The following is a 72,089-nucleotide window of genomic DNA, read 5'->3' as shown; positions in this document are numbered from 1 at the left end:
AGGTAAATTAAGTCTTTAAAACATTTAACAAAACAAATGAACAGACTTCTGAAACTCTATTGTATATCTATGAACCCTCTAACTGACAAAGATGAAAGTCGGGACAAGATCCACGACATCCTAACAACTGATATAACTGAAAGTACAAGTGGAACCCTCCGAAAGCAAGAAGACTCACCATAACTAACTCGAACTGCATGTGATATCAAGGAAGCACCTGTTGATGATCTTGAATACCTGTATCTGCATCATGAAACGATGGAGGCCAAATGGCTCAGTACATGAAATGTACGAGTATGTAAGGGGAATTCTAAAGCATAAACATAAGCTTGAACTTGATAAAAAGGAAACATACTTACCTCTTCTCAACTCACTTAACTAAACTCAATTCAAGAATAAGATACCCAGCTCAAAGATACTCAACTCAACTCAAAGGTACTCAACTCAAGATACTCAAGGATAAAACAACAATAAAAGATGAAATATATGAATTTTTTTTAAAATAGTAGATAATAAGTCATTTGTATCGAAGAATACAATAATAACTCAATTTGTATATAAAAATACAATATAACTATGTGGGCGATTCTCTAACCGACAACCATCACTATGAGCTATGTGATGATATAGTGTCCGCCCATGCTGCCAGAACTGTCTTATACTTTTCCAAGGTATAAAACCTCTCAACTAAGTGGATCCATTAGTCTATGCTAAAACACATTAAGGAATCATCTACAAAGTATGACTCTTTTTACCACGTTGGCTACATGATTTATGGAGACTTGGGTTATCTGAATTCATCCGCATATCGGTACTCAATACTACTCCAAAAAATATACTCATCTCATATGTTTAAAAATATAACTCTTTTTATGGTTTGAGATTATTATTCAAAATCTTTCACTAAAAAGAGATGTTACTCAAACTGCTCAAAACTCTTTTGGAAATTCAGTTTCCTTCTCTTTTAAATGTGAAAATATTTACTCTTTGGAATACTTAGTTCCCACATATCATTTTAACAAAAATCAAGGTTTAGAAAAATTTGTAAAAGACTTCTCAGATTAAAGTTCATGCCAAATTATGGACGTGAACGACTCAATTCAAGGTTTTCAATAAACCATACATAGAACTCAATACTCGAGACTCAACAACTTAGAACTCAAGAACTTCAATGGCAATACTTATTTCAAGAATGCTCGACTCACAATGTTCATGCAGAATTATGGGCATGAACAACTCAACTCATGGACTTCAGGTTACTACTCATCTCAAGAATGTTCAACTCATAGGGTTCATGCGGAATTATGGCCATAAACAATTCAACTTATGGAATCCATAGATAATATGTAATAGTCCCATGATTAGGAATAAAATCTCAAAAGAATTAGGAACTCAATGCTCAAAGACTTAGAACTCGAAGATGCTACTCCTCTCGAAGACACTCAATGAATGTAGTTCATGCGGAATTTATTAGCATGAACGACTCGACTCAAAGGTCTAAAGAAAATTATTGAACTCATACATATGAATCTTCTCATTCTCATACTTACTTCCTTAAAACTTAGTTCAAATCGATAATGGATCTCAAAGGATTCACTATTGAACTCAAAGACTTTCTTAAACTCTACTCTTTACTCTCTCTTGAATGTGGATTATGAATTCAAGAGTTATGGTTCATGATACGAAGGATCTCGTGATGATAAAGTAGACTCATGAATACATTCTCCTCATTTTCATACTCACTTGCTCGAGTCTTGAGACAACTTATTAGAAGTTGTAGAAGACTACTCAAAATGACTCAAAGGGACTTTCTCAAAATGTTCGAACGAACTCTCAAGACTTAACTCTTAGCTTTACCTTGAATTTGAATTATTAATTCAAGGTTATGATTTGTAATAGGAAAGATATCGTGATGATTGAAAGTGCTTTAGATAGTTTATCATGAGAAACGGTTATAAAAACACTGTCTGGGGAGAAAGTCCGCGACGCGGAGATGAATTATAATGTTTGGTCAAAATAATTTTTGAAACAGTAGGGTCCACATTCTCTCCGTGATGCAGAGAGAAAAATTTCACTTCTGAAGAACATGTCCGTGACGCAGACCTGATACCAATTTTCTGTTTGACTTTTTCTTCCTCGTTTTCTAATCTCAATTTACCTAAATTCGATTCTTTTTCTCAATTTCCCTTTAGATTCAGATACCCACTACATGTACACGAGAATCTAATCAAACACAACTCTAAAATCGACACGATTTACTCAAGAACTCATCAATCTCATCTAAACTCAAGAACGAAAGCCAATTTCAAGAACACAATTCAAGAACATCAAACCTTCAACTCTCTACAACAAATTTAATACTGAAATTAACATGAGTGGCGTGTGGGTGAACAAATCCAATACTATGGAAGCTTACATACCTCTTAGGGATTAAAACCTTGGCGAAATCCGAAATCAAATCCTCAAGAACTCTATGAAATCTAAGCCTTTTCTCCTCTTTTCTCTTCTTGAACTCTCAACTAAAACCCTAGGCGTATATTAGGATTATAAAACTGAACTCAATCAGATTAGACCCCTAAAACCTTATGAAAAATGAATTAAATCTGATTGGGTAAGGCAAAGACCAAAATACCCCTTACTATTTTCGGGTAACTTTCCTTATTTGGATAGCCCGACTTCAAATGGGCATATCTCCCTCATACGAGCTCAAAAATTAGCAAACTCGATGGAGTTGGAAAGATAATTCAAAGACTTTTCATTTGATATCTTATTTCCCATATAACTCATTATGTACTGAAGGTTATTGTCATTTGAAGTTGACCCAAAACTCAAAGGAACTTAGGAATGATTTGAATGAACTCTCTTTAGTTCTTCTTGGAACTCAAGGTGCTACATCTAGTTACCTTAACACTTAGGAAAGTTTTAATTTCCTTGGTGAAATCTCACTCACTACGAAGAACGGTTCGAGTCTTAGCTCAAATATTTTCTGGGGTGTTACAATATCTCCCCATTGGGATCATTTGTCCTCGAATGACGACTGGACTGGGTATGGAATGGGGTTACTCTTACTATGGTCTGAGTCTAATGGTATGCTCTTACTATATTCAAGCTTAACCCAAATCCTTAGGTTCATGTTCTATACCTCTCTATAGGGAATCTCATCCCAAAACTATTACTCTTTACCACCACATTGGGCTCATATCAAGAACCACCTAATGTTTAACAACACAACATTCAAGCTTAGTACTCTAACAACTCCATGGACTCCTACTAACCAACTCCTTAAGAAATTTTCAACACTTGACTTGATTTCTCATCTTATCATCTCCCTCTTAGGTCTAAAGCTAACACTTGAAAGCTATGGACCTATTAAACATTGACAACTCAATTATGTTATCTAGGCACACATGGAAAATTATTACTTAATTGCAACCTCATATGATAACATACTATCTCGGCACACCTCTTATTGCTCTTGTTACTCTTGTGACTTAACCACACTTTACTGCCCTTATCTAAATGTTAGGGTCTCTCACTTGAACCACTCATATTTATTGCAGATAATCACCTCAATTCCTCACCTACTCTATGTCAAGTCTTCTAGATAAAATCTTAAGACTAACAGCATCACCATTATGTTGCCATTCTTTTGATCAAGATAGTCATCTCAAATTCAAGCTTAATGTTTATTACTAAACCCGAATATCAATATGATTGCTTGCTTTCTATACTAACTTACAACTACTAGATACAAATTCAGTAACACTCATCCACTAGGACCTTATGAAAAGTAGTCAATCCTTACCTCTTAGTATTCATACTTACCATTTACTATCACATTTCCCTTCACAACTTGAGTACTATTCACTCATTCACTATACATCAATGCGTAGTTAGTTCTATAACACTTTGAATATTATGGGCTCTCCCTCAAAATAATAAGCCTAGCTTAGATCTATCACCTCATGTATACTCCTGCTCTTCTATTCAACACTTACACTTGGTCAGTACCTACGCAATGACACTTCATCACAAACTCCTTTCTAGCTACAACACACTCTACCTCCTATGATGGAATCTTCACAACTCATCACTTCTTAGTCTACCCATAAAGGAAAACTCCTCATTACTAACTTACTTGGTGCATGACTATAGTAACATAGCTTGTCAAAACACCATCTCCCTTAATTAAATTACTAAACCTCTATATACTTTCCTTAACTCTGGGCTATTTCACTACTACTACTCGTGATCTTGTAACTCATGCTACCTTTTCGGGCAAAAATACTGCCCAAACTCTAAACACACTTCCTCATAAGGATCTTAGCTAAAACAAGGCTTAGGGAAGAGAGTACAACTCACTTTTAGCTCAAACACACGATTCATATGAATATGAGTGCATTTCCTCGAACTCAATACTTAACTCACTTATGGGCTTCTCTCAGTCCCTTTTGGAGTCTCATGCCTTTCTCAAGATTTTTGCTAAGAACAACTCATCGACAAAGGACTAACTTTTTGTTCAACCACCTCTAGTATGAGGGGTAGTCAAATGAATCTGAGAAACGCACGAGTATGAATAAATCTCTATCACTTAGCTCTATGAATCTCTGTGCTCTAATACTAAGTTTGTCACGATCCAAGCCTACACCGTGGACGTGGCTGGCACTCGAGAACCATTGTTGGTCCCAAAGCGAACCCTCATCCTGACTGAATACAAACGGAAGACCAACTCAAGTATACAAAGCTTAAAAACTAAATAAAAATAATATAGTCAACTCGCCATAAAATAAGCCGCTTAAGTCTTTAAAACATTTAACAAAATAAATTAACAGACTTCTGAAACTCTGTTTTCTATCTATGAATCCTCTAACTTACAAAGATGAAAGTCGGGACAAGACCCACGACATCCTAACAATTGATATAACTGAAAGTACAAGTGGAACCCTCCAAAAGTAAGGAGGCTCACCATAGCTAACTCGAACTGCATGTGGTATCAACAAAGTGCCCGTTGATGATCCTGAGTACCTGTATCTACATCATGAAATGATGCAGGCCAAAGGGCTCAGTACATGGAATGTACGAGCATGCAAGGGGAATTCTAAAGCATAAACATTAGCTTGAGCTTGATAAAAAGGAAACATACTTACCTTTTCTCAACTCACTCAACTAAACTCAATTCAAGAATAAGATACTCAACTTAAAGGTACTCAACTCAAGATACTCAAGGATAAAACAACAATAAAAGATGCAATATATGGAAAACTTTTGAAAATAGTAGATAATAACTCAATCTTATTGAAGAATTCAATAATAACTCAATTTTTATATAAAAATACAATATAACTCTGTAGGAGATTCTCTAACCGACAACCATCACTATGAGCTATGTGATGATACAACGTCTCACCCACGCTGCCAAAACGGTCATATACTTTGCTAGGGTATAAGACCTCTCAACTAAGTCGATCCACTAGTCTATGCTAAAAAATATTAAGGAATCATCTAAAAAGTATGGCCCTTTCTACCCACGTTGGCTACATGGTTTTTGGAGACTTGGGTTATCTGAACTCGTCCCCATATCAGTGCTCAATACTACTCCCAAAAATATACTCAACTCATATGTTTAAAAATGTAACTCTTTCTGTGGTTTGATATTATTACTCAAAATCTTTCTCTAAAAAGAGATGTTACTCATACATCTCAAAACTCTTTTGAAAATCACAGTTTCCTTCTCTTTTAAATGTAAAAACATTTATTCTTGGGAATACTTAGTTCCCATTTATCATTTTAACGAAAACGAACTTAACTCTACTCTTTCTCAACTCAAGTACTCAAGTCATAAATCAAGTTTTAGAAAAAATTGTAAAAGACTTTTTAGTATAAAGTTCAGGCCGAATTATGGATGTGAATGACTCAATTCAAGGTTTTCAATAACCATACATTGAACTCAATACTCGAGATTCAACAACTCAGAACTCAATAACTTCAATGATAATACTCGTTTCAAGAATGCTTGACTTAGAGGGTTCATGTGGAATTATGGGCATGAACAACTCAACTCATGGACTTCAGGATACTACCCATCTCAAGAATGTTCAACTCATAGGGTTCATGCAGAATTATGGGCATGGACAATTCAACTCATGGACTCCATGGGTAATATGTATTGGTCCCATGATTATGAATAAAATCTCAAAAGAATTAGGAACTCAATGCTCAAAGACTTAGAACTCGGAGATGCTACTCCTCTCAAAGACACTCAATGTATGGAGTTCATGCGAAATTTATGAGCATGAACGACTCGACTCAAGGGTCTAAAGAACATTATGTAACCCATGCATACGACTCATCTCATTCTCATACTTACTTCCTCAAAACTTAGTTCAAATAGATAATGGATCTCAATGGATTCACAATTGAACTCAAAGACTTTCTTGAACTCTACTCTTTACTCTCTCTTGAATGTGGATTATGAATTCAAGAGTTATGGTTTATGATACGAAGGATCTCGTGATGAGAAAGTAGGCTTATGAATACATTCTCCTCATTCTCATACTCACTTGCTCAAGTTTTGAGACAAGTTATAAGAAATTGTAGAAGACTCCTTCAAAAGACTCAGAGGGACTTTCTCAAAATGTTCGAAAGAACTAACAAGACTTAACTCTTAGCTCTACCTTGAATTTGAATTATAAATTCAAAGTTATGATTTGTGATAGGAAAGATATTATGATGATTAAAAGTGTTTTAGATAGTTAATCATGAGAAATGGTTGAAAAACACTATCTGAGGAGCAAGTCCGTGACGTAGAGATGAATTATAATGTTTGGTCGAAATAATTTTTGAAATAGTGGGGTCCGCGTTCTTATGCGATGCGGAGAGAAAATTTTCACTTTTGAGGAACAGGTTCACGACACGGACCTGGTACCTATTTTCTGTCCGACTTTTTCTTCCCGTTTTGTAACTCCAATTCGCCTAAATTCGATTATTTTTCTCAATTTCTCTTGAGATTCAGATACCCACTACATGTACACAAAAATCTAATCAAACACAACTCCAAAATCGACATGATTTCCTCAAGAACTCATCAATCTCATCTAAACTCAAGAACGAAAGCAAATTTCAAGAACACAATTCAAGAACATCAAACCTTTAACTTTCTAGAACGAATTTAATGCTGAAATTAACATGATTGGCATATGGGTGAACAAACCCAACACTCTGGAAGCTTACATACCTCTTAGGAATTAAACCCTTGGCGAAATCTGAAATCAAATCCTCAAGAACTCGAATAGGCATATCTCCCTCATACGAGCTTGAAATTTAGCAAACTCGGTGGTGTTGGAAAGATTATTCAAAGACCTTTTATTTGATATCTTACAATCCACCTAACTCATCATGTACTGAAGGTTATAGTCGTTTGAAGTTGACCAAAAATTTAAGAGAACTTAGGAATGATTTGAATGAACTCTCTTTAGTTCTTTTTGGAACTCAAGGTGATACATCTAGTTACCTTAACACTTAGGAAAATTTTAACTTCGTTGGTGAAATCTCACTCACTACGAAGAACGGTTTGAGTCTTAGCTTAAAAAATTTCTAGGGTGTAACAAGAATCATAGGTACTCACCTCCATGACCAACATCATATGACACAGGTACTCACCTCCACATCATTTCATAAGGATCATGGGTACTCGCCTCCATGTCCATTCATCATAATAGGAATGTGGGGAATCACCTGTTGTTCAATACTAAGGAGTATGGGAAATCACCTCATATCCTTCTCATATGGAGTTCAAAGGTAGTTGCCTCTAGCCTCATCAATTATATAGTCTTTTAGTCTATATTCATTTTAGGTGAGAAACCCTTTCAACCTAGAATCATTTATGTGAGGAAGCCTTTCACATTCATACAATCCTTCTTAGCAATTAATTTTGGGAAGTATCTCTTCCACACTATAACATCAACAATCAACAATTCATAGTCTAGGCTTTACTCTCAAAGCACTACATGTCATGATCATCATCTATGCTTTACTCTTAAGTAATTAACATCATGTTCATCATATATTCTTCAATCTCAAGCAATTCTAACCATAAATCATTTATCCTATAAGGATATATCTAACCCATAAAGTTTCCCTTCATGGCATCCAACCCAATTATATCAATTCTACCCTAGAAACATAGAATAGGCATGGGTACATGTAATTCTATCAATTCAATCATAAACAACCATAATCCACTCAATTGGATCAGCATTCATCATAACCCACAACATTGGAAGAAACCCTAACTAGAATTAGGGAGTTCTAGAGGACTTCATGGGAGAAAGGATCCCATGGATGAAAAGTCAACATACCTTAGTCACAAAACCCACAAAAGCTTGAAGATTGGAGACTTGAACTTGACCTAGCTTCAATCTCTTCCTTCTTCTTCCACTTTCTAGAGAGAGAATATTTGAGAGAAGAGTTTTGGGATTTCTTTGGGGTTTTGAAATAATGACTTGAGTGGGAGAATTTGGGGGTTAAAATTTCTTATATAGGTGTACTGGGCTTAGGCAAAATCACACCACATTGATTTAACCAAAACTGGAAAAGACCCACATGCCCTTAAAAATAATAACCAGTCACGACCGACGAACCCCCAACTGTTGGACCGATGATCAACCTACGGTTCGTCCTGGTCGACTGTCGGTAAATTTAGAGATTTTCTTGCCAACCTACGGACCATTGAACCACGAAACGTGGACATGACGACGGATTGTCCTGCCCGGTCGTTGTTTGTTAGTCAGAGACTGGTTTCTGAGGGTTCGACCTACGCACCTTGGACCACGGACCGTGGTTTGACCGACAGTCCATTGGTCAGGCCGTGGTCCTGAGGTATGAGTCTAGTCTGAGGTGCCCAATCATGGACCTTTCTACAGTCCGTGGTCCTAACCACAGTCCATGGGTGGCCACCGTCGGTTGGCACCTGCTACTTTCTAAATCTACAAATTTTACCTCCTTTTGAATCCGGAGTGTTACATTATCTCCCCTTTGGGATCATTCGTCAATGAGATTCTAGGCACATTTTTTAACAAAAAGACTTAAGACTAGCAGCCCATTATGCATGCAACTCATCAAAATGCACACAACCAAGGAGGAAACATCAACTCCAAGCTAAACATACTCAGTACATCATATGGAAGTAGGCATTACGTCTAACAACCCAATATTCATGAAATTTTCAGAATTTTTACATTCAAGGAGGAACTACTACCTCCAAACTTAAAAGCATGTTCAACACAATCTCATGGAGCCTATGTGCAATTTATACACAAAGAACATATTTAAGGGGAAATCTCCACTCCAAGCTAAAGCATGTTCAACAATTCATCTCATTAAGTCCATAAGCAACTCATACTCAATTCACAACAACACGAGGAAAATAAATCATAAAAGCCATTTTCTTTCAAAACTTAAGCTTTTTCATGAACATGAAATTGAAGGAAACCATGGAAACACATAAAACACACATGACTTCAAACAAGAGCAAACCAAGAGGAACTCATTACCTCAAGCTAGAGTAGGAGGAAAAGGATGATATCGGCTTCGGCCTCCTAAGTAGCACCCTCAACAAGATGGTTTCTCCATAACACTTTCACGGAAGCAACCTCTTTGTTCCTCAATTTCTCAACTCGCCGATCTAAGATCTCTACTGGAACTTCTTTATAGGAAAGGTTCTCTTTCACTCCCAACCCTTCTAGGGGGGCTATGGATGTCGGATCTCTAACATATTTTTTCAACATAGAGACATGAAAAACCGAATGCACCGACGCCAACTCATTTGGCAAATCAAGCTCATATGCAACCTTACCAACACGCCTCACAATTTGATATGAGCCTACAAAATGGGGACTAAATTTCCCTTTCTTACCAAACCTCATTACACCCTTCAGGGGTGAGATTTTCAAGTAATCCCAATCAAGCACATCAAATTCAAGGTCTCTCTTTCTAACATCGGCATAAGACTTTTGTCGACTTTGGGCCGTTCTCAACCTCTCTCTAATGAGTTGAACCTTTTTAATAGTGTCACGCCCCGGGCCTATACCGTGGACGTGGCCGGCACTCGAGAAACATTGTTGGCTCTAAGCAAACCCTTGGCCTGGCTTAACTCTTAGATGAAGACTTACTCATAATAAAAGCACTTTAAAAGTAAACTGTAACTCAATGATAACTTAGAATGTTTTATAATTAAACATTCAACTAGCCAAATTGGCAACTCAAGTCTCAACATAACTGAATGAAAATGAAAAGACTCATGAACTAACAATATCTAACTATCTATGAAGCCTCTAGTAACTGAGATGAACGTCGGGACAAGATCCACCACATCCTAACAAAACTAGAATGATAAAGTAAAGCAAGGGGATCCGCTAAAGCTCAACTGGATAAACAAAGCGCTGGATGCTGATTCGAGTTACCTGCATCATAAAAGATGAAGGCTAATTGACATTGTTGACACCCAATTTTGGCTCTCCAAATTTAATAATAATAATAATAATAATAATAATAATAATAATATGTTATGAAATTTTTATAGGAATACCAAAAGATTTTTGATCTTTTATATTAACCTGATAAATTTATTTCATAAATGTTATTTCTTACAAAATTAAATATATTATATTACTACTTACCTTGTCATTTTTAAGTAAGTGGCGTTCTTAAAAATTAATCTATTTTCATTCAAATATAATTTCTATTGTCGCAATAGATATTTTTCGTACATTTTTAAAAATTAGAAAGCTTAATTAAATAATGAGTTACTAATTTATATTAATTTAATTTTAATATTGACTAATTTTATCAAATAAGCTAATCTTGAAAAATATTTATTTTTAATTTGATAAATTATGGCTATTTAATAAAGAAAGTAGTTATAATTTAAGTGAATTTAATTTGAGCAAATTTGACAATCCAAGTCTTCTTAAACCGGCCAATCTGTGTATGTCACGTAGGCAAGCACATGGATTGTGCTTCTTTATCTTAAGTCTTGACCCTACGATTAAATCTAACGGTCCTAGTTAATTAAGTTTTTACCATTATTTATATATATTTTTTTTATTTATTTATTTTTTTCTACCTTTTAATCCCCGATTTATCTTAACCGTCCGATCAAACGATCGGACGACCCAAATTAGATAAGACCTTTTCATCTTTTCCAAAATAGTACAACCTATCAGCCGCCTGCCATCTCGTTCCTTTCCCAGAAACCTTTCACGCTTTATCTCCCATCAAGCTTTCTCCTCATCTGCCAACGTTTCTACCTACGGACCACCGTAAAATGGCAATTTCTGGTGGTCTTCAACATATCTCCCTATCCTCCATCAATCATAGCTTCCCTCTTATTAACTTTACATCCCTTCCATCATCTTTTTTTGAACCGAAACAGACCTCAAAAGCCCCACCACCGCCGCTGCTACAACTGAAAATGTGGAGAACGTGAAGGACCATCAAATTTGGGATCATTATCCCCTTAATTCGATGGTTGTGAGATTGGAACCCTCAAGCCTCATTCTTTCAAATCAATCTAAAGAGGGTTTGATAATATTTTCTTCCCCTTCATCATTATTTTCTTCTAAGATTTGATCTTTCAAAGATTCAAATTCGAATCATTGAAGCCTCCCCCAACTATAAAGGGAGGAGTTTGGTTCTCATTCGAAGCCATCCAAGAACGACCGAACGACATCCGGAAATTAGCCAAGAACGATCTAAAAAACACTCAAAAATAACCCAAAAAGAATCCAACAATCATCTAGCAGCATAGAGAAAAACGATTGAAGAACTGCTAAAAGATAGAAAAATCGCAACAATTTAGAGCTTCTTTAAAGTTTGAAAATTATTTCTCTTCTCGTCTTTCTGTTTTCGATTTTTGAATTCGAGTTCGAGTAAGTTTGAAATTGGAATCTTGACGTCAAAGCTCTAGTTTGTTGCTCTACACAAGGTTAACAACTTTCTTCTCTCCTTATCCTTAAATTCAAAATTTGGTGATGAGCATAGGTGTTCCGTCCACCTTTTAATATAACAGGACCATTTTTGCCATATGAATAATATACCGTTGATATATTTTGACATCAACCTTGTCTTTTAAAATAAAAAAAATAGTGACCCTTTACCTTTTTGTTTGTTAAGGATCACTTTCTGGTGCATTTGCATTATTTGAAAGTCACGTGGATGTGTTCTTGGATTTTTGACTAGACTATTGTGTTGGTGACATTTTTCTGCTGATCTCTATTTTTGATTACTAGTTGTGCCCTTGCTAGACTGAACTTGCAAATGGCTAACTGTTTGGGATTTAAGAACTCACTTCTTCACATTAGAATTTTACAATGATGCTGGAATAAAGTCTTATTCAGTCCCTTTTTTTAGTTTTTTTTAATTGAATTCATAAACATTATATTTTGCTATGTAATATCGTTATTATTATAATTATAATTTCTGACCATGAAGAGTGTAGCTATCTACCCAACGTTAATATTTTAAGTAGTTTGTTTCCACACCTACGAACCTAGGATGATCAGGATATAACTATATATCTATAAAATATGTCAAAACTTCATTTAGCTTACTGGCCATGCTATATTGGTTATTGACATGAAATCTAATAATTTATCATAATATAGGAATAACAAATCTATCAATCTATGGTTTTGTAAGTGTGAATCATTTTTAAGAGTCTACCAAAGAGCTGGTTAACAAAGCAACAAAATTCTACGTTTTTTTTGTAAATTTTATTAATCTAATAAGAGCGCTCCAAACTCAGATTAATGCAAATCTGGAAGCAAAGTATGTCGAGTGTTTCCAAGGGATTTTAAATTGGAAGCTAAGGTTTGAAATGAACCATTATATGCTTAGTAATAACCCTGTAAAACACAACTATTCAACATGATTTGTTTAACTGATCTATAGAAAGTTTGAACCAGTTAGACATTTATAAGTGAATGAAAATATTCTATCCTTTGCATGTTTGGTAGTGAATTTGTTTAAATACTCATATTTCTAAGATGTCCTAAACATAATTCAAAATGACTTATTGTTTATCCGAAACGTGAATATTGGTATTGTTTATTTAGGAAAATATATTTTAAGATTTGTTTTAAGAGTCGCCACTTAATTTTTTAAGAAAAATCAAGAAAACTGTTGTTTTCAAAAGACTAAAACAGAAATCTAATGAAAACTTAAAAAAGAGGTTCGAGGTTCTTATTAACATTCTAGGAAGGTTTTAAAAGCACCTAGGATGTCCACTAATGTGGTTATCCGGCAATTAATTATTTGGCTAAAATAATTTAACTTAATTTAAATTGCAAAATTGAGTTGTTTTATAGTTAGAACTATTTTAAAAGGGAAAAGGGAAGTACTTAAATATTATCTGAGTGAGCTAATTTTGCAAAAAAAAGTTATTCTTTAAGTCTTGTTAAGTGATGACTGATTCAGTTAAATTGTTAAAACAAAATAAGCGTCTTTCAGGGATTTGAACTTTTCGACCCTAAGATTAACAACAAATATTAACAGGTAAGCAAACATAATTAAGATGAAGAGGGAAAGAGATTTGGGCCCAAATCTGGTTTTTTCTGTCCGTCTGGGCCAGTATTTGGGCCCATTTTTCATTTTGGGCCAAAGGCCCATTTGAGTGGCACCTGTCCTAAGAACTGACAAGAATAAGAATAACAATTAAATGGGCTTAGGCCCAATAAATAACAAAATACAATTTTGGAATTAAAAGTGGGCCTTTGGCCCAATCTTTCAATTCTCCAATCTGCTCCAATATTTTTTGACTCTGGGACCTGTACGTCGCTTTTAAATGGCCGGTAGACTTGAATAAAGGATTGGGCCTCCGTGGCCCAATGAGAAAATGCAAGGGTAGAGCCCATGATGACTCGGACAGATTTTACATGCAACGAGAAAATGAGAAAAAATAATAATAAAAATTTAGTATCCAATCATAATAAGATCTTTCAAACCTTAGCTCTAAACGATAACGTGATTCATCAATTATAAAATAGTAAATAGTAATGTATCCAAGGGCACATACTCAAGCATGTTTCAAGTACTAGACGATGGCAATTTATGCTAATAATATTTTCTTATATATATGATTGGAGTGTGTATATCACAATATAAAGGTAAGCAAGTTAATTATAAATTAATATGATTAAGTCCAATAGACTTTCTTATAAATTAATGTACATAGTTTTCGAAAAATAGTCACGTAGTTCAAATAAGGAGGTAATTCACTACTCTCTTCGCTTCAAATACTTGTCATAAATTTTTGGAATTAAATCAGATTAAAACAAATTAATATTTAAATTTAAAACAATAGATATTCAAAACATATATAAAAGATACTATTTAAACAAACAAAAGCTTTAAATGGTTAGTCAAAATGCGTTTTAAATACTTTAGAATGGTTTATTATTATGACTTGTAATATTTATTTATCTTTTGCGTGGTTTTCAAACACGTAAATTTACTATTATTATTATTGCAAATTTCATGTCAAAAAATTATACAAAATTAACTTTCCAAATTCAAGAGGTGCCATATAAATTCATTTAAGACATAATATGCTAAGCTAACTCAAATACAAACAGTAAAACAGTGTACGAAACTCTTATGCTACAACATATTTAAACTAGCATGGAAGAGACAAGACAAAGTATCCTATAATGAAAAGGGAAAACATCTGGACCATAATTTGACCAATACAAAAATAATGTAGATCAAAATCTTTAGGCCTAGGTGAGACCTAGTCTATATAATCTTGAAAATAAGCATAAGAACTATGAGTTACCCTTTTGGACATTGTTAATTTATTAGCAAAATTAATTTATTTTTTAAAAAATAAATCAGTAAATAAATGTATAAAAAATAAATAAATAAAATAAATAATTACCCTTACATTTTAAATTTTAAAATAAAGTAGTTATTAATTTTAAAATTCATAAAGAAAATATATCACGTTAGTTTATTTGGGAGAATTTTGAGGAGTAACTTTTTCATTTTTTCATTTCTCTCTTGCATGATTATACCAGTCTTTTTAATTTTGATTGAGAAATTTTCTTCCTTTAAAAAATTTATAGTTCAAATTATTTTTTGTTTCAAATTACGGTGGTTTTAAATCAAGTCTTTTTATGATGTAGAGTTTTCTTTTTTTAAAAAATAAAAAATTAATTATTTATTTTTTAAAAAGAAAAACAACGACAATTGACCAAATTTCTTTTTTTTTTAAAAAGAAAGATTAATTAATTAGTAAGATTGTACATGTCTAAAAAAAATAAAAATAAAAATAAAAAACTACACATTGAATGTTTGTAAATATTACAGATACTTTATTGTTATATTAACTTTTCGAATTATGGATATATTTTAGTTATATTTTCATTTTTAAAAAAAAGCTACAGCTTCTACAGCTTTCTTTCATTTTCTCTACCCTATTTGTTTAAAAATCAACAACAAGTTCCACAATGTTGAACAAGAAAATTCCATCAATGCTCTCTTTTATATGGAAAGATAGAGTATTACGTCATGACCATACCCGTGAACAAACAACAATACAAGCGAAACGACCACAAACTCGAGAAGGATACAAACAGGGAAAATAAATCAAAACGAGCATTATGCTATCTTAGAATCTAAACATACATTATTCACAAAAAAAAATGAGGATTAAAAGCTATCGCTTAGATTCGAACACATCCCGCAAAAGCATCTCGAGTCTCATACTATTTTGCAACTCACATCTAAGCTTCTACTGGAAACTAAACAAAATAGAAGAAAAAAATAAATTAGAGTTGTTTACCTTTCGATGGGCAGCGAGCAAGGACGGGATGAGCAGGAGGAGATGAGTTTCCACCACCACAAACACGAGTTTAATCCTGAGCAGCTAACAAGAACGCAAACCAGACTCGAACAAGATTTCCTCACAATTCAGAATTAGAGAAAAACGTTTTAAAAGTTCGTGAGTATCGAATGATTGTTCCTGAAATCCCACCTTTCTTTTCCCTAAGTTTTCCAATATTGATCTCTAATTTTTTATCCAACTCAAAAAATTTCAACTTAAAAAAAAATCCCCCCCAATACTGAAACGAAAAAAGGAATATTTGGAAGGAGATTAGGGTTGACGAGTTGGGGGGAAAATGGGTGAATCCGAATTCGAGGCCCATTTTTCGAATTCAAAACTCCCATTTCTTTCACCATTAAGGAAAACATACTTTTCTCGCAATTTTGAACCATTCCAAAAGAGGAAAGGGGAGATGGACGAGCTCGATCGATCTTTTCGTCCTTGAAACGCCACGCCGCTCAATCTCATGGCTATAAGGACGAAATTGCAGATGTCTTACCTGCTCCATGCTGCTACGACTGTTGGAAGATGATGTTAACGTTGGAAGTGTTTGTTGCGTACAACTGTTCCTGGGTTTCTTTTGAGGAACAGAAGAGTTGGGCCGGGTCAGGATAATTGTTGGTGGGCTGCTGATGATGATTTGCAGCATATTGGAGAAGGGAATTGGCGTTGGGCTTGGGAGCAGTAAAGAGCTGCTAGAAAATTAAAGGAAGAGGGCCCATTACTTGATTTATTAAGATGGGTTGACTAGAATGTTTCATTTTGGCTAAAAATTGTAACCAAACAATAGCTCAAATAAATTTCGGAGGTAACCAACTCGAATTTGATTGATGAAATTGGCCTAAATTTACACAAGATGAATTAATACAAATTAATTAAAGAGCTTCTTACTCTTAACGAAATAAAATAATCAACTTAATTATAAACTAACGATTCAAAACTATAGCTATAATTTAAACTAAGTTAATTTAATAAACTACTAAAATTAAAATCTTTTTGAGATGATTTTTGAATTTTTTTTTAAAAAATATACTAACTATACAAAATATATATATTACTTAAAAATTATAAAAGCGGCTAAAATAACTTGAAAAATATTTTGAATGTTGAAAAACTAATTATTTCAAGTCATTCGACATTTAAGAAACTCGATAATTAATATATGTTGTGGAGGTCCAAAATTGGGTGTCAACAGGTATACTAAACCACATTGGATTAGTTAATATATTTGCTCAAAAATAGTAAAGTATTTGTATCACTTCAAGTTTACATACGTTGTGACTGATCTTTGGCTCAATATTAAGTTACCAATCTTTGCCTCTTCTTATGTTTCATGTACAACCGGAGGGCTGAAGTTTCTATTTTGAAACTCGTTATTGGCCTAAAGTATTAGGCCAACAGCAATTAGGATCATCACAATGCTTGGAGTCTCGCAAATTAGGAATCCAATATTTCTTAGCCTTCCTCTTTTCGAGTTTTAATTATACTGTTTGGATATATTGGCTAATCTTTACTTACAAGTTTTGATATATTGTTTGTCCTTTATTTTGATGTTTATTTTACGTGAACTGATATTATTTGTTTATGAATTTAGTTTAGACACATTTAGAACAAATGATACAAAATATATTTTCTTAAAAAATGGGTTAGCATTTTTACTTATAATATTCTTTCAAGCCTTTTAAGTTGAAAAGAGGGGGCTTATAGTTTTAAAAGTTTTCCAAATGAAGTTTCGAAAGGTTAAATATTATTCGTTTAGTGTTTTAAAATTGGGGAAAAGAAATATATATCGACTTAGGCCTTTATCTTAAGGATTAGGAAAAATTATCATCTAAAATTCTCAGTTGAAGTTTTAAAAGGTGAAATAATATTCATTTAGGTACTTAAGTAGGAAAAAATAAAACTCATAAATTGGGACTTCCAAATGAATTTAGAGATACATAAAAGCTAAAAATAATTAACTTGTGGAATTATATTTTTTCAAATGTGACTATAGAATAAATCCTAATAGTTAGGCCTATTTTTATATTTTTTACATCACCTCTTTATAAAAATGTATTGACTATTCTTACTTTTCGTATCAGACATTGTTAAAAATATTTTAATCTTTAAACATGCTATTTCAAAATTTTAGATATGCCAAAAGCTTCAAATGCAAGGTACATACATATAAATGTCATACACTTAAAGGTATATATTTTATATTTTTTCTCTACACAATCTATTTTTTTTTACTACTATCCCGAATGTTATTTATTTATTTTTATGATTTATTCCTACACTTTACACATATTATTTTACTAAATCCAATCTATTGTTAACTTATCATCACATGTAAATAAAATAATAAACATTTACATGTTTTACACAACTTACATGTATATACTGCAATTTATAATAAACATATTTAAGATCACAAACCTTTATACAATATTTTAACATCTAGTATCATTTATTTTATCTTAGGAAATTGCATTCTATATAGTTTCATTCAAAATACACATCACATATTACTACATATCTTATTTTTCAAGTCTTAATAAGACGACAAATTTTCGCAAATTCAACATTTATATATTTTTAGGATAATTTTATTATATATATATATATATATATATATATATATACACATATGAATATATCGTATATTTAAGTACATTTATTTATTTATTTTACAATACTACTATTAAATATATTTTATAAGACATATATATGTCGTACCTTGTATCACACTCATTTTAAACTAACTAATTAACTTATCATTGATTTTTAAAGCAAATAAATAAACAAGTTTTCCAAATCATATTTTCCTAAATTGAGTTTAAGGACTATCTTCAGATAGGCTCTGGGGGGTGCTTAACACCTTCCCCTCGAATAATTAAAACTCTTACTCAAAAGCTCACTGGTTTTGTAAATCTAAACAGAGTTTACATTTACACATAGAAAATGGTTTTTCTAATATTTTCCTTAAAATTTAGGTGGAGACTCTAGAACAAAACAAAACTTTTTTTTTCCAAAAATTAGAGTAACAACCATATTATGTTGTGAACTGTTTCGGCCAATTCGAAATAGGGTGCGACAACTTGGCGATTCTGCTGGGGAACTTATCTAGGTTTTAACCTTATAAAACTCGATTTAGGAATAATATTTAAGATTACGTATTTATTTTCAACTTATTATTTGATATATTGCTTTGACTGAAAGGTCGCAAGTGAAATCCAAACTTATGTTTCTTATTTGTTTTAAAACACTATTTGTTACTGCTTTCTCTACACTGTCATTTACACTTTTTATCGAGTCTTTGGCCATACACGCACTCATTGTACACACGTGGTGTGTTCCTGCACTCCTCCGAAACTCTCTTTGGATTTCTTAGTTTCAAAGTTGGTGTAATTAAGATAGTGCACCTTATCGCAATTACTCAGTTCCACTCTTAATCATCTAGGAAAATATCTTACTCTTTAAAATAATGTTGCATAGCTTTAGACAAGACAATATACAGTATTGTCATTGCGTTTAGGAAACCACCCAAATGTTAATGAGTTTCTTCTTTAAAACTCGACGACATAAACTTGTGTGAAATTGATATAAATTATCCAAATTTAAACACTTAACGGATTTGGATCAAATAAACTCATCATACCCTCTACCCTTTCTTTCAAATCCAAATCAACCAAAACCTTCCTGATATCAGGATGATGACTGAGGTCCCCCGAACTTTGAAAAAGTGGTGGGGAAACATTCAAGTGGCCTACGAAAATGAGATTATGCCACACTTGGGGTCGTTAACTGATCTGCTGAATGTGGAGGCAAACAAGTCACTAATTACTCTAATGATTAAATTTTGGCAACCAACAACAACAGTGACATTCCAGTTCATAGATTTTGAAATCACACCAATATTGGAAGAGATAAGTCAAATTGTTGACTTACAGTTGGCTGGCAGAGTACCTTTGGCCCCGCACACTACATTAGGAATTAATTTTCTCCAGTCTTTGGGTTTGAGGGTAGGCCAATGTTTGCGAAGAGTTGACGAGGGATGGGTCAGGTTGGATTATCTGTTTAAAAGGTTCGATCGTCGAGATAGCTATGATAGGTTCCATCAAGAATTCTTCATCTCTAGTGTTGATTCAGAGAGACTCAGGGCTATTGTCTTCATGACGGCCTTTTCGGGTATTATGATCTTCCCAAAGAAAAAAGAGTGTGTCGACATCAACCTACTGCCTATGGTCATCTTCATGTTTATGAGACCTATTAGAGTGACCATCGTACCCATGATCTTAGCAGAAATATTTCGATCATTATCCCTCTGCTCTAGAGGATATGATCACTTTAAGGAAAGTAACTTGTTGCTGCAGATTTGGGTGTTAGAACACTTTTATCAAAGACATACAGAAAATGGCTCTGAAGTAGTCTTACGCAACAAAATCAGAAGCCATGCAATGAGATTGAGCATGTGGGATGCCCCAAATGATGAAGATGGTTGGCGCCTTTTCTTGGCCCACCTCACAGGGAACCACATTCAATAGCGACTATCGTGTGTCCATGGTTGAGCTTTATTGAGAACTAATCAGGCCTATTTCATTGAGTTGATTGGGTTGGAAGGCTTTCAGCCCTACGCACCTCTAAGAGTCCTCCAACAGTTTGGGATTACCCAAGGCATTCCTCTATGGTCAAATATGGCATTGATAGAGGTCAATTATGAAGGAATAATCCCGATCGAAAGGATCGCTGCTTTGGTACAAGAATGGTGCAATATTCTTGACTCAGACATGAGGGTTGAATCGTGGTGCACGCCTAAATATTATACTTGGTTTATTATAGGAGGAATTCTCGCTAGGCCTAGCTATTAGGGAATCTTGGGGTTCACAGACACTCAAAGGTCAAATCAAATTGACTTGGAGCTATTAAACCTCATGCGCATCACTACGACCATGTATCAGCAGGTGACCCCACGTTCTATCGACCATCTCATACGGGCAGTTGATGATGAACCAAATGAAGAGATGGAGGAAGACCCAGAAGAGGATCCTAGAGAGCCAACTGAGGAGATAGAAGAGGATCTAGAAGAATACTCAGAGTATGACCCTAATTTGTATGACCGTAGAGATGGAGGAGTTATGCATATAGAGGATGAACATGTTCCAACAGTAAAAGACGCTCACTTGGAATATGGTTCCATAGGGTTTGATAAAAGGGAAGATTCAAACAACTGGGAATGGAAAATCGACAAATCCTCAGATATCAGTCGGGGACTTGCTATGACTTGGGAGATGATGATGACGATGCCCTAACCTGGCCGTAGATCATCTTTCTTCTTTGAATTCCCTCATAAGCTCCTCAAAAGGCCGTATGAGCTATCCCTCTTGTATGCCATATGGCCACCCCTGTACTTTCATTTCTTCGGCTTCTGACCCTTACATCGTTGTAATAGACAAACCTTAATATATGAAGTTATGTTTGCTCCAAATCTAAAATGTGTTTAAATGGATCATTTATTATCAAACTAATTGCAACGTAGGCCTACCTCAGGCAAAAACAGGTTCTATATTAGGACGCGCTTTGAATGTCGCCGAATTGGTGTATATATGTGTTACATTTACATATTTGTTACATCTTTCAATATTTCCCAATCTAACATAGTTTTCTTTTTTCTTTGTTTTGTTTTCTTTATTTATCCCCAAAAGTACGTTGATTTGTGTTGACTCACGATACAACCTTCGATCAAAGGGAAAAATGACTGATAAAGACGAATTCAATGCTTCCGCAAACATAGTAGTAACTATTGAGAATCTCGAAAGTTCTCGAAGTATAGCTGACATTCAAAACGAGGAGAAAATGGCTCACATGGAACAAGAACTCAAGATCTTGAGGGAAGAATTGCGTCAAGTGCGACACTTGGCCAAACTGTCAGTGACCACTTTCCCTACTTTCAAGACACCTATATACTTCCCAAAGGCTGACTTACCTTCTGCCAACTTGCCAAATCAGCCAGAACAAACTCAACACGCTCCCACTCACGGTCGAGTTGCACCAGCTTCTCCAACGATAGTTCGGACCGTTCCTGACCTTTCTAATCGCGACCCTACCATACCTACAATGCAGCAGATACTTGGGGCACATGTCGCCGCTCCCTATGAGACACATGTTCCACCCGTATATGCTGCTGGAGCTCCTACCTTCACTATGCCAGCTGTGGTTAATGTCCCATACGAGGTCGATCAATATGAAGAAATAGAAAATATAATGCATTGATAAATGCCCCAGCTTCAGGCTTTGAGAAAATCATTGAAAAGCTTACAAGTCACTAGAGGGACAAAGAGTCTGGATTATGATGACTTGTGCATCCATCCAGACATTGACATGCCGGTAGGGTACAAACCACCGAAGTTTGACATGTTTGATGAAAAGGGTGACCCTCACGCACATTTAAGGGCATACTGTGACAAGTTAGTCGGTGTAAGGAGAAATGAGAAGTTGAGGATGAAGTTGTTCATTCAGAGTCTGTCTTGAGAAACATTAACCTGGTATACCCGCCAAGACCCTCGCAAATGGCGTGACTGGCAGGAAATCGCCGAGGACTTCATGACTCGTTTCAGATTCCATACTAAAATTACTGCTGACAGATTCTCATTGGCCAATATACAGAAGAAGCCATCTGAGAATTTCCAGAAATATGCACGACGTTGGAGAACTAAGGCCGCGAGGGTGCACCCACCACTAGATGAGATTGAGCTCTCGAAGTACTTTATTCGAGCTCAAGAAGGTATCTACTTTGACAAGATGATGTCAATGATGGGTCAAAAGTTTTCAGAATTGGTCAAGATGGGAGACTTTATAGAGGAGGGTGTTAAATCTGGGAAGATTCATTCTATGGTCGCATTGCAAGCTGCAAGTAGGGCTATACAATCGGGTTCCATTGGCAGCATCAAAAAGAAAAGGGAGGTTGTTTCAGCTGCCACTTACCAATAAGGAGGACCATCCCATCGATACCCCCAACAATCTCCAAATCGCTGCGCATACTTCACACGTCCCAGTATATAATACCTAACCGCACTATAATCCATCCCGAGCACCTGCATACCAAAATCCTCCAAGACCATATGTCCCTGTCTAAGCACCAATCCACCAAAATGGACCAACATATGCATCGAAACCATATCCAAATCCTGAAGCTAGAAATGCTCGCACTTACACACCGATTGTTGAACCCTACGCCCAATTGTTTGAGTGGTTGAGGACAGCGGGAGTGCTGCAACCAATTGAAGGAAAACTTCCTAATCCAATTCCTCACAATTTTGATGGAAACAAGCGATGCGCTTACCACTCGGGAATCCAAGGACATGACACAAAATATTGTTATGGTTTGAAGAACCAGATCGAGTCTTTGATCATAAGAGGAGTAATCAAATGCACACTAGTACCTCCCAATGTGAATAACAACCCCTTGCCAAATCATGAGAATCGAGAAGTCAACATGGTTACTCTAGATGACGAATATGGGACCCTTGACTATCCAAACATAGATGAAACGGATGCCATGACATCTTCGGTGCAACCTGTTATCACTGTTCAACTAAGAGAACCTCTGAATGTCCAAACATATCTCCCAAGAGTTGTAGTGACCACTCTAATTGCTAAGAAGCCTGAGTATGACACCAAAGCAGTCCCTTGGGACTATCGAGCAAGTGCCAAGGGCAAGATGATCGACACTGCCGTGGCTCAAGGGATGACTTGGTCGGGGAGGTGTTATGCCCCAAAGGACCTAAATCAAAGAGCTCTTGGAAAAGAACAGAATCCAAAGAAGAATGTTACCGATGTTGAAGCCGGAGAGTTTTGGAAGAAGATGCAGTCTAAAGACTATTCGGTCGAAAAATAGCTGAAGAAGACGCCAACCTACATATCTATTTAGTCTCTGCTTATGAGTTCTGAAGCTAATAGGAATGCTTTGATGGATGTGTTAAACAGAGTGAACATTCCAAAAGAGACCACAAGTGAAACTTTAGCTTCAACGATTGGAAGAATAGTGGAAGCTAACAAGATTTATTTCCATGAGGACGAGTTTCCTGTGGAAGGGGTTGGGTACAACAAAGCGCTTCACATCGCAGTCAAATGTTGTGATAAGATTGTGACTCAAGTTTTAATTGATGGTGGCTCTGGATGCAACATTTGTCCTTTCACCACTCTGAGGGATTTAGATGTTAGTTAATATGGGAGAGATAAGGGAAAGTCATGTCAAAGTTAGAGCCTTTGATGGAACGCAAAGAAGTGTCATTGGAGAGATCTATCTCACGTTGCAAGTGGGGCCGGCTGAATTTCCCATCCTATTTCAAGTGACGGATGTATCATCCAACTACAACTTGTTGCTAGGAAGACCATGGGTTCACATGGCAAGAGTGGTTCCTTCCACTCTTCACCAATGTGTAAAGTTTGAGTGGGATCGCACAGAAGTTACCATCCACGAAGAGCTCAGTCACCCCATGTGATGGGCTCCCCTTGGCCATTTACCGCTTAGGGCATGGACGTTATCGGACCCATAGAGCCTCCCGCATCAAATGGACATCTATCAAATGAAGTTTCGAAAGGTTAAAATATTATTCGTTTAGTGTTTTAAAATTGGGGAAAAGAAATATATATCGACTTAGGCTTTTATAATAAGGAATAGGAAAACTTATCATCTAAAATTCTCAATTGAAGTTTTAAAAGGTGAAATAATATTCATTTAGGTACTTAAGTAGGAAAAAATAAAACTCATAAATTGGGACTTCCAAATGAATTTAGAGATACATAAAGGCTAAAAATAATTAACTTTAAAATAATTAACTTCTGGAATTATATTTTTTTCAAATGTGACTATAGAATGAGTCCTAATAGTTAGGCTTATTTTTATACTTTTTACATCACCCCTTTACAAAAATGTATTGATTATTCTTACTTTTCGGATCAGACATTGTTAAAAACATTTTAATCTTTTAACATGCTATTTCAAAATGTTAGATATGTCAACAGGTTCAAATACAAGGTATGTACATATACATGTCATACACTTAAAGGTATATATTTTATATTTTTCTCTACATAATCTATTTTTTTTAACTACTATCCCGAATGTTATTTATTTATTTTTATGATTTATTCCTACACTTTACACATATTATTTTACTAAATCCAATCTATTGTTAACTTATCATCACATGCAAATAAAATAATAAACATTTACATGTTTTACACAACTTACATGTATATACTACAATTTATAATAAACATATTTAAGATCACAAACCTTTATATAATATTTTAACATCTAGTATCATTTATTTTATCTTATTTTATTTTTGGAAATTCCATTCTATATATTTTCATTCAAATTACACATCACATATTACTACATATCTTATTTTTCAAGTCTTAATAAGACGACATATTTTCGCAAATTCAACATATATATTTTTAGGATAATTTTATTATGATACACCTATATATATATATTTATTTATTTATTTATTTACATATGAATATATCGTATATTTAAGTACATTTATTTATTTATTTTACAATACTACTATTAAATCTATTAAATCTATTTTATAAGACATATATATGTCGTACCTTGTATCGCACTCCTTTTAAACTAACTAATAAACTTATCATTGATTTTTAAAGCAAATAAATAAACAAGTTTTCCAAATCATATTTTCCTAAATTGAGTTTAAGGACTATCTTCAGATAGGCTCTAAGGAGTGCTTAGCACTTTCCCCTGCAGTAACCAAAACCCTTACTCAAAATTTCACTGGTTTTGTAAATCTAAACAGAGTTTACATTTACACATAGAAAATGGTTTTCCTAGTATTTTCCTTAAAATTTAGGTGGCGATTCTAGAACAAAACAAAACTTTTTTTTTTCAAAAATCAGAGTGACAGCCATATTATGTTGTGAACTGTTTCGGCCAGTTCGAAATAGGGTGTGACAGGCGTCAGTACATGAAATGTACGAGCATGTGAGGGAAATTTTAAAACAAGACATAAGCTTGAAAATGAACTGAAGAAACTTACCTCGTCACAAATAAACTCAACTCATTTCAATATAAAGCAATACTAAAGGTGTAGTATAAACAAAAGCTTTAAAACATGTAAACAACAACTCAGTGTATTAAAAAAACACAATAGTAAGTTTTGTATATGAAAATACAAGTAACTTTGTGGGAGATTCTCTAATCGATAACCATCACTAAGAGCTATGTGATGATACAACATCTCGCCCATACTGCCATAAATGCCCATAAATGCCCTATACTTTGTCGGGGTATAGGACTACTCACTATGTGGATCCACTAGTCTATGCTAAAAAGCATTAAGGAATCATCTAAAAAGTATGACACTTTCTACCACATTGGCTACATGGTTTATGGAGACCTTGAGCTATCTGAACTCGTCTCCGTATCGGTGCTCAATACTATTCCCAAAATGTAACTAGCTCATATGTTTAAAAACATAACTTTCTCTGCGGTTTGAGATTATTACTCAAAAAATCTATCTCTTAAAAGAGATGGTACTCAGAGCTGCTCATGAAAACTCTTTTGGAAATTAGTGTTTCCTCTCATCTTAAATATAAAGTCATTTGATCTTGGGAATACTTAGTTCCCATATATCATTTTAAAGAAAATGAACTCACTCTACTCAGTCTTAAAGTCATTTAAAACAAGTTGGGAAATAATTGCAAAAGACCTACTCTCAAGACTCGACTCTCAACTCTACCTTAAATTTGAATTATGGATTCAAGGGTTATGATTCATGCTTATGAATGATTTCTAGATGTTTAGAAGTAGTGTAGAGTAGTTATAATCAATAGGAAGTGATAGTATACTTTAGAAGGACTCAGACGGGCTAAACGACGAAAATAGGTGAGGGCAGATGTCCCGGGCGCACTGCTGGCACGGGGCGCCAACCCCTAAAGTTCAGAGAGCACATTCTGGCGCATTGCTAGCACGCCGCCCCAGCCCCTCTAGCGAATATGGGGAGCTCCACGCCTGCCCCTCCCTAGGTGGTTCCAACAAAATTTTCAAATCGTTTTCTGACCTTAATTCGATTAGATTCGATTAATTTTCTCAATTTCTCTTTAGATTCAGTTACCCAATACATGTACACAAGAATCTACTCAAAACCAACTCTTAAAATCTACATGATTTCCTCAAGAACTCATCAATCCCATCCCAATTCAAGAACGAAAGAAAATTCAAGAACACTAATCAAGAACATCAAACTTTCAACTTTCTATGACGAAATTATGCTGAAAAATAACATAATTGGTGCGTGGGTGAACTAACCCAATGCTATGTGAACTCACATACCTCTTAGGGATCAATTTCTTGGCGAAATCCGCAATGAAACCTCAAGAACTTGACGATATCTTGACTCCTCTTGAACCTTTTTCCAAAATCCTAGCATGAATTTTGATTGTGTAAACTGAATCAATTCAGTTTAGACCCCTAATTAATTACTAACAACAAAACACATTTGATAGTGTAAGGAAAAGACCAAAATACCCCTCTTAAATCTAGGTAACTTTCCTTAACTAGATAGTCCGACTTCAAACATGCATATCTCCCTCATACAAGCTCGAAAATTAGCAAACTCGGTGGCGTTGGAAAGAGGATTCAAGACCTTTCATTTGATATCTTATAGGAGACCTAACTCATCCTGTAGTCAAAGTTATGGTCGTTTGAAGTTGACCCAAAATTCATAGTTAGCATAACTTGCCAAAATTTCCAACTTTTATTCTTTCCAAAAATAGTTCTTTCTAATTCTAGTTTTTCCAATTACCGAGGTGTTACATATTGCCTCGTGAACTAACTCAGTCCCTATCAAGGCAACCTCACCCACCTCAAACCAACCTATAGGAGATATACACCTCCTACCATAAAGAGCCTCAAATGGAGCCATACCAATACTAGAATGGTAGCTATTATTATAGGCTAATTCAATCAAAGGAAAATGAACAATCCAAACATTGGATCCTTTTGGAAAGACTTCTAAAACTGTGAAGTAAACTGAGTACCTCTATTGGAGATAATGGACAAGGGCACTCCGTGCAACCTTACCATTTCCCTCAAATACAACTTAGCATAGTCTTCCGCCGAATAAGAAACCTTGACGAGAATGAAATGGAACGACTTTGTCATTCGGTCTACTATAACCCAAATCGACTCATATTGTCGCCGAGTTCGTGAAAACCCTACTATGAAGTCCATATTCAAATCTTCCCACTTCCAAGTAGGAATGTTAATGTCTTGGGATAAACCTCATGGTTTCTGATGTTCAACCTTCACTTGTTGGCAATTTGGACATTTGGCCACAAATCCCACAATATCCTTCTTCATCCCATTGCACCAATAGATCTCCCGCAAATCACGGTACATCTTGGTGGCTCCCGGGTGAATAGAATACCGAGAACTATGGGCTTCTGACAAAATATGTTCCCTTAGGTCATCAACATTAGGAACACACAAATGACCTTGATATCTTAAGACACCGTCTCCCTCTTGGGAGAAAGCCTCAACGGACTTCTAAGTACCTCTTTCTTCAATTCTGCCAAAGTTGGATCAAGACATTGCTTTGCTTTAACATTCGCCACAAAAGACTATTCTGACCCTTATGAACCATAACACCACCCTTGGCGGAGTCTACCAATCGAACACCCAGCCAGACCAATCTATGGGCATCCCGAGCTAACTCTTTTCTATCATCATCAACATCTACAACACTACCCATCGATAGTTGACTAAGAGCATCCGCTACTACATTCACCTTACCGGGGTGATAAAGAACACTCATATCATAGTCATTTAATAATCCTAGCCACCTTCTTTGGCGAAGATTTAAATCATTTTGGGTAAACACATATCTTATGGTCGGTGAAAACATCAACATGAACCCCATAAAAATGCCTCCAAATCTTTAAGGCAAATACCACCGCCACTAATAGTTCTTCTCATGAAACTTTAGTTGCCTTGAAGCATAGGCAATCACCTTACCATTTTGCATAAGCACATATCCCAACCCCACTCTAGAGACATCACAATACACCACAAAGCCATCCGTACCAACCAATAAAGTCAACACCGGAGTGGAAGTAAGCTTATCTTTCAACTTTTGGAAACTCTTTTTACATGCTTCGGACCATATGAACTTAGCCTTTTTTTTAATCAAAGTCGTCAATGGAGAGACAATCGTAGAAAACCCCTCAACAAATCTTTTATAATAACCGACCAAACCCAAGAAACTTCTAATATCTATCGACAATAGAGGTCTAGGCCAACTCTTGACCGCATCCGTCTTAATCGTACCTACCTCAATACCTTTGCTTCAAACAATGTGACTTAGAAAAGCCACAGACCTTAGCCAAAATTTCACATTTGCTAAACTTAGCAAAAAGTTATCTTTCCTTAAGGATTTGCAACACAATCCTCAAATGATTAATATGATCACCCTCACTCCTCAATAAATCAAAATATCATCAATGAACACAATTACAAACATATCAAGGTATTGTCTAAACACCCTATTCATCAAGTCCATAAATGCCACCGGAGCATTAGTCAAACCAAATGACATAACCAAAAAATCATAATGATCATATCAGGTTCTAAAAGCCTTTTTCGAAATATCTTCTTTTTTACCCTCAATTGGTGATAGCCTGACCGATGATCAATCTTGGAGAAATAACTTGCCCTTGAAATTGGTCAAACAAATCGTCTATTCTTGGAAGAGGATACTTATTCTTAATGGTCACCTTGTTCAATTGCCGATAATCAATACACATACGAAGGGAACCATCTTTATTCCTAACAAACAAAATTGGAGCACCCCATGGAGAGATACTCGATCGAATGAAACCCTTATCCAACAAATCTTTCAATTGCTCCTCCAACTCCTTAAGTTTTGTTGGAGCCATTCTGTAAGGAGGGATAGAAATAGGTTGCGTATCTAGGAGAAGGTCAATACCGAAGTCTATTTCCCTTTTTGGAGGAATACTGGGTAGATCATCTGGAAACACTTCCGAAAACTCATTTACAACGGGGACCGACTCAAGAATAGGGGTTTCAGAATCTACATCCATCACCCTAACTCTATGGTAAATGCATCCCTTAGAAATCATCTTTATATATTTAAGATAGGAAACCAACTAACCCTTAGGTATAGAATTTCCCCCCCTCCACTCTAGGATAGGGTCATTTGGAAAATAAAACTTGACTACACAGATCCTACAATCAACTGAAGCATAGCAAGAGTGCAACCAATCCATACCAAGAATAATATCAAAATCTAGCATATCAAGCTCTATCAAGTCAACAAGAGTAACGTTTTGATAAGGAAACATGACATCTTCTATAGACCCTCTTAGCCACCACAGAATCACCAACAGGGGTAGAGACATAAAAAGATTATAACAACACATCGGAAAGCACATCAAACCTCATAGCCACATATGGCGTTACAAAGGATAAAGTAGAACAAGGATCAAGTAAAGCATACATATTGATTTGGAAAATTATCACTACCGGTAACCACATCAGGAGAATTCTCTTTATCAACTCTAGTCTGGAGTGTATATAATCGGTTTTTGTTAGGAGCATTCGAACTCGAACCACTTGGACCGGATGAAAGGTAGAGTTGAGCCCTACGACGAGTATATCCCTCATTCTTAACAACCGAAGGACAATTCCTTATCTTATGATCCATCTTTCCACACCCAAAGCAAGCATTGGAACCCGCTACACTTATCCTCATAATTTCTCCCACATTTAGCACAAGTAGGCATCAAGGACTTGCTACCATATCCTTGAGGTTTAGGGTTAGACACCCTTTCATTGTTAGAACTTAGAGGAGCATTAGAAGAACCTTACCCGGAGAACTTTTGCCGAAACCTTGAATGACCCCATCCATCAGACCTAGAATATGAAAAGTTACCATCATCCGTTATTGCCCTCTTTGTCTCCCTAGATCTTACCTTGGGCTTTTCCTCTTCAATTTGTTGGGCATGCATCATAAGACGAGAAATGTCCATGTCATGGATAACCATAGCGGTGCGGCACTCTTTGAATACCATGTCGAACACACCCGACACAAACTTACTCATCTTAGCCCTACGATCTGCCACAATAGAAGGAGCATATTTGGACAATTAAGTGAACCTCAAAGAATATTCCCTTACACTCATATTTCCTTGCCGAAGGTTAATGAACTCAAGCACATTGTCCTCTCTCATCTCAAGAGGGAAGAATCTATCAAGAAAAACACTTTTAAACCTTTCCCATTCTATGGGACCCGCTCCTTCAGGCCTTGTCTCCTTCTATTGATTGAACCAAATCTGAGCAACCCCTATGAGTAGATAAGTGGCCAATTCTTCCTTTTCTATCGGAGTCACCCCCATAATAACAAGTATTTTATAGACCTCATCAATAAAATCTTGAGGATCTTCCTCAACTTTGGAGTCATAAAATTCTGGAGGGTTCATCCTTGTAAAGTCACTCACTCTTGTCGCCGCCGTACCCATATTTGAGTTCACGGGGACCACCACCTCTCTATTGGCTTGGGTCGTCACAACTTGAGCCAACACTTGGAAATCCAACCAAACCTCCGCATTTGTTATATTATCAGCCAATGGGTCAATCGAAGCTTGAGAAGGAGCTTGGGGAGGAACTTCTTGACCCACATTGTCTTCCTCATTTCTTCTAACTGCCCTTCTAGTAGTCATATCCTGAAAACCATCGTGCAAGGATTAGGAGAAAAACCTTATACAATTAAACTCTACGACATGACTTAGAGAAATGAAGAAATGAAGTTTCCTAAGCATCTAGTAGCCTCTCATTCATAAATGTGGCGTGTTTCACACTTATGAAGAAGACTCTACTTGACGTAGTTTTAAGACATCTTATAACCATTCTAAACCTAGTCATTCTTACATCATGGAAGGCATATCAAGCAACACTCCAAGCTATTCATATCTTTAAAACATAAATCACATTATTCATACTTACTTTTAAAGACATGGGGATTCGCCTATGTGCCTAACTTACAAAGGCTAATGGGTATTCACCTCTTGCCTTACTTACTTTAGAATCATGGGTACTCGCCTCCATGACCAACATCATATGACATGGGTACTCGCCTCCACATCATTTCATAAGGATCATGGTACTTACCTCCATGTCCATTCATCATAATAGGAATGTGGGGAATCACCTCTTGTTCAATACTAAGGAGTATGGGAAATCACCTCATATCCTTCTCATATAGAGGTCAAGGATAGTCGCCTCTAGCCTCATCAATTATATAATCTTTTAGTCTAGATTCATTTTAGGTGAGCAATCTTTTCAACCTAGAATCATTCATGTGAGGAATCCTTTCACATTCATACAATCACGCTTAACAATTCATTGTGGCAAGTATCCCTTCCACACTATAACATTGACAATCAACAACTCATAGTATAGGCTTTACTCTCAAAGCACTACATCTCATGATCTTTATCTATGCTTTAATCTTAAGCAATTAACATCATGTTCATCATATATTCTTAAATCTCAAGCAATTCTAACCATAAATCATCTATCCTATAAGGATATATCTAACCCATAAAGTTTCCCTTCATGGCATCAAACCCAATTATATCAATTCTACCCTAGAAACATAGGATAGGCAAGGGTACATTTAATTTCATCATAAAACATGTAATTCTATCAATTCAATCATAAACAACCATAATCCACTCAATTGGATCAACATTGGAAGAAACCCTAACTAGAATTGGGGACTTCTTCTTCACAAATTGGGGAGTTTTGGGGGACTCCATAGGAGAAAGGATCCTATGGATGAAAATCCTTCATACCTTAGTCACAAAGACCACAAAATCTTGAAGATTAGAGACTTGAACTTGACCTAGCTTCAATCTCTTCCTTCTTCTTCCACTTTCTAGAGGGAGAATATTTGAGATAAGAGTTTTGGGATTTCTTTGGGGTTTTGAAATAATGGCTTGAACAGGGGAAGTTGGGGGTTAAAGATCCTTATATAGGTGTACTAGACTTAGGCAAAATGACACCACATTGATTTAATTAAAATCGGAAAAGACCCACATGCCCCTAAAAATAACTACTAGTCATGACCGACGACCCCTGACCGATGGACTGTCTATCGACCTATGGTCTATCCTGGTTGACCGTCGGTAAATTCAGAGGTTTTATTGCCGACCTATGGACTAGTGAACCACAGACCGTGGACAGGTTGAAAGACCGTCCTGCACGACTGTCGTTTTGTGGTCAGAGACTGGTTTCTGAGGGTTCGACCTACGGACCCTGGACCATCGACCGTGGTCTGACCGACGGTCCGTTGGTCAGGCCGTGGTCCTAAGGTATGAGTCTAGTCTGAGGTGCCCAACCACGGACCCTTCCTGCGGTCCGTGGGTGGCCACCGTTAGTTGACACCTTCAACTCTCTAAATCTGCAAAATTTACCTCTTTTCGAATCCAGGGTGTTACAGATGCATACTCTATGCTACATCATTTCATGATGTAGGTTCAAGTACTCAACATCCAGATCACACATAGATCGATTCTCGATCCGCATTTCATAGTTTCAGTGCTGAGTCCTCATATTTCGAGGACATTAGGCATGCTTTCATTTCAGTCTTTACTTTTAATTTTTAGTTTTGTTAGATTTAGCTGGGGCAAGTCCCAGCAACTCAACTCAGTTAGAGGCTTTTCATACATAGTAGTAGATTCAACTTGAGTTTGTAAGTGATTTTTCAGTTATCACTAAACTCTTAGTATGTTTTACATATTCAGACTAGTTGGGTTTCTCCCACTTTCAGTTATCCATTGTTTTAGCTTCCGTATAGTACATGTTTTATTCAATAACTTTTATAGTATTCTTATGATATGCCAGACACAGAGTTAGCTTGGGTTCACTCGTGATTCTAGGTCTCGTGTTACGTCAATGGGATAGCCTCGGGGCATGATATATGTAATCAACTATATATGGTTGGTAGATATTGTAATTGATGGTGATTAACATCCCTTCAAATTGATGGTGGTCAACCAACAGTTTGCAATTAAAAAATTCATGTCTTTTCTTTGTTTGAGACTTGGTGAAAAAATCTATCATTTCATCTCTAAAAGAAACATGAGAAAAGAATATCACCATCATCACTTTTCTTTCGGACAAAGTGACAATCAATCTTAATTGCTTGGCTTGTTCATGGAAAAAGGGATTGGAGGCAATCTTTACAACACTTTCATTGTCACAATACATGGATGTGGGTGAGGAAAAATGAATGCCAAAATCAGTCAACAAACGATGCAACCAAACCACTTCACTACAAGTAGTTGACATGGCACAATATTAATCTACTTGAGTAGATGATTTGGACATTGTTGTTTGTTTCTTTGACTTCCAAGAGAGTAAGGAGTTTCCAATTAAGAAACACATAATACTCGGTGGGTGAACAACGAGTGTCGAGGCACCCACCCTAATGAGCATTAGAGAAGGCACACAAGTGTCACGACTCAAACTACCCCTAGACGTGACATGACGAATAAGATCCCAGAGACCTAAACAATCCACTTGACATAAGCATGACAATAAGATACACATAACCGATATAAAGAGATAAAAAATATTAGTCTCAATACTTCAACTCAAGATGATACCAAAATAAGAGTACAAAGACAGTAAATACAGAATTATACTAAGTCTGACAACAAGCCTTTATATCATAGGTGTGACTAGGACAAACCCTAGCTCACGAAATAAGTCTGAAAACTGAAAGACTGAATAAGACAAGAAACTCATAATGTGTGATGATGCACTCGAACCATGAGAACTCACCACAAACTAAGCAAACAGTGATCAATTCACTAGCCACGACATAAGGGAGGAATGCCGAATCTTACATTATGAAACAACATAGGCACAACATATATATGCATCAGTACTTTGAATGTACTGAATATGGAGAACATGCATAAACATAAATGTGAAACATGCTAAGTCTTGAAAATTTGATGATGCATGGCCAAGTAAAACTTATTAAATCTCGATAAGCTCATATCATAAATCATGAGACAAGGTCAATGCAACATTTGAAAATCATAACATAAGCTTAAATCGTAATTTTTGAGAAACTCATAGTCTTTAAAGAAACTCATAATCTTATGTGGGATTTTACCATTAACCGACATATACCATGTGAGCTATACCATGGAATCTGGTGTATTTTCCATACTGAAAAGAGTTATAACTTGTCCCATCACTATCGTATATATGGTGGAATAAGTTATCCTAAACTTGACAACCAAACAAAACACCAAAAATTTATCCTAGACTATTTTTTTTTTATCTAAGGACTATTTATTTTTATCCCTCATGCCAAACGACCCCTAGGTGTCAATTACCTTTGAGCTTTTAAATTTTTGTTATGCAACAACTATAATATTTGATCTGTGCACCCTTCAAATCGAGAACTTTTTTTTTTCAAAAAAAATAATAGTTGGAATTCAAATTGGGGTTATAAAAGCTAAATAGCAATATGCTAAAATTCTTGATATTAAGGGGGTCAAATTGGGCGGGTTATGACCCAACCCGATTTTTAATCCATTTGATCCCAAAGTAAACTTGAGCGGGTCATGACTCAACCCGATTTTTAGTTCAACCCATTTTAATTTCTCTAATTTCAGTGTAACCCACCCATTTGACACCCCTATTCTATTATATAAGTAAATAACACACAGAAATGAATATACGAATAATCCATTTAAAGTAAATTTTATTAGAATGAATAAATAAATAAATAATTATTCCATAAAAAATAGAGAAAAATATTGAAAATACCCCTTAAGTTGACGTGAATTATTACTTTAGTCCCCCCAACTAATGATTGCCTTAAAAACATCCTTCTACTTGATTAAATAATTTAAAAGACACCCTCTTATACCACATGTAATCCATCCACGCACATATGTGGAAGTTTCTACTGACGCGTACACATAAATATATGTAGTAAAATAAAAATGAAAAAAATATTTAAATAATTAAATGCTAAAATTTAGCAATAAAGAAGAAAAAAACTTTTTCTAAAAAATTAATATTTTTCTTACCCTACCTCATCCCCTACCCCGTACGCAACCCCACCACCCACCCCACCCCCAATTTTGAAAAAAAGGTTCTAAAAAAATATTCTTATTCCACACCACTACCTATCTCGACTCCCCCCGTGCAAATTAAATTAAAATTACTTTTTAAAATAAGTTAAAATAAAATTCTTACCCCATAAATATTTTTGGAGGTGGATGGGTAGTGACTAGTGAGGTGTGGAGTTGGAGTACTGGATAGGGTGAGATGGGGTGATAAAAAATAATTTGATTTTTAAAAGAAAAAAGTTTTTTTTTTTTAGATAAAAATGCTGCTAAGTAATTCATTCATCTCAAGTCCTTGGGGGACATCCGATAATATTGGAACGATACAGAAAAGATTAGAAAAAAAAGTTCTTCATTTCTTCTATGGTTGTTAAATTCTTAAAATTAAATGTTTTTCAAATACTTATTTTATATATATTTGGGTGGATGACATGCAGCACAAGATGGATGTTTTTAAAATATTTAATCAAGTAGAACTGTATTTTTAAATTACTTAATCAAGTTCATGAGTATTTTAAAGACTGTCGATAAGTGATTTATTTCTCGGTTATTAAGACAAAGAGAGGTGAACATAGCAAATTTCCACGTGGACTATGTTAATACGATTGATGAACCTATCATTTCTTGTCAAAGTCCACACAACAGATTGATTAATCAAGCTTCTGAACATCTCCATGACTTCATCTGTAAGAAAAAACAAACTCCATCTACTAAGATAACAATAAAGACCAATGGAAGCCATAAACATACTTTTCTTGTTGTCATCCATATGGATTCTGTCGACTACTGCTCTAGATACCATACCTGTAAATCAACCTCTAACAGATGGAACTACCATTATTTCATCTGGTGCCAAGTTCAAGTTGGAATTTTTTTCACCTGGGACATCAGGGAAATGGTACTTAGGAATATTATTCAATAAAGTTACTGTACAGACAGTGGTATGGGTTGCTAATCGAGACAGTCCACTCAACGATACATCCAGCGTGCTAAATTTAACCAGACAAGGAATTCTTACTCTTATAAATGATTCTGGCAGAGTCATTTGGTCATCCAATTCCACTAGACATGTAGAAAATCCAATAGCACAACTTCTTGATTCAGGCAATCTTGTTGTTAGAGATGATTCAACTGAGAATTATCTGTGGCAGAGTTTTGACTATCCAACTGACACGGCTCTACCTGGAATGAAGCTTGGGATTGATCTGAAGACTGGTTTTCGTGGTTTCCTCAGGTCGTGGAAGAGCAGAAATGACCCCTCCAAGGGTGAGTTTAATTGGGTATTTGATCTTCGTGGATTCCCACAACCATTTGTCATGAACGGTTCCATTGAACACTACAGGTCTGGACCGTGGAATGGTCGAGGCTTTTCTAATTCGCCATCTCAGCTACCAAGTCCTGATTATAACTATACATATATATCTGATCCAGAGAAAGTTTCCTTTATGTATCAGTTAACGGATAGGTCTATCCTTGCAAGGGTAGTGATGCAAGTAAATGGGGTTCTACAACTCTCGATATGGAATAATCAAACTCAGAATTGGGATGACTATGTTAGTGTACCAGCAGATAACTGTGACATTTATGGACAGTGTCAGTCATATGGTCTCTGCAACAGTGGCAACACTCCAATCTGCAGATGTCCGGATAAATTTGAACCAAAAGATCCAACAGAATGGGCAAGGGGAAATTGGTCAAAAGGTTGTGTTAGAAAGACATCATTGAATTGCCAAAAGGAAGTAAAATTCTTGAAATATCCAGGCATCAAGTTTCCAGACACTCGTTTTGCTTGGTACAGTCGAGGAGTGACTCTAAATGCATGCGAGGAATTGTGCTTGAGAAACTGCTCATGTATGGCTTATGCAAATCCAGACATAACAGGGACAAATGAAGGGTGCTTGCTTTGGTTTAATGAGCTGATGGACATCAGAGAGTTTGGTGCTAGTGGGCAAGATATCTATGTAAAGTTGGACTCTTCCGAGTTAGGTACAAATCTGTTTCTTCACTTTTTCATGTAAGGTTGTTAAGAATGCTACATTATATTTTGAGTATTATTCCAGACCAAATTAAATGTCATGGAATGAGCAAGTTGAGGTTTCTCTACAAACAAAACAGATTTCCTTCTTATGAAACTCGATGAATTTATTTAATTTGATCCTCAGGTAACTCCAGTACAAAAAAGGTAAAGATACTGAGTATCAGCTTGCCAGTGGCAGCGTTAGGACTGCTCTTAGCACTATGCTTAATCTTGTACATAAGGCGAAAGAAGAAGGATCAGAATCAGCAACATTTTAGCAAAGGTAAACTAGAGGTTTTTTCTGCTTTTGAATTAGTGGTACCTTTTTTCTGGAGTCACATTTGGTAAATATCAGAATTTTTCTCTTTACATTCAATCAAGTCCTTATTTTAACAGGAAGAGGAACAAGAAGCTCTGAAATGTTCTGCACTAACGAAAACAAAGACGAAGAGCTAGATTTACCGTTGTTTGATTTTGAAACTATATCTCATGCTACCAATAACTTTTCGCTGAGCAACAAGCTTGGAGAGGGTGGTTTTGGACCTGTTTACAAGGTAACAATGTTAACAGAAACTTTTTTCTGTTTCATCCAAACAAACTGATAGGATCAGCAGCCATGGATACTCAGCAATTGACTTAGCTGTAATGGCGACTTGCAAAGAAGAGATACAGATATTTTGGTAGATCGGAATGCTCAACTGGTTCCATTTTCTGAATATCCAAAGCATATATACAAAGCATGAAAATAATATCCAACCTATCTTAATTGACTTCAAATTGATAGCTAAGCAACATCTAAGGTAGGCTAATTCTCACTAACTAATATTTAACAAACTAACTACCGCTTGCTTATAATAATTATAATTACAAATATATATCCTAATACCCCCTTAAGTTGGCGGTGAGGTTCTCAAGCCAACTTGGTGAGTACAGAAGAATGTTTGACAGTTGTTAAGGATTTGGTGAGATTGTCTGCCAAGTGACAGTCAACCTCATTGTGTTTTGTCCATTCACGAGAAACAGGTTTTCTTTCTATTTGTATGGCATACTGACTGTCACAGAAGATTGATGCAGTCTAAGGAAAAGATACATTTAACTCTCTGAACAACCTGCACAACCAAGTAATCTCTCTAACCAGTTTTCAGAGGATTAGTATTCAGCTTCTGCTGATGATAAGGAAATTGTTTCTTGCTTCTTAGATTTCCATCTTATAGGTCTGTTTCCTCGAAATACAAGGTAACCACTAACTAATCTCCTAGAGTTAGGGCATGTGGCCCAATCTGAATCACAATAACCACTTATGGTGCAGTCAGGATCATTTGAGAGAAAAATGCCAAGTGTAGTGTCTGTCTTGAGATACCTGAGCAAATGCAAGCTGCTTGTGAGTGGGGTTCCCTTGGATTTTGCATGAACTGTCTTAGATGTTGGACACTATAGGCAATTTCAAGCCTAGTGTTTGTCAAGAAATTTAACTTCCTTATTAACTTTCTGTAAAAGGAATGATCTGATATTGCTGGACATTCCTTATGTTTTAGTTTTACAGTATAGATCAAGAGAAGTGAAGCTGCTAAAACTAAGACAATCATACTCCTTCAACAAGTCACCATCAAACTTCCTTTGTGAGATAATGACTCCATCCATTCAGTATAGAACTTCCAAACCCAAAATATAGTGTAACCTGCCCAAATCTTTGATCTTAAACCTATCGTATCGGTAATCCTTAAGCTAAGATATTTCTCCTGAGTCAGTTCCTGTGATGATACCATCATCTACATACACTGAAATATACATTGCAGAAGAGTTTCTGTAGAACAAGGAGTAATCTTCCGGAGAGAGAGTGTACCCACTGACCTCTGGAACATAATGCCTCAGCTAGTTTGCCATACCACTGCCTACTTGCTTGTATGAGACCATAGAGTGATTTGTTTAGCTTGCAAACAAGGTCAGGATTGGTAACACTGGGTGTGTTTGGTATGAAGGAGAATGTTTTTCATGGAAAATGTTTTCCTAGAAAATGTTTTCTTGGAAAACAAGTAGATTTTTGATTTATTTTCTCATGATTGGTTGGTGAGTAGAAAATATTTTCCGGAAAAGATTTTTAGTGTTTGATTTATGAATGAAAATGTTTTGAGAAATATCTTTTAGTTTTACTAGAGTAGAAAATAATTTTTGAAATTGAAAATATTTTTTAAAAACAAACTTAAATTTTTTTTGGGGGTGGGGGGTGGGTGGGGCTCAAGGGTAGGGGTGAAAAAATGAAATTTTGAAGTTGAAAATATTTTTTAAAAACAAACTTACAACTTTTTTGGGGGGGAGGGAGGGGAGGGTGATAGGGAGGCTGGGGGGGGGGGGGGGGGTTCGAGGGTAGGGGTGAAAAAATAAAAATTTGAAGTTGAAAATATTTTTTAAAAAACAAACTTAAAATTTTTTTTTGGAGAGTGGGGGGGCTGGTAGGGGAGTGGGTGGGTGGGGGTCTAGAGTAGGGGTGAAAAAATGAAATTTTGAAGTTGAAAATATTTTTTTAAAAAAAGCTTGAAACCTTTTTTGGGGAGAGGGGTGGGGGGGGGGGGTCGAGGGTAGGGGTGAAAATATAAAAATTTGATGTTGAAAATATTCTTTAAAGACAAACTTAAAACTTTTTTGGGGGGAGGGCGGGGGGTGGTAGGGGGGTTGGCAGGGGGGTCAAGGGTAGGGGTGAAAAAAATAAAAATTTGAAGTAGAAAATATTTTTTTAAAATAAACTTGATTTTTTTTTAAGGGTAGCGGGCTTGGGGTGGTGGTAGGGGGCTTGGGTAGGGGTGAGGGTGGGGTAAACAAATTGAAGTTAAAAACATTTTTTTAAAATAAGCTTTAAATTTTGTTGGAGGGGTGGTTGGGGGGCTGGTCTGAGAGTAGAGACAAAATAAATTGATTTTTTCAATAAAAAAAATTGTAATTTGAAGTTGGAAGAGAGTTTTGGAAAATGTTTTCCTTAAGTTTTGAAGGAAAGTCATATTTTCCTTAAATTTGAAGAAAATGAGTTGATTTGGAAAACATTTTCTAAAGCATTTAACCCCAACCAAACATGAGAAAATTGGAAAACATTTTCCGGAAAATATTTTCCTTCCTACCAAACACACCCTAAGAGAAACTTCCATGTAGACTTCTACATGTAAATCTCCATGAGAAATCCATTATTTACATCAAGTTGAGAAATACACCTTTCTTTCTTAAGTATAGTTGCTATTAACGCTTTGACATTAGTCATCTGAACAACTAGTGAGAATTTTTGTGTAATCAATCCCTTCTTGTTGAGTATAACCTTTGACGACCAGCCTGTCGTTAAACTTCTCAATACACCCATCTGCCTTATGTTTGATTATATACCCATTTGCAGCCTACAGACTCCTTTCCACTGGCATGAGGGAGACCTTGTTCAAGTTTCATTGCTGCTTGTCAAGCAGGGAACAATGCTGCCTCTTCATAAGAAGTTGGCTCATTGTTAGTGCAAACAGTTTGAACCAAAAGCAGATTATCAGGAGCCAGATAATTGAGGGAGACATGATTGTGGTTTGAAATGAAGGCAACAGAGATAAGGTACTGGGCTATTTGGAGCTACCATCGGGAGACTTAAGGTTGGCCTGGTGTAGATATGTAGTCCAAAAAATGTGCAGGGAAGGTGTGATGCCTAAGTGATCTTCTAAGAGTTGGTCATGATATTCTTGGTATAGGTTCAACTGGAGCATAAGTGTAAGGCTGTGAACGGTAGATAGGTGATGATGAATTGTCAATTAAGGTTCACTATGGGAAGGCAGTGATGATAGGGGATAGGGATGATGAGGGTGAGCCACCATGTGACAGATGATTTTGCTGCTAGGAAAGTAAGATTTCTCTAGAAAGTCCTAGATTGTAGATATTTTGTAGTACATAAGTCTTTTGATTTAAAAATGAGTGGTGGTTAGTGAACCACATATGTACATAGTTTGGTGTTTGGGTTGGATATGCCCTTATTATGTGGTTGTAATACTCACATTTTATTTAGGCATAATACATATATTTGACCTTAAACTTGGCTTCAAATTTTAACTTTGACCTCCAACTTTCATAGTGCACAAACAAGCACTTTAACTATCCAACCTTTTAATAAATAAACACGCGATTTTTGGAGCCAAGAGCGTGAAATGCAATCGCTGCCACGTGTATTAGTGAGCCACTCAATGGCTGCCAACTAATTAAACACTTTACACATCCATTTTAGAACTAAAAAAAAATAAATTAATTAAGGGTAGAGTGTCATTTCAGCATTTTTTTCACTGTTGTGTGCCTAAAAATTACTTCTCACTCGCGCAAAATGCGTGCACGTCACGCGTTTTGCCAGGTAAGACACGCGTGTTTATTTATTAAAAGGTTGGATAGTTAAAGTGTCTATTTGTGCACTTTGAAAGTTGGAGGTCAAAGTTAAAATTTGAAGTCAAGTTTAAGGTCCAATATATGTATTATCCCTTTTATTTATATATAAACCTTATGTGATGGAACATCTAGAGTGAAATATAGAACTCAAAAGAAAACTTCAGTCTTTCCTATCTTCATCTTCATCTTCAGATTTCTGGAGCAATTCCTACTGTTAACATCTTGTAGCCTTGTAGTTCTTCTTCCTTTTCTTCTAAAAATGGGATCAGAGCCTATTTCCTAAGGGATCTGAATCAAATTTTGTTTGTTTGGCTCATCTACTTTCTATGTCTTGAATTTGATTGCTGAAAAAATTCATGGCACCTGAAAATCAACCAACGATGAGTCCTCCAACTTTTACTAGAGAGAATTATCACATTTGGATCATCAAGATGAAGGCTTATCTAAAGGTTCTCAACTTATGGGAAGTTGTTGAGCTTGGAGAACCTAATGTCCAGCCATTGAGAATTAATGCAACTCTCAATGCAATTAAGAAGTATGATGAGTTGGTGACTAGATCTCCAAGAGGTCTCACCTGCATACATTCAAGTCTTATGGACGTGATGTTTACGAGGATTATGGCTTGTGAAACAGACAAAGAGGCCTGGGATTAGTTAAAATGAGGAGTTTGAACAGAGTAAAATCTATTAGAGTCTTAGCTTTGAAGAGAGAGTTGTATTCTTCCAAGCTGATGGAGATTGTAAATCAAATAAGAATACTTGGTGAAAGCCTTCCATATCAGAAAGTTGTAGAGAAGATCTCGGTCAGCCTTCCGGACAAATTTGAATAGAAAATTGCAGCTATTGAAGAGTCTTGTGACTTGACTATTCTTACAATGGCTGAACTGAACTCCAAATTGCAAGTCCAAGAGCAGCGGGTAACTATGAGAAGTGAAAGGATAGTAGAAGATGCCTTTCAAGCAAGGCAAAAATTCAAGCATCAAAAAGAAGAGAGAAAAGTCTGGTTGGATAAATCAGGAGAGGTAAAATCTGGTAGAAACCAAGATGATTCATCGAGAAAAGGAAAACCACCTTGTGGTATTTGTAAGAAGACAAACCACCTTGTGGTATTTGTAAGAAGACAAACCACTTAGAGAATAATTGTTGGCAGAAGTCAAAGAGGACTCCAATTCAATGTAGATACTAGAAGAAGTATGGGCACATTGAGAGGCATTGCACGCAAAAAGCAAAATCAAAGTTGTACGTCTTCACAACAAATGAATTTCGCGGATGATCATCAAATTGAAAAATCAGAGGAAGAGTTTTCATTGCCTCACACACATCACATGTTGATCGATGTAACTGGTATGTTGATAGTGTGTGCACAAGGCACATGGTGATTGATGAAAATTTGTTTGTTACATTGGACAGATCTGATAGAACTAAAGTGAAGCTTGGAAATGGTGCATTGGTGCAAGCTCACGGTAGAGGGTCAGAAAATTTCCTACGGACGAAGGTATGAAAATTATTAGTTATGTTCTTTATGTGCCAAATTTGACTCAAAACCTGTTGAGTGTTGCTCAGGTGCTTCATAAAAAATATTCTCTTAATTTTAAGGACAACCAATGTGTTATTTATGATCCTTAAGGATGTGAAGTAGTAAAAATTAGCATGATTGACAATTCCTTTCAAATTTCATGCTATTCTGTTGATAATTGCTCTTTCAATGTTGAATTAAATGATACTTGGATTTAGCTCAAAAGGTTCGGTCATTACAACCTTAGCTCACTAGTGTATATGCAATCAAAGGGTATGGTGCTTGATGTACCCAATATTTGACATATCCAAAGATGTTTGTGATTCATGTCAATTTAGTAAAATGCATAGATAATCCTTTCCTAAAGGAAGTCTTTGGAGGGCTAAGGAAAAGCTAGAGTTAGTTCATACAAATTTATGTGGACCAATGAGGACGGCTTCTTTGAGTGAAAACAAGTATTTTATTCTCTTTGTGGGTGATCTAACTCGAATGACATGAGGCTACTTTCTTAGTAGCAAATCTCTAGTGTTTTCTGTTTACAAAGAATTCAAGGTTATGGTGGAAAGGGAGAGTGATTGCCGGTTGAAGTATATCAGATCAGATAATGGAACTTAACATACTTTGTATCAGTTAACAAGTATTGTAAAGATTTGGGCATCCAACAATAATTCACTGTTAGCTACACTCCAAGACAGAACGGGGTTTCTAAGAGGAAGAATAGAACAATAATGGAGATGGCAAAATGAATGTTGGTAGACAAGAAGATGCCTAAATATTCTTGGGCCGAAGCAGTCAATACCTGTCTATTTGCCAAATAGATTACCAACTAAAGCAGTCCAAGGCATGACACCATTTGAAGCATGGAAAGGTATAAAGTCGTCTACAAGACACTTGAAGGTATTTGGTTTGGTATTCTATGCACATGTGATGCTAAAAGAGGCATATTAGATAGCAAGGCAGAACTTTGTGTTCTGTAATGCTATAGCATAGTTGCAAAAGGATACAAAGTGTACAATGTAAGTAGCAAGAAAGTGTTTGTCAGTAGAGATCTTGCAGTGAATGAGTCTAGCCACTATGATGTGGATAGAGATATTATCGCCAAGGTAGGAGTACTTCAGTTGCAACTCCAAATCCGTAAAAGGTGATGCTTACTCTAGTCCTATTGTTGGAACAAAAAACAATTCAAAAGTTGAATTGATTACAGGTTCTCCTGTTTTGAAGACCAAATCACTAGCTGACGTTTATGAGCAATGCAATTTTGCTCTTGTTGAACCATCCTCATTTGAAGAAGAAGCAAATCATAAAGTTTGGATTTCAGCAATGGAGGAGGAGCTTTCCATGATTAATAAAAGTGATACTTGGGAGTTGGTGTATAGGCCAGAACAAAAGAATGTTATTGGTGTCAAATGGATCTATGGAACAAAGTTCAATCCAGATGGCTCCATCTTCAAGCATAAAGCTAGGTTTGTAGTTAAAAGATATTCTCAGCAGCCTGGAGTGGACTTTGAGATGCGTTTACTCCTGTTGCGCAGCATGAGACAATAAGATATCTTGTCAAACTTGCAGCACAATACAAGTGGAAAATCTTCCATTTGGATGTCAATATGCAATTCTCAACAGATTGCTTGAGAAAGACATTTATATTGAAACTAAAGGTTTTACAGTTGCAGGTAAAGAAGACAAGGTGTACAAGCTTAGAAAATCTCTCTATGGTCTTAAACAAGCTCCAAGAGGTTGGTCTAGTAGGCTGGATATTCATTTGTTGTCTCAAGGCATCAACAGAAGCCTCAATGAGCATACTCTGTACTTCTAAAGGCAAGCTGATGGGATGTTGATTATGATATCAGTTTATGTCGATGATTTGATCATCACAGGTGAAAATCCTCTGCAGTTCAAAAAGTTAAAAATTGAAATGCTAAAAGCTTTTGAGATGACCAATCTAGGAAAATTATGTTTTTCCTAGAAATGGAGATTTCTCAATCTTGTGAAGGCATTTTTCTTGTCCCAAAAGAGGTATGCGTTGAATTTGTTAAAAAGGTTCAAGCTTGACAAGTGCAAAGTTGTTGCAACTCACTTGTTGTGAATGAAAAATTAATGAAGGATGATGGCGAAGAGAGGGAAGATAACTAGCTGTGCATATTGCTCCTTGATAAGGTTCATATTTGGATTTCCAACCTTCTTAGTAGTTGCCATATCAACCGGAGCACCATGTACACTTGTAACAGTTTTTCTTCCTTCGCTGTTAAACTTTGAGTTTTCTTGTACCTGGAATTTTGGTTAAGAGTTCTGTGAATAAGAATTTTGTTAGATGGATATGAAAGATAGGCATGATAGGATTGTAATTGCGGAAGAAGAATTCACCGAAAATTGAGCAACATACTGTGCTCTAATACCATGATAGGATCCACAGCCATGGAAACTCAATGGAAGCTAAAACCATGTCTGCTACTCTGATATTAGCTATTCTGTAGTTAATTAATGTGGAAACCCAGAAAAAGAACAAAGGAGAACTTAAGAATAATGAAAGATTAGAACTATAAAGCAATAAAGAACAAGAAAGAAGAGATAAATTTATTTGATAATGTAGTCTTTTTTCACTGCCTAAGACTTACACTTATAATAAAGAACTAACTTCATGGTCCTAAAAATCAGCAACACATCTGCTGAAGATAAACAAACTCCTAGAGACTAGGTCAAGAAGTTATTTGAGGAAAACTAAAGCTAATTTTACTGCATTAAATAAGTAAAAGGCTGCAGTCCTAAAACATAGAAACTAACACTCCTCCTTGGTTTAGGAACTGCTGATTCCTAGTTTTTCTCTAAAGAACTCAAACTTGCCGAGGGAAAGGGGCTTGGTGAAAATGTCAGCAACCTGCTCATCACTCTTGCAGTAAAGAAGCTTCACATCTCCATGTTTCTGCACGTCTCTTAAGAAAAACAACTTAATATTGAAATGCTTCGTTTTTGCATGAAAAATTGGATTATTAGCAATAGAAATTGCAGCTTGGTTATCAATAAAAACCTCAGTCCCTTCTTTTTACTCCATATTCAGATCACACATAATTTTCCTCAACGACAGTGTCAACAGCTGTTGTTGCAACAATAAATTTTGCCTCGGCTGTTGATTGTGCTACTATATCTTGTTTCTTGGAATACCAAGAGAAAGCTCCTGACCCAAGATTGAAACAGAAACCTGAAGTACTCTTCATATCAGGTGCACCACCCCAATCACTATCAGAGAATCCGTTAAGTCTAAACTTCTGACTTTTGTGAAACTTAACACCATAGTTGATAGTTCTCTTGATGTATCTGACAATTTTTTTAGCTGCTCAAGTGTAAATCACTTGCACAATGCATGAACCGAGACAAAAAAACTCACTGCATACAGAATATCAGGCCTAGTTGCAGTCAAATACATCAAGCAGCCAATAAGACTTCTATAATATGCCTCATCCACCTTTTCAGTTCCATCATCTTTGGAAAAAATTTCCTTTTGGTTCATTGGAGTACTCATAACTTTGCAGTCTTCCATATGAAACTTTTTTAGGATTTCTTGAGCATATTTTTTCTGGCAAATGAACACATTGTCTTCATTTTGTTTGATCTCCACTCCAAGAAAGTACGCCATCAGTCCAAGGTCTGTCATTTCAAAGACCTCATCATTTCTAGCTTGAAGTCCTCAATTAGGCAAACCTTACTTCTTGTGACAAAGAGATCGTCAACATACAAAGAAATAATAAGTATGTCTGCACCTGAACACTTAATATAAAGTGTAGACTCAGATAGGCTCTTCTTGAAGCCTAAACTGAGCAAATGATCGTCAATCTTGCTATACCAAGCTCTTGGTGCTTGCTTTAAACCATAGAGAGCTTTCTTTAGCAAATAAACCTTATTTCTTCCCCCTTGACAAAAAAGCCATCTGGTGCTCAACATAAATCTCCTCCTGGAGAAGACCATTGAGAAAGGCTGACTTAACATCAAGTTGATAAACTCTCCAATCTTTTTCCGCTGCAATGGCTGGTAGCAATCTGATTGTGTCAAGTCGAGCAACTGGTGCGAAAGTTTCTGAGTAGTCTACTCCAAAGATCTGAGCGTAACCTTTCACTACAAGCCTCGCTTTGTGTTTGTTAATGGAACCATTAGAATTTAGCTTTGTCCTGAAGACCCATTTTACACCAATAATCTTTCTGTCTAGAGGTTTCTCAACAAGCACCCAGGTATGATTTTTTTCGATCATCATTATCTCCTCCTTCATTGCTGCTACCCATTTGTCATCCCCTTCTGCTTCCTCATAGCTTGTGGGCTCACAAATTGCAATATTGCATCTCTGATAGATATCAGAGATCTACCGCGTGTTAGGACAAAAATACTCAAGAAACTGATTTGAAGAATAAAAATAGAGTGAACTTATAAAATTCCAGCTATGTATTAATTTGCATAAGATCTGAATTTATACAAGGAAAAACCTAACCATTTCCTATCTAGTAGCCACTTACAAAGTGGATGTTAAAACTAAATAAGAACATGTGCCACTAACAACCATAAAAGGAGCCACTAACAACCATTAAAGGGGCCACTAACTTCAGAAAGTTGAGCAACTAAAGTTGACTAAGTCTAGCTAGAAAACAGAAAGCACTAAACTGAAATAAGTAAAAAACAGTAAAAATAATAAGCTGGAAAAAATGTCAATTGTCTAACACTCCTCCTTGGCATTTTTGTGGCAAACACCAATTCGTTGCCTCAGATCTTCAAACCTTTCCTTTGGCAATGACTTAGTGAAAATGTCAGCTAACTGGTTCTCAGATGAACAATGAACAAGCAACACTTCATTAGATTGTTGGACTTCTCTAATAAAATGAAACTTGATCTTGATATGCTTAGTTCGACCATGAAACACTGGATTTTTTTAGATTGAAATTGTTGAACTGTTGTCACACATGATCTTGGTAGCTTCTGTTTGTTCATGGCCTAAGTCTTTCAACATCTTCCTAGCCAAATAGCTTGATTCACAGTAGATGCAGCAACTATGTACTCAGCTTCTGCTATTGATTGAGATGTAGTTTCTTGTTTCCTAGAGCTCCAACTAAAACAACTTGTCCCCAAACAAAAAAGATATCCAGAGGTGCTTCTGGAATCATCAACTCCGCCACCCCAATCACTATTAGAGTACCCGATCAGGTTCATAGTTACTTTGGCAGATGTTGGGAAAAAAGTTCCAAACTTGTTGGTTCCTTTAATATACCTTAACACTCTTTTAGCCGTTGTGAAGTGCGTGTCTCTAGGCGAATGCATGAACCTAGAAAGCAAAACTTACAACAAATAGAATGTCAGGTCTGCTTGTGGTTAGATATAGAAGACTGCCAATTAAGCTTCTATACATACTAGCATCCACTTTTTCGGAATCCTCATCCTTGCCAGGCCTCACACCAGTAGAGATTGGAGTACTCACAGGTTTGCAGTCTTGCATTTTGAACCTGTTTAGAATATCCGAAATGTATTTCTGCTGGCATATGAAAATTCCATCACTGGACTGCAACACTTCCATGCCAAGAAAGTACTTCATGACTCCAAGATCAGTCATTTCAAAGATTTTCTCCATCTCATCCTTGAACCTTTGGATTAGTTCAATTTTGCTTCCAGTCACAAGCATGTCATCCACATAAATTGAGACAATTAAGGACTCACCTGCAGTGACTTTCACATACAGAGTAGCTTCACTTTGACTTCTACTAAAGCCAACTTGGATGAGATGATTGTCCATCCTCTCATACCATGCCCTTAGGGCTTGTTTTAGGCCATACAAGGCATTCGTTAAGAGATAAACTTAATCCTTTTTTCCAAGAATTGAGAAACCATCAGGTTGCTCTACATAGATCTCTTCAGCAAGCAAACCATTCAAAAAAGCCGATTTGACATCAAGTTGATGAATCTGCCAGGAACTATGAGATGCAAATGCAAGAATAAGCTTGATTGTATCATACCTTGCTACAGGAGCAAATGTTTCCTGGTAATCCACACCATATTGTTGTGCGTATTCCTTCACCACCAATCTAGCCTTATGTTTGCAAATTGTTCCATCAGGATTGAGTTTTTTCTTGAAAATCCATTTTACACCAATCACCTTGCGATTTCTAGGTCTGTCAACATGCTGCCAGGTTTCGTTCTTCTCGATCATGTCTAGTTCATCTTGCATAGCTCTCCTCCATGCTTGAGAGTCTTGTGCTTCAGCATAGCTTGTTGATTCAAAGGTAACCAAGTTACACCGCTGATAGACATCTTTCAAGGATCGAGTTCCCCTCACTGGTACATCATCCACTAGTTCATCTTCTGAAAGTTGAGGCTGCTCTTTTGAAAATAAATCAAAATAAGAGGTCTTCTGATTTTTCCAATCCCAACCAGCTGCTTCATCAAACTTCACTTCTCGGCTGAGAATTAGTTTTTCTGATTTCAAACAGAAAATCCTGTAACCTTTGGATGAACTATAGCCCATAAATATGCCTTTATGAGGCTTGTTGTCCAGCTTAGTCCTCTTTGTTTCTGGAACTCGATAATAACATATACACCCAAAGATTCTGAGATGGCGTACTGATGGTTTGTTCCCACACCAAGCTTCATATGGAGTCATGTCCTGCAAGGCCTTAGTAGGCAATCTATTCAGCAAATATACAGAGGTATTAATTGCCTCCGCCCAAAACTGATTTGGGATCTTTTTTTCGAGCAAAAGACATTGGCCATCTCCATTACTATCTTGTTCTTCCTTTCAGACACGTCATTTTGTTATGGAGTGTATGGTAATGTCAATTGGCGTTCAATACCTGTGCTATTACAAAACTCCACAAACTGAGAAGAAGTATATTCTCCTCCATTGTCAGACCTTAAAGCCTTAATACTAAGATTACATTGATTTTCTACTAAAGCTTTAAATTGTTTAAAAACATCAAAGACTTCACTCTTCAGTCTAATGAAATAAACCCAACACATTCTGGTGTAGTCATCAATAAAGAGGAGAAAGTATTTGTTACCACTCAATGAATCTGTTTTCATTGGGCCGCAAACATCCGTATGAATGAGCTGAAGTTTCTGGTTAGCTCTCCATACTTGATTTGCTTGAAATGGCAATTTTGTTTGCTTTCCCTGTTGGCAAGTTTCACAAACTTGAGCATTAGAAAGAAATTCAGGCATATTTTCCACTAGCTCCTTCTTTTTCATCTCTACAATGCTTCTCAGATTGAAGTGACCAAACCTTTTGTGCCATAGGTTTGTACATGTTTGTGAAGTAATAGTGTAAGCATGCTCAGTTATTTTCTCCCAATCAACTGAAAACATTCTCTTGCTCATCTTGACATAAAATAATTCTACTCCAGAAGGGTCAGAAACAACACATTCACGATTCTTAAAATGCAGAGAATAATTATTTTCAAGCATTTGTCCAACACTCGACAAATTTTGACTCATATCAGGTGTGTACAAAACATCAAGAATAGTTTTGATACCTGATATTGTTGAGATAGACACTGTACCTCTGCCTTTGACTTCTACTGCCTCACCGTTTCCCACTTTAACTTTAGATTTGTATGTATCATTGAGGAATTTGAACATTTCAGCATCATTGCACAAGTGATGTGTGAAACCACTATCAAGAAGCCATGAATCAGAGGATTCATTGATTGAAAAGTATGAAACTCCAAAGAGTTGCTCCTCATGTGCATCTGCAACTTCTGCTACTTGTGCTTGCAAAGCACCAGAGGCCTTTGCTCTTGATTTGCAGACCTTGGATATGTGCCCCGTCTACTTACAGTTGCCGCATATAGCATCGACTCTCCACCAACAGTACTTCTCCAGATGTGTAGTTCTTTTACAATGTTTGCACGAAGGGAACTTCTGCTTCACATCTCCACTATTATTTCCTCCATCATGCTTGCCCTTATTCTTTTGGTTGACCTGTTGCTTTCCTTTACCAAATATTTGTTTTTGTACAGAGAAAGCTCCTTCAGTGAACTTGTCCCGTCTCATAGTCCTCCTTTGCTCTTGTGCTTGAAGAGCACTCATTAGTTCACCTAATGAAAGTTTGCCCAGGTCCTTGGATTCTTCAAGAGAGGAAATCTTAGATTCAAACCTCTCAAGAAGAGTCACAAGAACTTTCTCCACAATTCGTTTGTCTGTAAATTCTTCACCAACAAGTCTAATGTTATTAACAATTAAGGAGATTCGATCAACATACTTACTGATTGTTTCATCGTCCTGCATATTCAAGCACTCGAACTCTCTTTTCAGGTTCAACACTTGCATTTGACGTGTTCTATCGCTGCCTTGATATTCTTCTTTCAACCTATCCCAAGCCTCTTTTGCTGTTTTGTAAGCCATGATTCTGTAAAACACAGAATTTGCCACAACATTCTGCATAAGCGACTTGGCTTTAGATTTCTTTGCCTTCTCTTCGTTGTTGGATTTAATTTGAGCCAAAGTAGGATTTGCTGGTAGAGCAGCAAGTGGTTTATCTTTCGTCACAGTTTCCCAAAGTTCATAGGCTTCCAGAAAAGCTTATATCTTCACAGACCAGATTTGGTAATTTTCACCGGTGAAAGTGAATGGTGGATTTAAAGGTAGGTTGTTAGATGTCATTTGTGTTGTAGGTTAAAACTTTTTGGTCCTGTAAGATCAACTAGAGGCTCTGACACCACTGTTAGAACAAAAATACTCAAGAAACTGATTTGAAGAATAAAAATAGAGTGAACTTATAAAATTCCAGCTATGTATTAATTTGCATAAGATTTGAATTTATACAAGGAAAAACCTAACCATTTCCTATCTAGTAGCCACTTACAGAGTGGATGTTAAAACTAAATAAGAACATGTACCACTAACAACCATAAAAGGGGCCACTAACATCCATTAAAGGGGCCACTAACTTCAGAAAGTTGAGCAACTAAAGTTGACTAAGTCTAGCTAGAAAATAGGAAGCACTAAACTGAAATAAGTAAAAAACAGTAAAAATAATAAGCTGGAAAAAAAGCCAATTGTCTAACACCGCATGCCTCCAACAGGAGGATCATCTACTAGATCTTTTGGATCTAATAGACTGTCAACTGGTGGATTGTTTTCAGGCTTCTCCCTGTTCCAGTGCTGGTCCTCAATGAAGTGGACATCTCTACTTACGACAATTTCTCTGTTTGAGGTTTATAGACCTTATATGCTTTGGAGAAAACAGTACTGTAGCCTATAAAGATGCCAAGAACTGCCTTCTTGTCAAGCTTATCTCTTTTAACCTGTGGTATATAAGAGAAACACAAGCAGCCAAAAATTCTGAGAAATTGCAATGAGGGCTTATGACCATACCATGCTTCATATGGTGTTTTATCCTTTACAGATCTAGAAGGAAGTCTGTTTTGCAAAAAAACAGCAGTGCTGGCAGCCTCCACCCAGAACCCTTTTGGTAGATGTTTCTCATGTAGCATGCACCTAGTCATCTCCATTATAGGTATGTTTTTCCGCTCACTAACTCCATTTTGTTGTGGAGTATAAGGGACTGTTAGCTGATGTTCTATACCAGCTTTGTCACAGAGTAATTTAAACTGATTTGAAGTGTACTCCTTCCCATTATCAGACCTTAAAGTCTGAATTTTGCAGCCACTTTGATTTTCCACTTTTGCCTTAAAATTCCAAAACACATCAGCTACCTCAGACTTGAATTTTAAGAAAAAAATCCAAGTCAGTCTTGTTAGATCATCAATAAATACAATGTAGTAAAGACTACCATTTAAAGATGGTGTTCTATGAGGTCCACACAAGTCTGTATGAATGAGCTGAATCCTTTTTGATGCTCTCCAAGTTGTTTTGGGAAAGGGCAGCCTGTTCATCTTTCCAAGTAAACAAGCTTGGCAATCTGTCCACCGATTCTGCAATCTTGGTATATCATTCACAAATTCCTTTCTTTGCAAGAACATCATACCTTGATGATGAAAATGACCCATTCTTTTATGCCAAACTTCTGTAGAGTTGTCTGTCATAAGAAAGTTGTCTGCTCTTCTTCCAAAGGATTGAGCGGGAAACACCTCCCCTCCATTTTGACTTTGAATATCTCATCGCCTGATGGATCTTCTATCACACAAGTTTTGTTTTTGAAGAACAAATTGAATCCATTCTCCATTAATTGACCAACACTGAGAAGGTTTCTATCAAGGTCTGGAACATACAAAACATTTGTGATAAGCTTAGTTCTAGAGCCACTGGTAATGGCTATGGTGCCCTTGCCTTTCATAGCAAGACACTCACCATTTCCAATTCAAACTTTCTTTGTCTCAGTGTTCCACAATTCTTTGAACAAAATCTTATCAGATGTCATGTGGTTAGAGCAACCACTATCAATTAACCAACTTTCACTTGAATCTAGGCTTGTGAAACAAGTTGCAACAAAAAGGTGATCTTCTTCTCGATCAGCAACTTGAGCTTCAACTTCAGGCTTCTGAAATTTGGCTTTACAAATTACAGCTTCATGACCCTGTTGATTGCACTTGTTGCATTTTGCATCAGGTCTCCCCCAACATTTGAAAGGAGGGTGACCTTTTTTTTTCACAATGCCGACAAGGAGGATATCTAGCCTTCTTGCTTTTAGCAAAATTCTCACTATTTTGTCCTTGTATCTTCTTGTTCTGCTTCTTCTTGTTTCTTCCATCATCTTGATGTTTAACTAATAGGGCTCCTTCAACAACTCATTCCTGTCTCATTACACGTCGTTGCTCTTGTGCTTGAAAAGCACTTAAGAGCTCCGCTAATGTAATTTTGGACAAGTCCTTAGTATTTTCTAAGGTTGTAACAGTAGCCTAAAATTTTTCAGGTACTGTTACAAGGATTTTCTCCACAATCCTTGAATCGTTAAAAGTGGAACCCAACAATCTGACTCGATTTGCTATATTAAGAAGTCGGTCAGAATACTCCTTTATGGTTTCACTTTCCTTCATCCTTTGCAGCTCAAACTCACACACTAAATTTAGCACTTGCATCCCTCGAATTCTTTCATCTCCTTCATACTCAGTCTTGAGATAATCCCATACCTCTTTTGCTGACTTCAGGGACATAATACGAGTAAAGATGGTGGATGAAACTGTATACAAGCATGCTTTTGCCTTTGATTTCATGGTTTTCCTTTCCTTGTGATTTTTAATCTGCGCGATTGTGGGATTGTTTGGTAAGGGAACAATCTCGTAATCATCTTCTACAGCTTCCCAGAGATCCAAAGCTTCTAGATATGTCTGCATTCTGACTGCCCAGATCTGATAACTTTCTCCATTAAAAGCTGGTGGTGCCATTGAAGAAAAAATTGCTTCTCCGTCCATGTAATTCACTAAAACAGATTAATGAACACACACAAGTCCCTCAAGAATAAAAAGCTCTTATACCAATTGTAGTTAATTATCGTGGAAACCCAGAAAAAGAACAAAGGTACTGTCTTCAGTCTGGCTTGCTTTAGAAGTAAGTAAGCAAAGACAAGTAGCAGTTAAGCGAGAGTGCTTGCGGTGATGAATAATCTGACTTTGTTGTAATGGCGATTTGCCGAGAAGAGAGACAGACATTTGGTGGAATGCTTAACTGAATCAATTTTCTGAATATCCAAAGTATATATATACACAAAATATGAACAAAATATCTAAACCTATCTTTACTGACTTAAAATTGACAGCTAAGCTAGAGGCTAATTCTAACTAACTGCTATTTAACAGATTAACTACCACTGACAATAATTGTAATTACAAATATATGTATCAATACTAACTGCCTGGAAAACAATTTCCGGGCCTTTAAAAGGAAAACACAAGTTTCGGTAAGAAAATTTATCTGTCATTTTCCTATTTTAACTAAACAACTATATCAAGCTCTAGTTTATTATTTGTCAGTCAAATATTCTGGAGAAGCTCATTCAACTAAATTGTCTTTGAAAACCTAGGGTGTACTCAAAGATGGACAAGAAATTGCAGTAAAGAGAAATTCAAGATACTCAGCACAGGGAACGGATGAGTTCAAGAATGAGGTTATCTTCATTGCTAAACTCCAACATCGGAATCTTGTGAAGCTTCTTGGTTGTTGTATACAAGCAGAAGAAAAAATGTTGGTTTATGAGTACATGCCTAACAATAGCTTGGATTGGTTCCTTTTTGGTTGGTTATCACTTCTCTCAACTCTTAACGCACTTGGATTTTCATGAATCATCTCTTGAAATAGTTCAATCATCAGACGGATTTGGTTATCTGATCTTTGATTTGGATATTTGAAATGATCCTATTATAAGCTCTGATTTTTGCAGATACAGATAGGGGGTCACTGCTTGATTGGCCTAAGTGCTTCCATATTATGAATGGAATTGCTCGCGGACTTCTCTATCTACATCAAGACTCAAGATTGCGGATAATCCACAGAGATCTTAAACCTAGCAATGTTTTGCTAGACACTGATATGAGCCCGAAGATATCTGATTTTGGCATGGCAAGAAGTTTCAGAGGAAATGAGACTGGAGCCATGACAAAAAGAGTTGTTGGGACATAGTAATAATCTTTAAACCAATGAAATATTTGCAGTATACTAAAAAGCTACTTATAACTTTGTTTATTTGACATTATTCCACAGTGGTTACATGTCTCCGGAGTATGCAGAAGAAGGAAAATTTTCAGTGAAATCAGATGTATTTAGCTTTGGAGTTCTAGTATTGGAGATTTTAAGCAGGAAGAGAAATAGAGGGTTCTTCCATCCAGACCATAACCATAATCTTCTAGGACATGTAAGAGCACTTCTTGTCTATCTTATATGTTAAGTAATATAAAACTTATAGCATCTAACTGCATAATATCAAATATTCAGGTCTGGATCCTCTTCAAAGAAAGCAGGGTTATGGAAGTAATAGATGCACAACTAAGGCAGTCATGCAATCAGTCTGAAGTTCAAAGATCAGCCCATGTAAGTCTATTATGTGTGCAGCAGTGTCCAGAAGATAGGCCGAGTATGGCGTCAGTTGTGCTCATGTTGGGTAGTGATGTTGCACTACCCTTGCCTAAAGAGCCAGGCTTTTTCAATGGAAGAAGCCAATCCACTGAAGCAGACACTTCATCTAGCAAGCACGGCAAAACTTCTGTCAATGAATTAAGCATCACACAACTAGATGTCAGATAGGAGATAAAGTTTAAGGTCATTGTTATTTCCTGTAGAAGCGACATTTGCTTAATTGTTCCTGTAATATAGCTGAATAACTATTGGTTGTTCAACATGACTAGTTGACACTTAATTTGCTGCATAACTGTAAGTAATCCTGAATTCTAGCTGATCAGTTGAAGACATGGGGAAGTTAAGTGTTTTGATGGCTTAAAATAAGAGGAATCGTATTTGCATCATGAAGGTAAAATAGTATCTTCTAAGAAGCTTCTTATTGTGGAAATAACATCCAATAGCAATGTACTCCCGTGTTCCGCTTGACACAAAGTTTAAGAAAATTGGTCAAACAATAAAAATCTGTATATTTTCCTTCAATGTTCTCTCATAGACTTGTGTGAAATATGAAATCTATGCATCAAATTAGTTCTAATCCTTGGCCTTCTAATATTACTACCTAATCAAAAAAGAAAGATTATATTTTAATTTGTACAAAATATTGTTGCTTAGTGGTCAATGAAAAGGGTTGATAACCATGAGGTCTTAAGTTCAAATATTAACAAAAGCAAAAGCACTTTGATTTCTTTGCATCTATCTATTCTTGGCGGATAGAGTTATCCGCTACCCATAGAATTAGGTGATTCCTTCCCATTTGCATAAACTTGATGGAAAAGTTATCCGATACTTATATTGATGCAAGGTCATAGGTACTTGGAGAATAGTTGAAGTGCGTGTACACTGGCCCGAACACCACCATTATAGAAACCCTCGCTTCCAAGTTCTCTGTTTCTAGAACAACTCACCACTAAAAAACGACGGAAGAAAAAGCGACGGACAGCGTCGCTCCAAAAAAGCGACGGACTAAGAGATGTCGTCCGTCGCTTTTTAATTCAAATAATTATTTTTAAAATTATTTTACAAAAAGCGACGGACTACATCTCTTAGTCCGTCGCTTTTTTTACGGATTTTTGTGCTAAATATATATCTAATTAATAATAATTTATTTAATATATATAGAGACATCGTCCGTCTCTTTTTATTAAAAATAATTATTTATAAATTAAACAATAACCACGCTGTCCGTCGTTTTAATTTATTTTATTTTATTAATTAGTTTTTAAAAAAAGCGACGGACGGCATATCTTAGTCCGTCGCTTTTTGGTCAAAATATCTAGTCAAACATTTTTAAAAAGCGACGGACAGGGTCTCTTAGTCTGTCGCTTTTTAATTAAAAAAAGAATAATTTTTTTTAAAAGCAACGGACGGCATCGCTTAGTCCGTCGCTTTTTTTCGCGTTTTTTTGCTAATTAATTATTTTATATAGATAGTGACGCCGTCCGTCGCTTTTTATTAAAAATAATTATTTATTAATTTTAAAAAAGTCACGCCGTCCGTCGCTTTTTATTAATTTTAATTGTTTAATTATTTTTTAAATTAGCGACGGACAACATCTTTATGTCCGTCGCTTCTTGGTCAAAATATCTGGTCAAATATTTTAAGAAAGCGATGGACAATGTCTCTTAGTCTGTCGCTTTTTGGTCAAAATGTTGGTCAATCAATTTTTTTAAAAAGCGACGGACATAGAGACGTTGTCCGTCGCTTTTTTAAAAATATCTGCACTAGCAGACGCGATTTTCCCCATTTCTCCATATAAAAAAAATTGAGAAATATTTTGATTTAATTTTATTTAAATCGTATTCCGGAGAATGGTTTTGTGTAAAATAAAAAACAAAAAAAATTATAATACTGACTTCCAGATGTCGGTAAAATTAAATAGTATGTAATAAATTAATATTTTCAATTAACTTTAAATAAATCGTCCTCCGAATGACAGTTTTATATAAGTTAAAAAATAATTTAATATAAAATACCGACCTCGCGATGTCAATATTATTTAATTAACATGATTACTTTTTATTTATCTTAAAATTTAATGTGATACCGACCTCATGAGGTCAGTATTTTTTATTATATCTAATTACTTTTAATAAAAGCGACATCCGGAGGTCGGTATGTTTAAAATATTCCTATTAATCATAATTTTGCTATTGTGCATAATATTAAAATTTCATTTTACACCTACGATTAATTGTTCAAAAAGTGTAACAATTTTGTATACTTTTACAAATAAAATGTTAGAATTCGTGAAATAAATAAAAAAATATCTATAATCCATATTTAGAGTATGAAACCGTTGTTATGAATTAGGAGATAATTATACTTATATTTATAGAGTAATGTACAAATCCTATCAGTCCGTCGTCTAATCATAAACTTAATATCTCATGTCATGATGTAGTAGAGGTGAAGAGCTAACATATAATCCATTCCAGTATGAAATGCGAGATAGTATTATTATATACGTTTGATCTTGAATGGATGTCAAGTGTAGTGATCACCTCCTAATTATGATGACATGTAAAGGATACTTCATCGGAGTATGAAATACATTGATTAATTATATATATATTCCTCGAGTAGTTTAACAAATCAAGTCTTATATATTAGTGGTTCAGCTATGAAATACATTATCAATTAAAGAAATACCGATGATCAATTCAAGGAGATTTATATATTAAATTTGATATTGATAAACTTTTGTTGATCAATAAAATTAAATTTATATAATGAGAAGGTATATAATTTAAATTTATAAAATTAACTTGATCGATAAATTAAATTTATTAAATTAAAATTTTGTTGATGTGTAGTTAAATTTTATATATATATATGGCCAAACACATATACAACCCCTCTAACTTGTCCACATTTTTCATTTTGGCACTTTATCTTAGCCTTGTTCCATTTTAACCCTTGAACTCCATTTTTTATGTTCCATTTTAACACGAAATACTATTTTTATGATTTATTTATTTTTATATATATTCTTCAATTGCAACTTCTTATTTTAAATCGACATGTGTCATTTAATTTTAGTTAAAAAATTAAAAATTAACAAAAAATAATTCTTTTTAAAAAATAATAATTTCTTTTTAAGAATGTTATGTATTTTTGTGTGAAAAATAACCGACGAAATTGTGTTGGTTTTCTTTCTTTAAAATCACTGACAACCTAACAAAGTCAGTCGAGTTTTAACATTGTTTAGTAGTGTTATTAGCAATGAACAAGAGTCTTTTTTTAGTGGTGTTATTAACTAAGTCAGTCGAGTCTTTTTGAAGATGGGTTTTTTTATTCGTATTGATTTATATTAAAAATTAAAAGTGAGTATTTGCGTTAAATTTAGATAGCCTAGATGATAAGAAAAAATAAATAAGTAGTGTTATTTAATTTGATTGAATGTTTAAGAAAGAAAATCAAAGAACTTTCGTCAATTTATTTTCATGCAAAAATACAGAGAAATATCAAAAAATAATATTATTGTTTGAAAATTTTTATGTTCGTTCGCGAATGTTTAATTTTTTTAATTAACAAGCACACGTCTATTTTTTTAAAATAAGAAATTGCAATTGAAGAACATAAATAAAAACAAATCATAAAAATTAGTATAAGTGTTTAAATGGTACAGAAAAAATGGAGTTTAAGGGTTAAAATGGAACAAGGCTAAGTTGGAGTGCCAAAATGACAAATGAGGACAAGTTTGAGGGGCTGTATATGTGTTTGGCCTATATATATATATATATATATATATATATGTATATATATATGTATATATATATATATGTATGTATGTATGTATGTATATGTATATGTATGTATGTATGTATATGTATATGTATATGTATATGTAATTTTAATTAATAAAATCAACCTCAAAAGGTGAGTTTATATTAAAATAAATTAATAAATACCGACCTAAAGAGGTCGGTATATTTAAATAATTATTTTATTTAGATAATATCGACTTCACGATGTCGGTATGTTGACTCCCAATTTTGACAGACCTATAACCCTTTCGGAAGTGCTGTTTGGTTAAATACGTGTTTTTTAAAAAATATTCCGATTTTAAATTTTTAATCGATTTTGTCTAAAAATTATATATTTTAGTTTGCATGCTTTATAAAATTATCGTAAATATTTTTAAAATTATAAGTAAAACTCGGAATAATTATTTTATTCAAATGTTTTAAAATTTAAGTGATTTTTATTATATAAAATGTTATAATATTTGTAGTATTTTAATTGGATAGCATTTCTTTAATTTTTCTCGAAATCATTTAATTTTTAGCCCATTCTAATCTAATTCCTTTCAATTTTAGCTTTTTCCTTATTCAATTCATTGCAATTCTAGCCACCTCAATCCAATTTCGTTTTTCAATTATAGCCTCTTATATCAATTTTAGTTGCAATTTTAGCCATTCATTCATTCATTGCAATTATAACCCTTTTTGTCCAAATCCCGTCCATCCTTTAAGTGAATCCTAGATCAAATCCTAGCCGCTCATCTTAACTAATCTAATGGCTCAAATTAAATCTACCTAACCTTCCTATTTTTAACCTAAAAAATGACCAAACCCTCTAATCTCTTCTCTCTCAAGCAGCCCTCCTCCTCCCGTCGCCCTCCTCCCGCCGCCCTCCTCTTCTCATCTCTTCTCTCCTTGCTCCCTCCCGTATCTTCTCACCGGAGAGAACGGCGAGACAAATCGCCGCCTCTCTCTTGTCTCTCCAATTAGCGAAAGCTCGCTGCTCTGTCTCTCCCTCAACTGCTTCGGCCAGCGAGCTCCAAGCAATCAACATCAGCAGCCGGCAAAGAGAGCAACAACATCTCCGGCCAACTGACCCCGACCTCGATCCACTTCCCTTCTCCTTTAATTGAAGGTTAGGGTTTCATAATATATTTTTTTAATTTCTTTCAATTTGAGTATTGAATTTGTTAATTAGTGTATTGAATTAGTTTTTTTTTTATTGATTGTTAGTTTGAGTGATTGTTAGTTAGTAAGTGAATGATTTGGGGGTTTTTGATGGTTAGTTTGAATTAAGGATTATTTGATTGTTAGTTTGTGTTTGTTGATTGTGAAATGAAAATTTTAATGTTGGGATTTGTTTGAATTAGGGTATCTTAGGATTTGTTTGAAATTCGGTATTTCTTGAGTTAATTAGTTTGATTTTGGAATTGTAAGATTAGATTGAATTAGGGTATATAAGGAGTTGTTTGAATTTAGGATTTTAGCACTAGTTAGATTTTGGGATTTTAGGACTAGTTTGAATTTGTGATTTCAAGACTAGTTTAAATTTTGAATTTAGGACTAGTTTGAATTATTATTGAAGTTGAACTTAGAATTTGAACATGAACTTGAACTTAGAATTTGAAGTTAAACTTAGAACTTGAACTTGAAATTAGAACTTGAACTTAGAACTTGAACTTGAACTTAGAATTTGAACTTGAAATTAGAACTTGAACTTGAACTAGAACTTGAACTTAGAACTTGAACTTAAACTTAGAACTTGAACTTGAAATTAGAACTTGAACTTGAATTTAGAACTTGAACTTGAACTTAGAACTTGAACTTGAACTTAGAACTTGAACTTGAACTTGAACTTGAACTTAGAACTTGAACTTGAAATTAGAACTTGAACTTATAATTAGAACTTGAAGTTGAAATTAGAAATTGAACTTGAACGTAGAACTTGAATTTAGAACTTGAACTTGAACTTAGAACTTGAACTTGAACTTGAACTTGAACTTAGAACTTGAACTTGAAATTAGAACTTGAACTTATAATTAGAACTTGAAGTTGAAATTAGAAATTGAACTTGAACGTAGAACTTGAAATTAGAACTTGAACTTGAACTTAGAACTTGAACTTGAAATTAGAATTTGAACTTGAACTTAGAATTTGAACTTGAACTTAGAACTTGAACTTAGAATTTGAAGTTAAACTTAGAACTTGATGTTGAAATTAGAACTTGAACTTAGAATTAGAACTTGAACTTGAACTTAGAAATTGAACTTGAACTTAGAACTTGATTGTTAGTTTGAGTGATTGTTAGTTAGTAAGTGAATGATTTAGGGGTTTTTGATGGTTAGTTTGAATTAAGGATTATTTGATTGTTAGTTTGTGTTTGTTGATTGTGAAATGAAAATTTTAATGTTGGGGTTTGTTTGAATTAGGGTATCTTAGGATTTGTTTGAAATTCAGTATTTCTTGAGTTAATTAGTTTGATTTTGGAATTGTAAGATTAGATTGAATTAGGGTATTTAAGGAGTTGTTTGAATTTAGGATTTTAGAACTAGTTAGATTTTGGGATTTTAGGACTAGTTTGAATTTGTGATTTTAATACTAGTTTGAATTTTGAATTTAGGACTAGTTTGAATTATTATTGAAGTTGAACTTAGAATTTGAACATGAACTTGAACTTGAACTTGAACTTGAACTTGAACTTAGAATTTGAAGTTAAACTTAGAACTTGAACTTGAAATTAGAACTTGAACTTGAATTTAGAACTTGAACTTGAACTTAGAACTTGAACTTGAACTTGAACTTAGAACTTGAACTTGAAATTAGAACTTGAACTTAGAACTTGAACTTAGAATTAGAACTTGAACTTGAACTTAGAACTTGGACTTGAAATTAGAATTTGAACTTGAACTTAGAACTTGAACTTAGAATTTGACTTGAACTTGAAATTAGAACTTGAACTTAGAATTTGAAGTTAAACTTAGAACTTGATGTTGAAATTAGAACTTGAACTTGAACTTAGAAATAGAACTTGAACTTAGAATTAGAACTTGAACTTGAAATTAGAAATTGAACTTGAGCTTAGAACTTGAAATTAGAACTTGAACTTAGAACTTGAACTTGAAATTAGAATTTGAACTTGAAGTTAGAACTTGAACTTGAACTTAGAATTAGAACTTGAACTTGAAATTAGAACTTGAACTTGAAATTTAACTAATTTTAGAACTTTTCGTGCTAGGCAACTGAGGAAGCTCAACATCTAAAAAAGTTGATACAAGACTATATTGCTTCTTTCATCAAAGTAGGAGATAAGGTTGGTGCTTCTAAATTTCTAAAGTTCAAGTACAATTGTTTTCAATAATGTGTTTGTGTCCATCTAGTATTGATATTTAGCTTTAATTTTATGATAATATTTTTGTGTCCATCGATTGTTTGTTAAGCATAACTACCAACACTAGTTGATCCTATTGATGACAAAATTGATTTTCTTGCAAGATCGATATGTGTCCATCTAGTGTTGACACTTAGCTTTAAATTTAGAAATAAGGTATTTGTTAAGCATGAGTACCAACACTAGTTGATCCTATTGATGACAAAATTGATTTTCTTGCAAGATCGATTTGTGTCCATCTAGTGTTGACACTTAGCTTTAAATTTAGAAATAATATATTTGTTAAGCATGAGTACCAACACTAGTTGATCCTATTGATGACAAAATTGATTTTCTTGCAAGATCAATTTGTGTCCATCTAGTGTTGACACTTAGCTTTAAATTTAAAAATAATATATTTGTTAAGCATGAGTACCAACACTAGTTGATCCTATTGATGACAAAATTGATTTTCTTGCAAGATCGAATTGTGTCCATCTAGTGTTGATTCTTAGCTTTAAATTTAAATAAGTTAAATTTAAAAATATGGTTTTGTTGATGGATTTAGTTGTTAGAATTAAGTCAAAACTAAACTAGTTAAAGTTGTTAAGTTGTTTAAATAAGTTAAATTAAATAATATGGTTTTGTTGATGGATTTAGTTGTTGGAATTAAGTCAAAACTAAACTAGTTAAAGTTGTTAAGTTGTTTAAATAAGTTAAATTAAATAATGTGATTTTGTTGATGGATTTAGTTCTTGGAATTAAGTCAAAACTAAACTAGTTAAAGTTGTTAAGTTATTTAAATAAGTTAAATTAAATAATATGGTTTTGTTGATGGATTTAGTTGTTGGAATTAAATCAAAACTAAACTAGTTCAAGTTAAAAAGTTGTTAAATTGTTTAAATAAGTTAAATTAATTAATGTGGTTTAGTTGGTGGATTTAGTGTTGTATTAAGTCAAAACTAAACTAGTTAAAGTTGTTAAGTTGTTTAAATAAGTTAAATTAAATAATATGGTTTTGTTGATGGATTTTTAGTTGTTGGAATTAAGTCAAAACTAAACTAGTTAAAGTTGTTAAGTTGTTTAAATAAGTTAAATTAAATAATGTGGTTTTGTTGATGGATTTAGTTGTTGGAATTAAGTCAAAACTAAACTAGTTAAAGTTGTTAAGTTATTTAAATAAGTTAAATTAAATAATGTGGTTTTGTTGATGGATTTAGTTGTTGGAATTAAGTCAAAACTAAACTAGTTCAAGTTAAAAAGTTGTTAAGTTGTTTAAATAAGTTAAAGTAATTAATGTGGTTTAGTTGGTGGATTTAGTGTTGTATTAAGTCAAAATTAAACTAGTTAAAGTTGTTAAGTTGTTTAAATAAGTTAAATTAAATAATGTGGTTTTGTTGATGGATTTAGTTCTTGGAATTAAGTCAAAACTAAACTAGTTAAAGTTGTTAAGTTGTTTAAATAAGTTAAATTAAATAATGTGGTTTTGTTGATGGATTTAGTTGTTGGAATTAAGTCAAAACTAAACTAGTTCAAGTTGTTAAGTTGTTTAAATAAGTTAAATTAATTAATGTGGTTTTGTTGATGGATTTAGTTGTTGGAATTAAGTCAAAACTAAACTAGTTAAAGTTGTTAAGTTGTTTAAATAAGTTAAATTAAATAATGTGGTTTTGTTGATGGATTGTTGGAATTAAGTCAAAACTAAACTAGTTAAAGTTGTTAAGTTGTTTAAATAAGTTAAATTAAATAATGTGGTTTTGTTGATGGATTCAGTTGTTGGAATTAAGTCAAAACTAAACTAGTTAAAGTTGTTAAATAAGTTAAATTAAATAATGTGGTTTTGTTGATGGATTTAGTTGTTGGAATTAAATCAAAACTAAACTAGTTCAAGTTAAAAAGTTGTTAAGTTGTTTAAATAAGTCAAATTAATTAATGTGGTTTAGTTGGTGGATTTAGTGTTGTATTAAGTCAAAACTAAACTAGTTAAAGTTGTTTAAATAAGTTAAATTAAATAATGTGGTTTTGTTGATAAATTTAGTTGTTGGAATTAAGTCAAAACTAAACTAGTTCAAGTTATAAAGTTGTTAAGTTGTTTAAATAAGTTAAATTAAATAATGTGGTTTTGTTGATGGATTTAGTTGTTGGAATTAAGTCAAAACTAAACTAGTTCAAGTTAAAAAGTTGTTAAGTTGTTTAAATAAGTTAAATTAAATAATGTGGTTTTGTCAATACTAAACTAGTTTTAGGACTACTACTAATAAAATTATTATTAAATTTTATTTATAACATAATTGAATATCTATATTTTTGTAGATGGATCATCGTTTGTGGATGTATAATATGCATTATGAGACGGGTGTTGGTTTGAAAGTGACCCCCCACCTCCATTACTCACAGGGCATCAAATTTGGGAGAGAATTTCTCAATTACCTAAAGTTATAGAAGCTTCACCTTTTAGACTTCCTGGATATGGTGTTGAACATAATTGGACCAAACAAAGCATATTTTGGGAGTTGCCGTATTGAAAGGACAATCTGCTACGACATAATCTAGATGTGATGCACATTGAAAAAAATTACTTTGACAATTTGTTTAACACAGTGATGGATGTTAAGGGTAAGACAAAAGACAATCCAAAAGCTAGAATGGACATAAAGGAATATTGTAGGAGAAAAGAGTTATGGCTGCAGGAATTACAGAATGGTAAAATAGTTAAGCCCAAAGCCAGCTTTTCATTCACATTGGATGAGAAACGTGAAATTATTGAGTGAGTTAAAAATTTGAGGATGCCAGAAGACTATGCTTCGAATTTAGGAAAGCGGGCTGATATGAATGAAGGAAAATTGATAGGTATGAAAAGTCATGATTGTCATGTGTTCATGGAAACTTTAATTCCTATCGCTTTTAGCCATCTACCCGAAAGGGAAACCAATCACAGAGATAAGTCTTTTTTTTAAAAGATTTGTGTTCTGGAAAGTTGTTGGAGAGTAGTTTAGATAGAATGGAGGAAAATATTCTTGTCACTACTACTAAGTTGGAGAAGATATTTCCATGTGATTTTTTTGATGTGATGGAGCATCTTCCAATTCACCTTGTACAAGAGGCCTGCCTCGGAGGTCCGGTTCAAACAAGATGGATGTATCCATTTGAAATATTCACTAAGTTATATATATTCGCCAAGTCTTTTATATATTAACATATATATACATATATGCATGCAGAAAAATTGGTAGTTCGAAGCAAACAATTAAGCAAAGGGGAAGGATCGAAGGATCATTTGTTCAAGGTCGTATTGGGAGAGAAACAAGTGATTTTTATTCTTATTACTTTGGTCATGATGTGTCATGTAGGAGAAACAGGCCCAATCGCAATGATGAAGGTGATATTGATCCTTTATTTCCACCAATATCAATTTTTAATCAAAATGGTTGAGGATCTAAAAAGCGTAGAAAGCGAGGCTTCATTGATATGAAAATGCAATCAGCTGTGACACATATTTTGCTTAATCGTCCAGAGATTCAATCATATGTCAAGTAAGTGTTAAAAATATGTTATTAAATTACATACTAATAAGTGATCATTAACTAATGAAATACTTGAATGTAAAATGATCAGCTTGTTCGTAAACACATGGGGTAATGAAGCTATGTATACAGAATTTTCCAAATGACTGAGGAACTATGTAAGTGTGCAATCACTAAGTATTTAATAATATATTCATGTTATACTAAATTATATTACTTGAAATAACAATCGCGTAGGTTTACGATGAATACTCAAGTGTCCAACATTTGCAATTAGTGAAAGAAGTAGCCCTTGGACCTGAATCTCAAGTATTGGCAATGAATAAGTATTGTGTCAATGGTTTTAAGTTTCAAACTGAAGAAGTATCTAGGAACAAGAAAACAAATAATAACAGTGTTTATTTACAAGGTGATGTTGATGGTACTGGTCAAACTATTGAATATTATGGTGTCATTCAAGAGATTATTGAAGTGAGGTATTCAGGTTGGCCTAATAAGAAGATTGTATTGTTTCAATGTGAGTGGTTTGACCCATCACATAGAGGCACAAAGGTGGACCATCAACATAATATAATTGACGTTAAGCACACCAGAAAATACAGAAGTTATGATCCTTTTATTATTGCACAACATGCTAAACAAGTGTATCCATTGCGTAGAGACAAAGCTGATTGGTGGGTTGTTATAAAAATTAAGCTTGTGGGAAGAATTGAAATTGACAATGTCTTAGATGTGGCGTATCAAAATGATGTTGCAATTGTTCAACAACAAGTTGATGTTGAATTGGAAACCACACTACAACATCCTCAACACATATTAGAAGAAGTATCTGATGATGAGATATTGAATGTTGAGGAAGAAATATCCGAGAATGAGGAAAATGAATCATTTGATGACGAAGAATGGGACGATAATGAAAATGAAACAACTGAGGAGGAAGAATGGGAGAATGATGGAATTGAAACAAGCGAGGAGGAATAATGTAGAATGAAAGCTAGCTAGTACATATGTAAGTGTATTTTACTAATTTTATTTAATTTATGATTTTTATATATATTATACATGTAAATTTTCATACAGATGTCATCAGGTGGTGACGGTGATAGACATCGCGAGCATCTTGGAGTTAGCTAGACTAAACAGGCTAAGAAGAAGAAGTCTAGGAGACCGATAGATCCTGAGGATATTGCAGGATCTATTTCTTCTGCGCCAGAGCGCATCATCCATGATACTCATTTATTTGCTGTTCCGTTTGGTACGGCGTATCCTCGACAATATTATCCTAATTATCGTCAACCAGTCGGTGCTTCATCTACTTCACAGGCATTGCCTTCATGATGCTACGAGGACCTACCTTTATAGGCTATTCATCGAGCACGACCCTTATCGGCAGGTACTCCATCTCCCACAAGTACATCTCCTCAGTTATCTGCCATGAGGCTTGGAGATTCTAGTAGCGAGCAGTCAAATGCTATGGCCGGTACGCCTCCATCGACTTAGCGTTTTGTGCATCCTGATGTATCACCCTCGTCTACAGTTGCACCTAGTGCTACACCACGTGATACGATGTCTGCTCTAGCTCTTGGCCAGAAGGACAGACTTGGTAGAGTCATGATTGAGCTGGATGGATCATCGTAAGTTTGTTTTGTTATCTATTTGTTAGTTTATTTTATTTATTTCTTATACTTTAATATATTATTCATGAACTAACATATTTATTATGTGTTTTGCAGGTGGCATCCTACAAAGGATGCTGCCCGGGCTTTAAAAGAGTGTGTTAGAAGACTTTATACACAAGCTTATCACTCTTGGAGCGAGATTCCAAACAGTATAAGCCAGGCGATGTTTAATAACTTTAAGGTATATATTTTTTAGTTAAGTTTAATATACTTTACTTTTTTTACTATCGATTTAATTAACGGTATTCAATTTTTTTCAGACTATGTGTACTTGGGAGTCGAGGTACAATTTGGTCATTGGGACCACATTTGAGAGGAAGGCATCCGCCAAACTGTCTAGCTGGCTAAAGAGCATTCGGGATAGTGGTGAACGTCCCGGTTGGATGTTGCCTCATGTTTTTGATGAATTGGGTCAGTATTGGAACACATACAAGTTTAAGGCAATATCAGATCAAGCCAAAATGGCTAGAGACAGTCTTAAAGGTGGCTCATTGCACACTGGAGGTGCAAAGACGGTTGGAACAATTGCACGAGAGATGGTAAGTTCTAATTCAAACTTTTAAATAAATAATTAGTTGATACATATATATCGTTATAAATTTCAGTTTTTATTTATAGGAAAAAGAATTGGGACGCACTCCCATTGAACCAGAGGTTTTCAAAAAGACTCATGTCAGGAAGAAAGAAAATGAGTCAGATCCAGATGTGTGGGTGGAGGAAAGGGCCGAAGGAACTTTTGTAAGTTATTTAATATGAATAATATATATCAATAGTGAATATATTTATGATATGTATATATATTGATGTCAATATTTATATTTAATACGCAGAATGACTTTCATAAGTACATCGCTGAGAATCTAGATAGTTCGGTTCAATTGACACCTGAACTGTCCAATCAGATTTGGAAAGAAAAAGTGGTAAGGGGACACACAAGGGTAGATGCTATGGTCTTGTCACGACCCGGGAGCACCCCCTAGTCGTAACCGGCGTACTCGACCTCGAAGAGGTCTAATACAAGCCTCTTAGCATTCATTCATCGCATAGACACAAAAAAAATCATACGGAATTTAAAACTTTCTCTACCAAGAAAACATTTCAAAAAAAAATAAATATAGCAAGCGAAAGACTTTCTAGACTTTATACATGATGTCTCAAAACCATCTAATACTTTAGAGTACAAAATTCGGAACTAATCTCATACACAACTTAAACAATACTAAAAAGACATAAAAGAACATATGGGGTATTGTCCTCGAATATATGAGGACTCACCAAGTCTTCATCTTCAACACTTAGAAACCTATCAAATAGCCATGACATGTCATCATCTCCAAATCCCTACACTTTAGTCCAAAAAGGGAAAGAAAGGGGTTAGCACAATTAAGTACTAAGTATGGAAGCCATGCAAAAACATGCTAAAAGGGACGTTTATTAGAGAAACATGCTTTTATGCCATTTGGCAAAACTTCATGAAAAAATACAAGTATAAGAGTCACAATATCCAACCATAACCAACATACAAGTCATTAACCACTTTAGCACATACTCCACACATAACCCATTCCTTCACCTTAAACCATCCACCTCAAGTAACCCTTGGACAACACTTTGTGCAATGTATGGATAGCGTCTCATACCACCATCCACACTAAAGCATCATCCTAAGGCCACCAAATGTGAACTTACCACTTATCATGCTTCATATCACAAGCCATCATGCACAACTAGTACTAATGTACAACACATGAACATAATTGACAAGTAAGTCTTTTCATCATTTCTTGACCTCTATCTCAAGTTACCCAAAGCCACACTTAAGTGAAACATGAAGTGACCGCCCATACAATCTCTTCATATACACCTAAGTGTTCCTAAGGGTTACCAAAGATAAGGAAATTTACCATTACAATATAACATACTAAGTCAATGTTCACATATAAAACCATAGCCAACCGTATACATACTCAACATATATTCATATACAACCCATGCTTAACTTTAAAGGAACACATGTCATTTCATTACCATAGGACCTCTACCTAATATAACCTTAAGACACACTTGAGTAAGACAAGAAGTGACCGCACATACAACCTCTTCAAGCACACTTAAGTGTTCCTCAAGATTACCTTAGATAAGGACATTTCCTTTACAACATAACATCAATAGACCAACATTCTTTAAGAAACCATTTTGGAGACATTCAAGCACATAAGGGGACTTTCACATAATAGTCGTTAGACTTAGGGAACTCACTTTAGTATCTTCAAAGCCTACTCGTGCCATGTGTAGATAGCATCTCATACTACTACCTACACGTTGTAGAACCTATCCAATAACTAGAGTGCACATCCCACATGATGGGAATAGGCATTAACCGAAATAGACCATGCGAGCTAGAAATGGAATCCGGTGTCATAAAACCCTACTCCGTGGAAGGTGTTCTACTTGCCAAGGGTAGAACTAGGACACATCACATGTAGGCACATGGTTTAGGGGATATCCAAAGATGTTCATTGTACTCTTGCCTCATACTCGGGAGAGCTACCATCTTAACTATATCCACTCGGTGCTTAGCCTTAGTTCCCATAAAGTAATTTCATTCACATGTATGTGCTAGAGAGGGCACCATCATTAGGTCTACCGACCCATAGCACATCTACCAAGAAGGGCACCACAAGGATCTACCGATCAAGGTTCATTAAGGATAGCTCATTAAATTCCCCTGGAAGAGTGCCTTAGGCCTACCGATT

General features: G+C 35.1%; 1 protein-coding gene across 1 annotated transcript; it reads left to right on the top strand.

The window, feature by feature from the left end:
• Positions 1-36,766: 36,766 nt before the first annotated feature.
• LOC125832751 (G-type lectin S-receptor-like serine/threonine-protein kinase At4g27290) lies at positions 36,767-57,161 on the top strand. Its single transcript, XM_049511949.1, has 7 exons — positions 36,767-38,053; positions 38,230-38,367; positions 38,481-38,638; positions 55,930-56,140; positions 56,287-56,524; positions 56,607-56,757; positions 56,838-57,161. The coding sequence occupies exons 1-7, from the start codon at positions 36,799-36,801 to the stop codon at positions 57,144-57,146; spliced, it is 2,460 nt and encodes an 819-aa protein (XP_049367906.1). The 5' UTR covers positions 36,767-36,798; the 3' UTR covers positions 57,147-57,161.
• Positions 57,162-72,089: the final 14,928 nt, after the last annotated feature.

The sequence above is a fragment of the Solanum verrucosum genome, unplaced genomic scaffold (genome assembly GCF_900185275.1).
Source record: "Solanum verrucosum unplaced genomic scaffold, falcon-dt-bn FXZP01000081.1, whole genome shotgun sequence".
NCBI lineage: Eukaryota > Viridiplantae > Streptophyta > Magnoliopsida > Solanales > Solanaceae > Solanum > Solanum verrucosum.
This window is presented reverse-complemented; position numbering and strand designations above follow the sequence as displayed.

Bases quoted from the DNA above. Each gene is read 5' to 3' on its own strand.
- LOC125832751 (XM_049511949.1), top strand. From the start codon at position 36,799: ATGGAAGCCATAAACATACTTTTCTTGTTGTCATCCATATGGATTCTG. The intron at 38,368-38,480 runs GTAAACTAGAGG...TTATTTTAACAG, and splicing joins TCAGCAACATTTTAGCAAAG to GAAGAGGAACAAGAAGCTCT. The intron at 56,141-56,286 runs GTTGGTTATCAC...TGATTTTTGCAG, and splicing joins CTTGGATTGGTTCCTTTTTG to ATACAGATAGGGGGTCACTG.